The 72,089-nt window shown below is 28.8% G+C and overlaps 1 protein-coding gene, 1 long non-coding RNA gene and 1 pseudogene across 3 annotated transcripts; 2 read left to right on the top strand and 1 right to left on the bottom strand.

Annotated features, from left to right (window-relative positions):
- Positions 1–17,599: 17,599 nt before the first annotated feature.
- On the top strand, positions 17,600–30,564 carry LOC147801918 (uncharacterized). Its single transcript, XM_087155086.1, has 6 exons — positions 17,600–17,907; positions 19,155–19,281; positions 20,830–20,957; positions 25,357–25,458; positions 27,166–27,229; positions 29,692–30,564. The coding sequence occupies exons 2-6, from the start codon at positions 19,273–19,275 to the stop codon at positions 29,938–29,940; spliced, it is 552 nt and encodes a 183-aa protein (XP_087011212.1). The 5' UTR covers positions 17,600–17,907; positions 19,155–19,272; the 3' UTR covers positions 29,941–30,564.
- Positions 27,927–39,663, bottom strand: LOC147801917 (uncharacterized). Its single transcript, XR_015430463.1, has 2 exons — positions 39,561–39,663; positions 27,927–28,424 (listed from the first exon to the last, which is right to left on the bottom strand). It is a non-coding gene; the product is annotated as an uncharacterized LOC147801917 (long non-coding RNA).
- LOC147801916 (cullin-5-like) lies at positions 33,134–63,069 on the top strand (annotated as a pseudogene). Its single transcript, XR_015430462.1, has 9 exons — positions 33,134–33,328; positions 36,206–36,299; positions 38,843–38,974; positions 41,135–41,247; positions 42,578–42,735; positions 45,024–45,186; positions 47,158–47,283; positions 52,194–52,317; positions 57,180–63,069. The product of XR_015430462.1 is annotated as a cullin-5-like (transcript).
- The last annotated feature ends 9,020 nt before the right edge of the window (positions 63,070–72,089 follow it).

Here is a 72,089-nt window from a genome sequence, read left to right as displayed (position 1 = left end):
TAGGAATTTAGAAAAATCAGAATGATAAAAATAGTTTTAAACATTGTGATTTTAAATGATGAACTTTGAACACAATTGTTCGAATAGTTTCTAAGTGATGAAATATGAAACATAATGTTTTTAAATGTTCATTTCTCAAAACTATTCGCTTTAAATTTACATCACACAGTTTGAGACGGTTTCTATGCCTCTAAGTTCAAAAAAATTTTAACCATTACAAAAAAATTAAATAAAAAATTTAATGAGTAATTTTTTACATGGAGTATACTTGAAAAAATGAATTTTATTACTGTGTGCACAACTGATTTGATTTACTTCAAAAAGTTTGGAAATATGGTGAAATACTTCGAAGTTAATTCAACATTAAAAAGTCCAAACTTTCGAATTATTCTAACGGGCGAAAGCCCAAATATATCCAAAGCAGCAAGAAGAAATAAATACTATTTAAACTATGATATTAGTACACGAAAAAAAATTACAAATATAATATTTGACTATAAAGTTTATATGCAGCATTTCACCTAAAAAGAAAAATTTTTCATATGAAATTGCGGAACAATAATCTTTGTACATGTAATGAGAGACTGAGTGTCGAGACAGTGAATTAAGTCGAGAAAAAGTTTACTTACTTGGAACCGCCTCTCCCTCCAGAACTTTCCTCCCCTTCGTCATCCTGTTAGTAGAAAAAAAAATAAACATAAGCATGAAAAATAAATACATTTTTAGAATAATTTAGAAAAAAAACATTTTATAGTCAGAGATTTTCTATAAAACTTAGGACCTCATATATTTGGGTAGCTGCACTCCTGGGATGTCAACTGGTTTTAGGAGTGGTTAAAATTTGAAGATTTTTTGCATAAAAGAAACAAAAAAATCATGGAAATGGACAGTTCTTTCAGGGATGCAAGGATTCTCTAATTACTAAATTCTTTCATTAAAATAAATGTTTCATGCAAAGAAAAAATCTGAAAGAAATATTTAATTATGACCAAATTGATAGAATTTTGAAAAGCAAACGTTTTAAAGAGTTGACCTCAAATGATTTTGCGTTAACTATTAAGTTAAGGGATCATCAAAATATGGGAGGGGAGTTCTGGAAAAAAGGTCCCTTTCATGCTAGTTTTAAGCTGTTTCTCAAGCGATATTTTGCACACGGATTCAATTTCTTCCATAAAGCTCATTATGTCTTTTTAAATCTCATAATTTATATTAAAAAAAGACTATTTTTATTCTAACAGAGACACATTTGTTGTATCAATCTTTCTGCAGTATTTCAAAAATCACTAAAAGCAACTAAAATCTAAAGATAAACGATTTGAATATTTGATAAAATTCAGTTTTTAGAAAGAAGGAAAAAAAACGTAGAATTTACTATTATAGCAAAGATAAAATTGTTCCAAAACTTACTCTTTCTCTTTTTTCACCAATGCTGGCCATTTCTTTAAATTCTGGAAAAGGAAAAGAAAAGCATTCAATTTAAATTTTATTCCCATTGCACCTTTTTAAAATAGTCATACAATTTTTGAACTCATAAATGGATACAGTTTTTACGGATACTTCTAAAGTTCCCAATATTATTTTAAATGCTGCAATAAATGGGCAACTTATAAAGAGCGTTTGCTTCATAATTTGATTTTTTAACGCGTTTTTATTAAATTGCTTTCTTGCTTTTTGAGGATGGAATAATGTAATCGGAATCTTAACTGTTTTCTGACTAGCAAGAGTATTAAAATCTCAACAGAGGATCGATTTTCAATCGTTTCTGGATCACTAAAAGCCTATCTGTAACATCCATAGGAGTAACATATGTAGTTTTTATACAAGTGAGCCATTACAGTTATCTACATTTTCACATTAAATGCGATTTCAGTTTTATTAGACTTTTCCAAGATTCAATTTCATTTCACTTAAAATACTTCATTTTGGCTTACAATGTCAGTATTTTTAGTCAATTTATAGTTTCTCATTTAGAGGGCCTCAACTTTATACCAATAATAGAATAGTTAAAAAACAAGGAAATTGCAATTTGGTTCCAAAGGCTTTTAAAAGAATGTTAGCAAAATTCATTAAATTTGATTCTGAAGAATATCTTTAAAGTAGAAAACTTAACCACTAATTTTTCGCTATCGAGAAATACTACGGATTTAAGCATAATAAGAATTTATTTTATTAATAGAAAATTGACAAAAAAGAACTTTAATATTACAATTGCGAAGATCTTTCTTAAATTTTATCTTTCAAATTTAGGCTTCTTCTGAATTATCATTTATAATTGTTTTAATCTGAAATATTTTTAATTCCACGATTTTAATTAATTAGAAATTATTTTTAGTTAAATTATATTTAATTTTACCTTTTAGAATTATTCCTGGGGTGGAAAAATAGTGAGAAATCTTATTCAATTATAATGGTCACAAAAAAATGCATTAACAATGTAAAATTAATAGAATAAATTAGTCTAGGCTTGTAATTCGAGATATAATCTATTTGCTCAGTGTACCGAATTCACAAAAACGGTTTTTATAAATTTCGTTTTAACATTTATCCAAAAAGAAATCAGATCCATCATAACATTATTATATAACCTAATACATAGCATAATTAAAGCGTCAAATCTCAAACGTTGAGATGCTCTTAAAATCTTAAAGAATCCAATTTGTAAAGATCTGTCCCTCTTAATATTTTTATGCGTTTATTGCGATCTTCCAAGTCCGGATCTTAATTTTGAAATTTTTTTTAAAAACTTAAAAGAAACAGTTTAGAATACTGCAACAGGTTAAAAAAAATCTTACGCTGCATTTAATAATAATTATTAATGTAAAAAAGGACATTTTGCATAAAATGGAATATATTGGTTAAAAAATATGATATTCAGCATAACAGGTTTCCATCAAATTTTACCGTAAAATTTATACTTTTAACAAATCAGAATGTAGATCGCGATTTCAAAAATTGCTGTTTTGCTATAAAACAAAGAAGAAGAAAAGAATACTTAAAAAGCGTCAGATCGAAAGATTTTCTTTAAAAAGTATTAAACATATCGCTGGTTCAAAGTTAAAACGACGCTTCTGCTCTCACTTCTCATTCAAATAACATGAGAAGTGAGTGCAGAAGTGTCGTTTTAACTTTGAACCAGCGATATCTTCACTAAAATTTGTTTCAATTTCAACAATCTTAACAATTTTTTTAAATAAAATTTATTAAATAGTTTTTAAGATACCACTCACATAAAAGTGACAATCATAGAATTACTTAGGCAAATTATATATGAGCTGTCGAAAAGTATTAATTTGGCATTATACTAAAATATGTTCGTTGAGGTTGTACCCAATCCAGAAGACAAAGGAACTACTAGATCAAGTATGCCTTCGTGGTGGACGTTTTGATGGAACTTACGAGCATTTGTGTTACAAGGAGTGAAAAACCATGAAAACCTCCCACGCTCAGCCTGACTGCAAGAGGATTCTAAAAGACCCCTCTCCCACTGAGGATCTTTTACGTCAGCACTGTGGTCAATGCAAGCCGGACGCGGTTGACCAGACATTGCTGTGATTTAAACCCGGTCCCCTCTGTTTGGAAGGAGAATGCTCTGTCCCCTGAGCCATCACGGCGGTCTAGCATATTATACAATCAACTAAAGAGAACGATTTTGTTTTCTAATAAGACTTAGCTTCATTTAATACATCGAAATTAGCTAACAACTGGCAATGCCAAATTAAAGGCCAACTCATCAGATCTTAAAATTTATGGGGACCTTCTACAAACAAGTTGAAAGCATTATTTTGCAGCTGATGGAATCACAGGGAAGACAGTTCAATTTCGATGTTATTATGAATGCTAAATAAAATTTTGAGTCAATCTTCTTTTCTCTTATTTTTATTAGTCAAATTGTCTCACTCAGTATTATTTTTTCACGCGATGCAATTTTTCAGAAATGATAACACAAAAAATAAAATCTAACAATTAAAATTTCAGCATTGAAAAAAAATTTTTTTTTCTTCAATGCCGAAAATTCGAAAGAATTTTTGCATGATATTGACACTGAACATTAATAATCATTATGAACATTTCATAGTCAGAAAAACTGTGTAAATATTACTTATATTAAATCTAAGTAGAACCACCAAATATAATAATTTCGATATTTTAAAAAGATCAAAAGTTTTATTTATTGAATAGATTTCTCTTTGAAGAGTATAACTAACAATTCTGCAGTTATTTTTGAAGAAATTTATTTGAAAAATATTTCTTCTATTATTTTGTGTGCAAAACTTGAATTGAAAGAATTATGAAAAACATAGAACCGAAACATTGCAATAAAAACAGTAACACAAACTCATTTCTCTTTAGCCTTTCATAAAAAGATATTCGTCGTCCAAATGTTAAAGACGATGAATAAATTGAGGGCGCCTTTTAACCAAAATTTACATTATTCATAGGTTTAAATTTGTCAAAATTACACATTGTATTGAATAAGCTTACTCTAATTTGAAAGTAACAAATTTTGCATGGATAAGAGAGTTAAAAAAAGTATGCTCTAAACATTTTTTTTGCTTTTAAAAATTTATGTCATTTAAATACAAATTATATAATAAGGAAATAGTTTTTAAAAATGATATAAATAACTAATGAATCCACACTATCTGTAACCATATAATAATGAAAAGCATTTCTTATAACTAATTAAAAGCATTTTTTAGAACTTTAATATTATTTGTTTATAGAAAATACTAATTAGAATGTTCTAAAAGTGAATAAACAGTTTAGAAATTTTTCTCCGGAACAACTCTTAAATAATTTTATATTATTTATTTACTTAAAATGTATGTTAAGTAAAATTACGTATAGAAATTATGTAAAATTAATTTTTTTATAGAAAAATCTTACTGGAATATTTTAAATATTTTGTAAGGGGCCCAGAAAATTTGGTGGGCCTTGGGCCTGAATTTGTCTTGATCGGTCCCTGTTCAGATTGCAACCGCGGGCCGCACATCGAGGGTTGGCGGGCCTCAGGTTGTGCACCCCTAACCTAAAGAAATTTTCGGTGGTGATATAAATTCCTTATGAAGCTACGCTGACTAATTTGTAAGTGTTTTCTCCCTCATAGCCAACTTCTAAAGGATAATCTTATAACCTTTTATTTTATTATTTTCTGCTCTTAAATTTTGCGTATAACTTTTAATAATTAATAACTTTTAATAATAAACTTTTGATAATAACTTTTTTATGTCACGAAATGATAGTAATCTCGATAGGCAATAAACTTTGCCTAAAGGATATTGGAAACAAATATAATTTGTGAAGTCATCAGGCCAGTTTAAATGTATGAATTCTGGCTACCTTGTAAGTGTTCAAAATATCGATTGACGATTATTTGAAAGAAGAAAAAAAGAATTTTATTTGAAGAACTCGGGAAAGATTGAAAGTTGATTCGTCAACAAGAGCACTACTCCAGTTAATTGGAGAAAATAAAATCATGTTTCCGATTGCCCATAAATTCTATTTTATATGAATGATGCATTTTATCATCATAAAACGAATGTTATAATCAAACACAGATCAAATCCATTTAAAACTTGAAAACTCTAATCATAAAGCTTTTGGTGAGATTTGAGCACGCTAGTTAGTTTGGAACTGGTCAAAATTTTGGTTAATGATTAAACCGTATTTAGAGATAACATCACTCTCAAAATGACTCAGAAATAATTAAAATTTAAAATGTCATTAGACACGGAAGCACCAAGTATGAAAGATCCAGCTGATCGAAGTTCCGATTGCAAGAATCCACCCTCCGAAATACAAAACCTCAAGATGTTTCAATTAATATGCCTTACAAATGCAAAACTTTTTGACCGTAACTGATAAAATGCAGAATAATAACCAATTATTTAAAAAAAAATTAACAATGAATTTTTTTCGGATACATGATTTTGCAAAAAACGCAAAAAAAGTGAATTCATTAGTGAAACCTTATTTTCCAAAATGTGTCTACCTTCCATATACTAAGGATCAAAAGTCCAAATACGTCGATAAAAAGTACGTTTATTAAAAGGAAATAATGCATTTTAGTGTCTTTCCTCGTAACGTAAAATAAAGTTTGCCTTAATTGTATATTTAAGATTAGGATCTCAAATCTTTAAGATTGACTTCTAGTAAATTCGATCATTTTATCAAAAGTTATTCAGGTTGTTCTCCTTTTTTTAAGACACTAATTGTGTTAGAAAATAATTAACGTTTTCTCCTGATTAAAAAAAATTTCAATAAATTTCATCATAAAATTTCACAGTCATTTGAATGATGAATAACTCTTTCTCTTAGATCTAAAAAAGTGCCAATTAGAAAAATATATTGCTTGGAAACAAGCCTTGTTTGAAAGATTTTACTTCTAACTAAGAAAAAAAAGTTTCATGATAAATATATTTTTCACTTGTTCTAACCTACATTAACACAAAATAATGAAAAATATGTTTAATAAAATAGACAATTTCTGATCTTGCTAAACCACTTCATGTGGGTGAAATATTTCGTAGGTCAGCAATATCTAAAAGATGTTCGTCAAAAATACATGCAAGTCAAAATAAAATAAGGAAGTTAAATTAGAAAAATAACTTAATTTATTGTTAAATATGGATATTTTTCTGAATATATATCATGATATTAAAATTCCGATATCAACCTGCACCAACTTCTGCAGGCGAACTACACTTTAAATCATTGTGTTACTTTTGTCAAGTATAATATTTGGAATATGAATATTATTATTCCTGTTTATTCAATGTGAAGCTTTGAACTTTGTCATTTTTACTTACAAAGTGTAAAAAGCCTTAAATATTAATATGCATTACAGTTTAAAAACGTTTTGACCATAATTGCATAAACTATATAATAGCAACCTGCTATTAAAAAGTTTTTTAACAAAGAATTTTCTTCGAATACAAAAACGTCAAAAAGTAAATTTAACATAAAAAATTAGCTTCCTGCCAAAAATAGTAGAATCTTATTTTCCAGATTGTGTCTACTTCCCATATATTGAGGGCAAAAAGTTCGTTTATTGAAAGAAAGTAATGCATTTTTGTGTATTCCTTCGTAACGTAAAATATAGTCTGCCCTTATTGTATATTTAAGATTAGGGTCTCAAATCTTCCCGACGGTGATTATCTCTAACGTCGGCTAATGGCAGCACAATAATAGTCATTTATAACTTCTTCTGAATTATGGGAATGTGTTGATTTAAGCTTATCTGAGCTGAGAAGTTTATTTTATACAATTTCATCTAAAGTTTTTTAAAAAAAACAATTATTCTCAATGGTTTAAATCAGAGATGGGCAAAACTACGGCCCGCGGGACAACTGTGAGAAAGATTTTATCCGGCCTGCGAATACACGACGTTTGTAAAATAACGACTGTTGTAAAATAAAATACGTTTAAGTTTTATGCTTATTTTTATACCGAATTGAAAAACTTAACTGATTTAATACAGTTTAAAATTAAACGTGTTTCTAAAAAGGAATACCTAGCTGGTTCATTCCAACGTTTTTAAATAATTGTTCTTCTTTTAAAATGTTTTTTTATTTTATAACTTTCGTTGAACAGCCGACCCGATTCCGGACCTATGAAAATTTACACCGACCTGCCCTAGTTTAGGGCATACGGGTTTATTAAAATCTGAAAATCATTACAATACATAAAATACTTAACATGCATAAAAATCATAAAATACATGGCAACAGCCCATGAATATGGCAGTATAAGAAAACAATTAAAACAGTTTGACATATTCACTAATTGCCAGCTAAAAAGTTACTCAACAGGTCCAAAGGATCTCTATATAAAAATGTATTACTAACGCAATCCATGAAAAAATTGAACGGATTTAAAACTATAGGTCAAAGGACCTTTATAGAGTTAAGAGATATCAAAATGTATAATAGTTAAAACAATTAAGCACGGTAAAATTGACAAGAGCGTCACAATGGCTAGAAAGCAAATTTAAAAAAGATCGGCTGAAACTGTAGTATGTAAAATTGACAGTTGGAATTATGCATAGAACAATTACAATTTAAGTTATAAAAAAAAACAAAGGAAAAACATAGATAAAAGTTATTAAACAGTACAATCCTAAAAATTTAAGATTGAAAACTCAGAATTTAAAAATTCAAATACGAGATTTACGAATTCTGTGGCAGAAAAGCTACTCCCGAAAGAGATATCTAAAATAATGCCAATTTAAATACGGCGGTTGATGTTGCGGAATGAGGAGAAGATTTAGTTGTGCAAGTTGTCCAATGTGTCTTCCAGGGTCACTTTAACAAATATGTCTATAACTACCCATGTTCAACTGCGTAGCCTTTCAATTTTGAACCCAATCCAGAAAACAAGGGAGCTCCTGGATCAAAGATTGGGAGAAATTTTCCTTCGTATAGGACTTTTTGATGCAGCTAACACGCATTTGTGTTACATGGAGAAGAAAACCACGAAAACCTCCCGCGATCTGTCTGACGGCAAAGGGACTCTAACCGGTGACCCGTCTATCACTGAGGATATTTTTCGTCAGCACTGTGGCCGGTGCAAGCCGGAATTCGTGTCACAAGCCATCCCTGGGATTCGAACCCGGTTCACTTCATTAAAACGCTCAATCCCTTGAGCCATCATGGCTTGGCCAGTTTCTTTTGATTATGTTTTGATTATGCTGAGATCCAGCATTGTGTTTCATTTAATCAAAATGAATGAAATATTGGGAAAAATTTGCTTTCCTTAAGGCTCAATACAGTACTTGGGCAATGGCATAAAAAAACTGCGGTAGTAATCTTTTTTTCTGCATAAAAGTTGAAATTTTTAATTTCAGCTTTGACTAAGGCCGGTGGGTTAAATAGATAAAAAAGAAGAAAGAAAGAATGAAAAAAAGCGTCAAATTTTAATCAATGTGTACTGCTAAGAACCCAACAATTCTTCACTCTTCACAACAATTCTTTACAAATTCTTCACAATAGTTTGTTTTTGATTCAATATTTTTCAGTTCATATTAAATGTATTTATAACTTTACTCTTAGTTCATAAAAAAATATAGCAGGCAGATACAATTGTAATATGTTGTAGAGCTGTTGATAGTTTTTAGAGAAACATCAATCATTTCATCTTTTATTCTGAAAATTTTGTTTTTAAAATTTTTAATTATGATTTCCTTTGTTTGGCATAAGTCTGTCAATGAATCATTTTTTCTAGTTTCTGATAATACTTTTCTTAAACAATATCTGTTATCTGCTTTTTATTAAATGTAATTGTTTTACTTTTGTTTTTGAATAATTTAGCTTTCAACACACAAAAAGAGAAAAAGAAAGAAGAAAAAAAAAACAAAATTGTTCTTTCGAGATGCACACTTTGAATAACTTTTAAATCGATAATCCGAGTTTCATCTACTCGAGCACAAGCTTAATGATTCCAAAGCATGTACTTAAAGGAAAGATTGATTTTCGCTGTTTATATTTTTAGTTGCAAAATTAGAAAACCTGCATAATCAAACCCAGACACAAAATGCAAAATTTGAACGAAATCGATCGAAAAATTTCAAATATATATATATATATATATATATATATATATATATATATATATATATATATATATATATATATATATATATATATATATATATATATATATATATATATATATAGTAATTATAAATTTTTCCATGCGGCGACTCATTATGCTCAAATTTGGAACTTTGTCATTTTTACTTGCAAAGTATAGAAAGGTGTAAAATTTAATATGCATTACAATTGAAAAACTTTTTGACCATAATTTAATAAAATGCAAAATAACAACAAATTATTAAAAAAATTAACAAATAATTTTTTTCGGTTACATGATCTCGTAAAAAAACGCAAAAAGTGAATTTAACATTAAGAATTAACACTCTATTGCCTAAATTAGTGGAATTTTATCTTCCAGATCCTTCCATATATTGAGGGCCAAAAGTCTATACAAAATGCGTTCATTGAAATGAATTCTTGTGTCTTCCTTCGTAACGTAAAATAAAGTCTGCCCTAATTAATATATTTAAGGTAAGACTCTCAAATTGACTTCCAGTAAAGCGAAAACCCAATCATTCTATCAAAAGCAATTAAGGTTGTTTCCTTTTTTAAACAGTATTAGAAAATAATTAACATTTATTCTTGATTAGAAAAGAACGTCGATAAATTTTATAGTCATGGGGGGTGTAACCTTTTGAAGTAGATGGGATACCCCTTCTATAGATATGTTATATTATTTTAAAAAAAATAATATAAAATTATATTTGTATTAAAGTATAAAATCCAAAATAAGCAGTTTAAAGTTTTTTCATTCATATTTAAATTTTGATCAGTAACTGAATTTGTAAATTAACGAAATTTCAATGATGAAGAACTGTTTCTCTTAGATCTCTAAATAAATGCATATATCATGATATTAAAATTCCCATATCAACTTCCACTAACTTCAGCAGGCCAACTGCACTTTAAATCATAGTGTCAGTTTAGTTAATTTAATTAATATGTAATATTTAGTAATTGAATATTTTAGATGACTATTATCATTTTTGTTGATATGTGAAAAATTGTTAAATCAAGGAAGAAATTTAAATATGTAAGGTATAATATTAAATACTATTATATATATATATAGGATTATAAATATATATTAAAAACCATTAAATATATTGGATAAAATATTAGATACAATTATTTTGAGTATTAAGGACACTTATTCAATCGCATTCAAATTTGAATTAGTTTGTTTTGAACGGGATTCAACGTCATCTTAAAGGGTTACCAAAAACTAAATAAATTGCGCCAATTCCAGAAAAATTAGCGCCTGAACAAATTTTACTCTTAATATTAAAACAAAAATAAATAATGCATAGAGTTTAGTGCAAATTTACACGTAACTATGGTAACAGAATTTCTGTGTATTTCCCCACTTTTTCAATTAAACTTACACTTTTAATGAAAAAGAAAGGAAAGTTTTTTAATTTTCTTTATATACATTATATAAATATAGAACATTGCAATGCATATTATGTATTAGAATTTAACTGAAACTGTGTGTAAAAATGCTATGTCTAATTTATTTTATCATCGGCGTAGATAACAGACCATAAATTCACGGCAAACAATGCTTAACACTTTCTAATTTTGATCACAAAGAAGAAGAAAAAAAATTACAGTCACAATCTGCTTTTATGGAAGAAATGCAATGGCAGTAATCAGCATAACAATGAAGAAAATCCAAGAAACCCTTTATGGTTCGCCCGATGGCATGATCCATGCAGAAGATTTGCAATGATAAAAAATTTTGTTGTCGAACATTAGATATAATTCTACTCCTGGTTTTGGGGGGAACTATAAATTTAGATCAATTTATGGCTCAAAATAAATATTAAACACTCTAAAGTTTAAAATGTGTAAAATGAAATTCATTCATCTAAAAAAAATATTCTGGTAGCAAAAAGTAATAAAAAATATATATTTTTGAGTTTCATCAATTTTATCTTCTTTTTTTTTATTTAAAAATCGAACATTTAAAATAAATTTTTTTAAAACTATCACCAGATAAATTAAAAAGATCTGGAGTTTAAGTCTTCATAAATTTTACAAGATAGAAAATGAATTGTCACTTAAAGCGATGTTCTAAAAATTAAAAAGCAGTGTTGAATTTTTTTTCTTCTTATACCACCATTGAATAGGAAACTAAAAGGAAGATAGCGGATTTTCGATTTTAATGAAAATTCTGTATCCTTTTAAATTTAAACCCAATACAGAAAATTAGGACCCTTTCGGAGGTGCAATTTCTCATCAATGAGAAGCTATTTCAGTGAAACCTTGTACCTTATTACAAGGAGAAGAAAACCACGAAAACTCTCTCAGTTAGACCAAAGATTTAGAAAATATATAACCTGACTGGTTCAAAATTGAAATTATGAAACTAAAGAGTAAAAAAAAACAACACTTAGTGAAGAAAATTCAATTTATACTTACCGCTTACTTATTACATTCATACGTGCTTCAGTTTAATTATAAGCGTGAATGAACTCAATATATATTCCTTGGAGCTTCTTTTCAAGTTATGAAACCTATACACGGGTTTTAATAGCTTTATAGGAGTGTATTTTCTCCTAAAACTTGAAAGATTTTACGAACTTGATGAGAGTGTGTTAATTGTTTATGAAATTCAACGAATTATTTAATGCATTTAGTAAATGTTTCAAAAGGTTTTTTGTCTTTGCAATTAGCACATTGTAAAAAATTGCTATAATTTTTACAGAAACTTTTCATGCATTTTTTTTTTTACATTACCGGCAATGATAAGTGAGCCTGGTTGGCAGGGCGCTGGACCCACGTTCGTGAGGACGGGAGCTCGAATCCAGCCAGCCGAGGTGTATTAACAACAAAGTCCATTATTCATGATCTTTTCAGATTAATTTTGTTTAAAATACTTCTATGGAAAGAGAAAGGTGTGCGATCTGGGCGAGATCAATGCAACTATTATAAAATATTTATCTATTAGCATTAATAGATAAATATTTTATACAATATATATTGTTGTTGTAGTCAGATATTAAGGCAGAGAGGGTGCGATTTTTCAGTGGTGCCATCTATGACCAAGAATTTGACATCTGCCATACTCGTTAATAAGGCAGACTCATTCATACATTCATCCACAGATCGTAATTTTGATCTGAACTGGAGAACGATAAATCTCCAATTCAGCACCACCAGAGGTACTGATTTTTATGGGAACATCGAGGACTTTGTGGCCCGACAGATTTAGCGTGCATCAGTCACCATTTATTACACGGAAGTCTACGGCCTACTGAATTCGAACTCCCCTTTTCATAAAGGTAAGTCCAGCACCCTATATACCAAACTATCCCGGCCTTATTTTATATGTATTTACTATTACTATGGAAAGCTCCCCGATCGGAGCTTGGAGGTAATTTTAAAGTTGACAGTTAGGTCTGGCAGGAATGTCTTCTGATTTTTTGATTTTTAAATTTAAAGAGGGCTGACTTAGAACGGCTAAAACCGGTGAAAATTATCGAAATTCTCCTAACACTGTTTTGAGTCGTGATGGCTCAGTGGTTAACGAAATAAGCTGTCATTGAGAAGAGCTGGAGTTCGATTTCCAGAGGCAGTAAGAAACCTACTCAGCCTCAGATCGATGGGTATTAGTTGATGTGTAAAGTAAAGGTGGCCTGTGCATAGTGCTAACCACAATCGTGCCATATTGGTCACGAAATGGTGCAGTCTTATCTCCCATAACCCACTACGGTGTTGCGGGAACTCTCTACTTTACCACTGTTTTATTTTTTATACAACGCTGCCACCAGCGATCTTAGGAATTTCAATGAATGATGTATTTAAAAGATAATAAAAAACAATGCTTTAAATTAAAAAAATAAACACTGAAAAACTATTAATATTTGAACTATCGGTAGTTTAAAGCAATGCAAATGAGGAAATAATTACATTTTCCTCACAAGGGTATGAAAAAAAATCCAATTCGGATGTGGTTAAAATTTCAAAAGTAATTAAGAGTAAATAAGTAATTTCAAAAGTAAATAAGAAAAATATTTTTCTGAAATTATTTAAAAAGACTTTAAACGAAGAAAGAATCATCTTGCTATGTAAAACGCTAGGTGAAAATTTCAATATAAAAAATTTTTTATGTTACAAGACAAAAACGTTTAAATTAATGTTAAATTTACTGAATAACTAAAACTACTTTTTAATTCTTTGAAAATATATTCTGCAAAAAATAAAATTCTCAGTATGTGGCTCAAATTAACAAAATTGTTGGACCGCATTTTCACATTGTGGTTATTCCTTATAATTTGATTCAAAAATCCGCCTTAAAAAAGACGTGTTTCTCTAGAACATCGGTTCCCAAAACTTGTTCCGTGGATGGCCAAGAGTTGAAACAATTCAATTAAATTGTGCCGTGATGGGTCAGGGGATAAAGCCTTCCAATGAGGTGAACCGGGTTCGAATCCCATCAATGTCTGGTCGATACGAATTCCGGATGCGGCTTCGTGGCGTAAATTATCCTCAGTGGTAAACGTTAGAAGGAGAATAAAAGCTATTGTTCGGTTCATACTTGTCTGCTATAGCCTCCACTTCCTGACGTGCCAACCGAGAGGGGGGGGGGTCAGTGGGAACCGTCGCACTCTCTGAAATTAAAGCGAGGGGGCGACGAACATGTTTTGCCCCTCCTGAAATGTGAACATTCGCCGCTAAAATAAAATCACTTGAAATTGGTAATTTTAGAAAATAAAAACTGTTTTTTTTTTCTTCAATTTTGAAGTTATTTAAAGAAGAAAAAAGCTTAATTTTCTTTTGAAACTTGGTTAAAGGGCCAATAATTAGTTTTGCCCCTTCTAAAATTAGAAATAGAGTAAAAAAACTTTTTTTTTAAACTTCGAAGCAATTTTCTAAGTAGAAAACTATATTTTACCCTGAAATTAAAGTAAAAAAGATAATAACGTGATTCGCCTCTCCAAAAATTTTGACATTCATGAAAATAATGTAAAGTTAAACTGATAATTTAAAAAAAAAATTCAACTTTGAAGTTATTTTCGAAATTGAAAACTTTATTTTACTCTTAATTTTAATTAAGAGGACGAACAATTTGCTTCGCTTCTTCTGAACTTTCGACATTTGTGAAAATAAAGTAAAATAAATTGGCTACTTTTTTTTTAAAAAATAAAAGGACTTTTTATTTTAATTTAGAAGTTACTTTTCGAAAATAAAACTTTCTTTTGAAATTTAGTTTAAGGGCGAAGGATGTGTTTCGCTCTTTCTGAAATTTAGACATACATTATTGTCAAGTTTAATTGACAAACTTAATGGAGAAAAAAAAATTCCACTTAGAAGTGATAAAACTTTAATATCCTCTGAAATTAAAGTAAGCTGGTGACTAATATGTTTCGTCTTTTCTGAAATTTAGACATTCGTAAAAATAAAGTTAAATTGGCAATTTTAGAAGGTAAAAAATCTTTTTTCAACTTTATTTTCGTAAGACAAATACTGACAGATCATGGGTTGGAGTTCCCTTGCCGTCAGGCTAACCGTGGGAGGTTCTCGTGGTCTTCCCCTCCATGTAACGCAAATGCGGATTAGTTCCATCAAAAAGTCCTCCACGAAGGTAAATTTTTTCCCAATACTTGATCCAGCAGTTCCGTTGTCTTCCAGATTGGTTCAAAATTACAAGGCTATGGAGTTGAGAATTAGTAGTCGTAAAACCAAAAAATTGGGTCGACTGTTCAATGACGGTTATTAAATTAAATTAAATAGATTTTACAAATAGAATAGGCCGGAATAGCCTGGTTGGTAGAGCACTGGGCCCATGTCCAAGAGTTCGTGGGTTCGACCCCCGCCGATCGAAGACTAGTAAATGGTGACTGATGCACGTTAAGTCTGTCGGGTCACAGAGTCTTCTGTGTTCCTTTAACAAATCATACCTCCGGGGGTACTGAGCCAGGAGTTTCCTTGTCTTCTGGATTGGTTCAAAATTACAAGGGTACGGAGTTGAAAATTAGTAGTCGTAAACCCAAAAAAATTGGGTCGGATGTTCAACGACGGTTATGAAATATAAAATAGATATTAAAACTATGTTCCTTAGGAAAATAACGTATTCACTAAAAATTAGTGGTAGCTCTAAACTTATAAAATTAAAAATTAATTTTCCCCTTCCATCGCTGTAATAAAAATAAACTTTTCTTGTGTTCTAAATCAATATCACAATACTATGTAGCATAATTGTTTTGTCAAGTAAAAGTATTTTCATCAATGCTATAAAAATGCTTTATCATGTAATTAAAACATTTAAATTTTAATGAAATAAAATAATTATTCAAAATATAATGTATAAATAATTAAAAACAGTTCTGAATTAAAATATATATTATTAACCATGAAAGTATCTATCAGAATTAAAAATCTAAACTGAAAATTACTAATTAACTACATAAATGCGATATTAAATTTATTTAGCTGTAAATTGAAATAAATTTGGCTCAGAACTAGGCCTATTTTTTGATCAGTTATAAATATTATTTTTGAAATGCTCAACAGATTATTTTTTTATAATAATTTTCTTAATAAAAGGGTGAAAAATATGTCCGATTGAAAAAGAACTATCAAATTAAAACTATGTAGATATAGTCGTAGATGTTGTTGTATTCATTTACGTCGCCCTAGAACTGCACAATGGGCTATTGGCGACGGTCTGGGAAATATCCCTGAGGATGATCCGAAGACATGCCATCACAATTTTGATTCTCTAAAGAGGGGATGGCACCCCCGCTTCGGTAGCCCGACGATCTGTCGCGAAGTCGAGCGCTTTACGGTAGAGTAGTTTAACGAGGACCAATACCGCACATCCTCGGTCTCTACGCAGACTGATCCAAGTGGTCCCCCACCAGCACACTGACAGCAGCCAGTGATGCTTGACTTCGGTGATCTGCTGGGAACCGTGTCTTAATGATCAGTCCACTGCGGGACATAGTCGTAGATATAGTATCATTTTCGATAAGTTCCTCCTCTGATGTTATGCTTACGAGGTGATGTGTGAACAAACTTAATATTCTAAGAAGTTTTATTGTTGTGATTTGTGTTTAAATGTACTCTTAATAATTTTACCATTCAAAAGAGTTTTCTACAATTTATAAATTCTAACAGGTCGTGAGCTTTAAACAAATTTAAGAACAATAATATCACAACATAAATAAAGGGTAGGGTTTGCCATTTTTGAATGTTATCCCTTATTTTACTATATTAGTGCACAATATCCTCAACGAAATCGAAAATGACCTGAAAGCCCTAGAGATTAAAATCTGGAAGGGAGGTTGTCAGGGATATGAGTCGCTGGCTTTTGTGAGCTATTGCGGCAGACAAGGCCTGCAAGGGGCTGTCACGCAAACAAAGAAAAAGAAGTGTACAATGACCCTGTAATGTTATTTTCAATTTCGTAATTGTATCATAGTTTGCTAGTAGAGTTTTCCAAATTCATTTGTTGTTTGTTTCGTTGAAATTTAAATTGAAAGAACGCTTTATAATGCAATATTGGATGGCGCGACTCTCCACACACTATTAGCGAAAGCATGCGTTGCCATAGGTTCTGCTCTACGCCACCTGTGTCCCGCAGTGAACTGATAGTAAAGACACGGTTCCCAGTAGAACACCAAAGTCAAGCAAAACAGTCTGCGGTCTGTAAGCGTGTAGATCACCATTTTGATTAGTCTGAGTAGGGACTGAGGGTGAGCGGTATTGGTCCTCGTGAAACTGTTCTGCAGTAAAGTATTCGACTTCGCGCGCAGGTCGTCTATCTACCAAAGCAGGTTAGCCATCCCCTCAGCAGAGAATTAGAATTGAGATGGCATGTCTTCGTATCATCTTCCGGGATGTCTCCTAGACCGTGCAGCTTGTGGGAGCGGAGTTATAGTCCATGCCAACCGTCATCTATCAAAAGGTACTTCGTGATTGAATCAAGTTAGCATGTCTTATATACCTGAATTGATATACTGAATTGACTTTTAACTGTTAACATTTACTGTATTGATGTTTAAATTCGTAGTGGTAGTTACGCCACAAGCTCTAGTGCTATGTAAATAAAGTACCTACATACCTACGCCACCTATAGCTACTACGTCTCCACAAAGCTTTGAAAGTTAAAAGCTTGTTTTAAATCGCACAGACATATGCAGCAATCAACTTAGCAAAACAAAAAATTTGATCTCTTTCTGATTCAAGATTCTAGTTATTATTTAGTCTTTCTAAAATAAATATAGGACAATAACTTTTCTAATGAATATAATTCCGAATTAGGATGAGTGTTCCTACTTTTAATGATGCAACTGATGAAAAGCAGGTTGAGTTAAATTTTTTATGTATTCTGTAATCAGCATTTGGGTATGGGACTGTTTTTCTCATATTTCTTTTAATTAGTAATAATCCGAGTGATTTTTATTAATTCATTCGACTTTAATATGAAATCAAATTATATTATTAATTTGAATTCATATTAAAGTTGAAGAAGTTGTGAGTCGTTTGTAACAATTGTAACGAACCTAACTATTATTTTTTTTTTTATATAGTAAATGATTTAGTTACAAGTCAAATGACTCTCATATCTTTTGAGAAGTCTGTCAAAAAATTTTATAAAGCTATCGATTTTTACTAAACTTTGCGTTAATTCATTAAAATTAAGTGCATAATTAAAATCAAATTAAAAAAAAAAACTGGGTTTTAAAACAAAATATATTGTGATGGACCTATTTTCAAGACCAAATATCGGTGTAGAATTACTTAGGGATATTTTTATATTGGTGCCTGTTTGGTACTAGTAAGTTTTTGTCAGCTGTGAATTGTCCGCTTTTTCTTTTGTAAGCAATTAGTTTTATAATCATAAACTAATGATTAGTTGCTTTTATATAGTACATAGGCTATTCCCTACAAATTTTCAGGTAGGAGCAGCAACAACAAAAAAATTTTCAGAAATTTATAATTTTCTGTAGTAAGCTATAGGATAAGGTACTAATCAAGAAAAATAGCAGTCTTGGTTATTAAAATAAAATGCTTTTCTTATTTTAAGTATTTATTAAAGTGAGTTTATGATAGCATAGTAAGAGAATAATAATTCGAGTCACAAACATGTTTAAAATAATATTTTTAATGAATGTTTAAGTACATCCTTATCATGTTTAAGTACATCCTTAGTCCTTAATTGCTTTTTTAATCATATATTATCCATTACTGCCAAGTATCAACTTATACAATATCTATATTATTTAATTGTATCAGCTATAAGTAGTAAACATGCAAATAAATTATGGGCTGCTAATTTTTTACAGGTTTTCATTATTTTCCTCTTTTTTTGTTACCACTAAAAACCTACTTTTTATCATGTTATAGTAAAACTGGTAATTAAAATCTAACCTTAACCATATAATTCCAAATGTTATTTGAGTATTCCATCTATTGAAAAAGCGCTTGATTCCAAAAAGATCAGTTTTAGAAAACAACTCTAAGAGTAGAAACTGAATTTAAAAATTATTACTGAATTTAAAAATTCTCTTTTTTCTGCCCATTATTGAGATTTATAATTTTATTCTTTAGTATCAAGATCTTCGTAGCTATTTGAATAGTCTTGGAGGCCATATTTGATAGGAGAATTCAGATGAAGGATTTCTGACTGATTTAGAAGATGTGATTGGCTGTTGTGAATTATGACTTCATGAAGCTGGTAAAGTTGCTGTTTTATTTTTCTGGAAAGAACAAATGATTGTATGATTGGGAGTTTTCTTTAAAGAATAATTGCTGCATGTGGCTAGCTCCAAATATATCTTAATGAGTAAATATCTGCCTGATTTTTTCATTGCAGGTCCACATATAAGAAAAACAAGTACCAGACGTTCACAAACACATTTAATAAGGAAAACATAGATACATAGACAATCAAAATAATAGACAAAATTCCAAGAGCTCTACACCCTTTAAAATCATAAAGCCACCTACCGGTTCACGGTTAATGCCTAAACATATACACATAACTCAGAGTAGAAAATGAAACCATGGTCCGCACATGGTTTTATTTTTCTGAAATAACAAATGATTATATGATAGTGTTTTCTTTAAGGAATTATTAAAATAAACTCAAATTAAATTCTAATTTAAAATGTATTCTTAAAAGTATTTTTTCCTATTGAAGGGAAAAGATTCCGTTTATAATTATCATTACAATTGCATCTCATTATTTTTACTTTCTATAAATTATTATTTTTCTCTTTTTATAATGTTTTATGGTACGTTAACATTAATTTTGGTCCCATCTGTTGTAAAATATAATTTTTTATGGATAATATAATTGTTTTTAAAGCAATACGAAGCTTTAAAAAAAAAAATCATGAATGTGGTATAAGTATTAAAAAATACTGTAGTGTAAAAACAAACGATTGGTATTAATTTTTTTTGAACTCACTAATTCTATTAAACTGTTCCAACAATTAACCGCTGCATGTTATGAGAAATAATGTAAAATTGAAGTAAGTAAAAAGTTTTTAAAAACTGAAATTGGAATTATTACATTAATGAATAATAATTTACACATACCTTATTTGAAAAAAATATGAATTTTAATTCAAAAATTAATTTAGTTTGCATGGAATGCCAGATTTTCTCTTTTCACTAACATTATACTTATTGTTTTGGGTTTATACATTTTTCCTGCATTTATATTTTGTTTTGAAAAATGACTTAAGAGAATTCTATTCCCTTTCATTGAAAGTTCTCTTTCATCTCCATAACTAATTTAAACTGCAGAAAAAGTGAGTTCAGACAAACCTAGAGTAAGTTATCAAGTTTAAATCGCTGATTCTAAATTTAAAAATGCAAACAAATTACTGGAAGTAACCATTGTGTAATCTGAAGTTATCTTCTGATAATTTATTTTCATTTTGATACTTTTAATACTTTTACGTTTAATCATGAAGTATACACACGTAACATTTAAATAGTTTTTACATGCGCAATTACTAGTAAGAAGATATTTAAGCTAAAAATTTCTTTATAATGACAATTTAATGAACATAATATAGCTTTAATTATTATAAATTAAGAAAATATTTTTGAAGAAATTATCCAGATAAAAAACAATGGATCCAATCCAATTATTTTCTGTTAACCTTGTATTTCTACTTATCAAATTATTTCCTGATAGCCTTTAAAGTTTGAGCCTATGTCAGTGATCAATTTGATTGTCTTTCATTTTATTGATGCTGAGTCTTTTTTTCAGATGCAGAATGTACTTTATACCCTCCTTATCCTGGTTCTACAAAGTGAGACTGAACCACTTATTCACACATTTTGCCAAAAGCTTACAAAAGCACCTGCCTCCAAAATGGCTGCAGTTTGCCTGAAAGTGTAAGTTTTATTTTAATGCTCTGAATATGTATACCCTCCTATGTGAGCATGTCTTGTTGCATGAACCAATTTTCTGATTCATAGTCTATTTTTCATGATGAGTAGGTTTTTATGCTGTCATTTTCCTGGCTTCTTGAAGTCATTAATAACATAAACTACATAGATTTATCTGAGTAATTTTGAGAAATCCTGTTGTTTTCTGCAGAATATAAACGTCTTAGGCCAAAATATTAAATTAAAGTAATGTTATATGCTATAAAATGGCAAATTTGTCATTATCCTGGCTGTCATTTTCTTGTCTTATGAATGCCAGAACATTGAAGTGTTACCAGAAATTTTTTTAAACTGCTAATACTGTAAGGAGAGAAAACAAATATTAACCTAATACAAAGTTTACGTACGATTGTAATATGCTTGCGTGTAATCAAAGTTATTTATTTATCTCATGATTGATTATTGTGCACAATTTTTTTCTGTACATATCAGCAACAAAAACATTTTTGATTCTTCCTACAGTGGATAAAAAGAATTAATTTAAACAATTTATGGTCCATCTAACATAAAGGCCTAAGTTGAGTTGCTTACTATTAACTTAAAATGAATGTTTTTTAAACTTCTAAGCTAATATGTCATTTTCCTGGCTTTCAAGATTTGGTGAATTTCTATTTTATTTTTTATTTTTTTCTTGAGAAAATGTCAATAAACTACACTGCTGCCTATTAATAAGTGTAACTAAAGAAGTATAAAAAAAAATTTTAGATTATTTTGAACACTTTAAATTTGAAGAAATTTTTTGTCCGAATTGTCATATTTAGAAAGAATCACCCATATGTATATTTGATGATAAACAATCATACTATTTTTAAAGTCCTTAATTTTTTCAAAAAAAGGTTCTTCAAATTGCTTAATTTTTGCTTTGTTAAAAGAGTGGGAGCCCTGGAAATGTATGGCTTTAAAAAATTTTCATTCTTTTATTCTGGGTTTTGAACACTAAAATTATTAAATTTATTTTCGTAAAAATTTCAGTGATTTTAAATATTTATGTTGTGTGTTTAAACATAATTTTTAAACAGTCTCATTTTATGTGTCATCTGATTTTGATTTTAACTTCTAAAAATCATTTTTTGTTTTAATTTAATTTCCTGTACGCAGTTTCTTTTATATTCTTTGTTCAAATACTTTTAAATGACAATCGTGGTAAAAAATGAAAGCTGTTTGGAAATCAGCTTCTGATTTTTTGTTGTATAAATAATCTTTCAGTAACTATATATACAGTCTCTTGCCATATTATTAGACGCATTATAAGATTCTATGCAAAATCTTAATTATCAGGTGATATTATACAGCTGTATTGTTTTTATGTGACTGAAACCGGTTTGCACTTGTTTACGTTAGTGTATCAATTGGTTATATTAGACGATATATAATATAAATTTCATGATAGGATAAATGAGATGATATATTATATTAATATAGAATATTTATTATATCAAGCATTATATTAGTATGTTATAATAATTGGATCAAATTATTAGAAATTATGTAGGTTTTTAATTTTTACGTGATTTGCTCGAGTTTATAGGCAATACTTTTATATTTAAACGTGCATGTAATGGGTTTTTAAAAGGGAGATTTTTTATATATTTCCTATTTGTATTTATTTTTAACGTATTGCATTACGATGTAAACCAATTAATACAGGACCGTAAACAAATGCAAACCGGTTTCATCTGAGTGAAAACAATACAGCTGCATAGTATCACCTAATTATTATAATTTTACAAGGAATCTTATAGTGCATCTAATAATATAGCCAGAGACTATATGTATTCTATTATTAAACTAGTTTATTTGCCATGAAGTATAGTGGATAAACCTTTTTATTTTTTTACATGTGAAACATATGATTTATTTTTATTACTAGACAAAATTTGCTATTGTTCCTCTTGGATTTATTTAGCACATGAAAATTTTTTTTATCTTTAAAAAGTTACCGACAGTAAAATTTTCAGTTTCAAAATGTAGATTTTGTTATTAAATGCTATGAAAATACATATCCTTCCGTGTGATCTATTAAAATAAATTAAGTTATTCTTTACATGTTTCTAGAATAGATTAAAAGAAGACTAGAGAAAAAAACAAAAACATTTTTCTCTCTATTCTTAATTTTTCTTTTTTCTTTCCACATGTTCGCAATGTAAGTCTAAATTGCCAAGCACTGAAACATAACTACATAACTGGAAAGAATGGTAAAGACATCAACCTAAAATTGTTTTGTTTTTTCCAATTATTTTTTTTTAAAGAAATTTTAAATTAATACTTTTACAGTTCATATTATAACCTAATAAGTGTTATAAGATTAATATCATGTATTTAAATGACAAAAGACTTTGATAAAAAGACACCCATCTCTCTTCAAATTTATTCCTTAAAACTTTAAGAGAAATGAAATTACTCTGTAGAATCTATTGGATTATAAGAAAAAAACTTTTTATTTTTAACTCTATTTATATCTTTTGAATAATAGATATTATTCAAAATTTTCCTTTAAGGTTTCTTTCATATTATTGTTATGTATGACTTAGAACTATTGTTTTGTGATTAATGTTATTGTTGTAATAATATATTTATCAGTAGCTAATACCTGATAGGGTGCACTGTTGTATCACTGTTGATCATTTATTGTTAATCTCAATTATGCATAATTTAAATTTCTTAGAGTATTAATGTTAAAAGTTGCAGCTGGACAAAGTTTTCTTGTATAGTTAATGCTTACATTTATTAGAAATGATTATTTATTTTCTTAATATTGTGATAATTTTTACATAATAAAATTAACTTAAATAATATTATATTTGTTTGATATTAAAGCATGGATCTGTTTAGAGTATTTAAAAAATGTAGACATTATATTGCTTTATTAAAATTGTAGCATATAATAAGTTGTTGAATATACTGCTATGTTATTTTTTTTAAACCACTTTTTGTAATAACTTTTTTTTAATAATAAAATTGAATAATAATTTAATCTGATGTCATTTTTTTTTCCTCAAATACAAAACAGGGTTGCCACTCCTCAGGGAGAACAGGGAAAACCTGGAAAATACAGGGAATTTAAAAATCACCTAAAATAACAGGGAAAATGCAGGGAATTTTGATTTTTTCTTTACAAACTGGGAAAATACAGGGAATTTTGTTTTTACTTTTGTCTTTTAAAAAATGGTGACCACTCAAAGCCTAATCTATGGGATATTTAACCATGATATTTCAGCTATAATAAACTATTTCATTTACTATAGCATTATTTAAGTATGTTCAGCTGTTTTTCCAGCAATTAAAACTAATAAATATAGTTAGCCCAATATAGCTCACACAAGAGTGCAGTAATTGTTGTTTCTTCTTAACATATTGTGTATAATATGTACAGGGAAAACACAGGGAACTTTTTCTCCAGATTTGAGTGGCAACCCTGCAAAATTATCCTAAAGCTAATTAAAGTTATTTCATGGATTATATTTAGCTAAAAACAAATTATGAACTGAAATATCCACAACTTTCATATTTTTTTTCCAGAAATTATGGCTTTTAAAGTTACTGAGATTTTTGTAAAATAAAATGTTTTAGTTGTATAAATTAGTAGTAGAAAACAATTGCGGTGTAACTTACAGTTAGGCAAATTTTTTACAAAAAGTTTAACTTAGTTTCTTTGAAAAGTGGGTCAACTAATTAAACTTTTTTTTGCAACTAAGTTTTATCGTCCTTATTTATTAAATATTGAGAACAGATTTAGAAATAGGTGGTAAAAATAGAAAATCATCTCAAGAAAGATAAATAATTTACATTCATACTAGTATAATTTTCAATTTAATTTAAAATTTGCTTATTCATACAATATTTAATATAAAAATAAAGAACATTCTTTATTATAAAAGTTAATTTTTCTACTTATGCATTACATTTGAATGGTCTGTTCAGTGTCTAATGTCAAAACATGCCTAAATTATTTTAAAAAGCTTAAATTGTATGAAGCAGTGTGACATAAATGCATAAATTACATATTAAAAAAGATATAAATCTTTTTTTTTTATTCAAACTGTGTTCTTGTTTTAATTATTAATAATAATCTGATTTTTTTATATATCATTTACTTTATATGAATGATGCTTGATAAAAATTTATAAGAAACAATATTTTTTTAAATTTATTTTTAATTGAAATGTAAGAAGCAAGTTAAAACCATTTTTTAAATAAACTTCATAGCTTATTATAAAGATTGTATCAATGCTAAGAACAAGTATATGTATATTATAAATGATTTAGCATACTAATTTTATTATAATATTACATATGCTTTACAAAAATAATATTCTTAAAAAGTAAAAGTTATTTTCTATCTAAGGCCAGATGGCATTGGAGCTGTGACTGCTAAAGAGAAAGATATTTTTGTCGATATTAAGGAACAATTAAGAATACTTCTCGAAAACCAAATTACTCGTTTTGGGTAATTATACTATTCTTTTCTTTATAATTTAGACTAAATTAGCTTATTATTTAAAATCCACATGCTAATTTGTTTTCTTAAGGTTTGGTTAGCCTCTTAGAGGTTGTTTCTAATGTATCCCAGTTCATTTTTTTTCGCTCTAGACTTAGTTAATAGCAAACTTTTATCAGTTTACCTGAAGCAGATAATATTGTTTATATTTGGTGCAGTATGGCCAATTTTTGAAGCTCTACTCTTAACTCAATTTTTTTTTTTTTTAAATTTAGAATATTGTTTAAATCTTTTTATTTCGTAATTTAGTGTGTATAAAAGGGGTGATTGTATTCCGGGGGTATCCCGGAATTCCAGCTTTTTGGTATTATTTTTAAGGGTCTTAAAATTAGGAGCAGGGCATGTAATTTTTCCGGGAATATCGCAGAATTCCTCCTTTCTCAGTACGATTGGCTCTCCGACTTTCACTGATCAAAAACTTAAAATTCGACGAAAGTTTCACAGAATTCCTCAGTCTTTTGGTTTAGAGGATTTTTGCCATTTTGAAGTCACCTGATAAATAACTTTTCTGTTATGAAAATGGTTTCCTTTACTGCTTTTCGAGCACATTTTTTTTAAATAATCTTATGCCTGCCTTACTCTTACTTTTAATGATTTTAAATTATAAGTTGGCAATTTAGTTACATTGAGCTTGGTATATATATATATATATATATTTTTGAATAATTATATCAACTACATAATTCTTCAAAAATTAAGCTAAATCTCTAAATGTAAGCGTTTGGTCATGTTGCATTATGCATTAAATTTAGGACTGCTTAAATTTTTTTTGTCCTTCTTAATCCTATCAGTCTTAGTTGCATTTAAAATCATTATAAATAAACCTCTCCTTGGAAGATATTTCCATAATTGCTAAAAATAATTGTTTAAAATATGTATTTGAGATCACACTTTAAATTTGTTGGAAAAATATTTCCTGTTGCGAGGAAGAAAAAGTACTTACTTTCATTCAATTTGTTTTATCACTAAAGTATTATGCAGCATTAAAAAAGCTTAATTTCTGACTTTGTTTCCAGGGCAAAAAAAAACAAAAAAGAAACTAGTGTTCTACAAGGTCCTTAAACATGCTTTTAAACTGCTTACCTTTATTTTGAAAAATAAAGACCCTTAAAAATACTTCATTTTGGTGCAAGGTTTTAAAAAGTCCTTAATTTTTCAGCATCACTATACTTGATAGGAACAATTTTTCAGTTAAATTTTTTAAAACAAAAAATTGTTCTTTATCACCTAGAATTACACCATGCACCGAGGGTAGAGCATTTTAGAAAGACAAGAATGGATGTGTATAAGGGGGCAGCAAGCAAGGAGAACATGTCCCTTCATTTATATATTGGTTCATTGGTTATATACATTAATATATGTAGGTAGATAGATGGTTCTTTTTAATTCAGATCTTACTATTCACGAATATAAAAAAAGGAGGAAAAAACTTGTCCTCTTTTTTTCCCTCATTAGATTGAATTTCAGCACCTTATTTGCAATTTTAATGTTGTATGATTCTAATTTCAACTTTCCTCCTTAATGTGTGACAGACTCAGAAAATGAGAGATAGATGAATGATATTTCACTGGACAATGGACTATATTAATAATTTTTTTAGTCCTAACATATTTAAAACTTTAATTGTGTTTAATTTTTCTTCTCTTTATTTTTTAGTGCTGCAATTCTCTTAAGTTATCCTGGAAAACCCAAGATTCCTCTTGAATATGTCATTGTTGAGGTAAAGTTATTTCATACAATAGCTTTAATTGATACAGAATGGAAGCAGAATGAAGAAGTTGGAAGAAATGGTTGCAGAAATATTTATTTGATAATGTAAAAATTTCTGTTTTTTTCATTCATGCCTTGTGAGTCTTGAGAATTTGTGCCTATATTTGAGTGCTTGATGCATGATGACTTTTTCCTTCTTTGTAATTTGGAAAGTAAGATAAAGTTTTAACATTTTTAAGTAATATTGCTGTGCTTAAAGATTTTTTTAAATATTTTTTATGAAAAATTTGCTTTGGTTTATAAATTTTAAATATCTGTTGGATGAAAAAATAACTTTTTACTTCAGATTTTTTTCCCCTTTAAAATAATTTTATTTATTCTTTTATTTTTTTTCTACTAGAGTAGAAATACTCCTAAAAGGTTTATAATAAAATTTAAATAAAATATTTTTTCATGTCGAGATGCTAACTGGGCATATTTTAGAGAAAATTCTCAGAGCTATCTTCCACCCTTGGTGGGAAGGAGAACTTTGGAGAACAATATTCAACTTTATAGGCAACAAGTAACATAAGTTATGACATTACAGTCTGATATCTGGCTTCCATACTATCTGACCTAGGAATAAAAAAAGTGGAATATAGGAACTAGCTGTTTGTGAAACTCATTGTGGTTGGTAAAGAAGAAAAAAATTTAAGATTGCTAAAGCAGTTGTCCATACACTTTTACTCTTCCTAATTATAAGTTTTCACATTTGTGATATTTTTCCATAAACATTGAATATTCTTCTTCTCATTGGCACGGCAGCCCAGGATTGGCCTTGGCCTTCTCAACAAGCCTATGCCAAGACATTCTTCCCTTAGCCAAGGTTCTCCAGTTTATTACCTTTAAAACTTGCAGGTTCTTTTCAAGTCGGTCTAAAAATCTTAGGTTTGGCCGCCCTCTTTTTCTTGTACCTGTTGGCCTGGCACTGAAAACTCTTTTGGTTGTCCTGCCATCCTCCATTCTTATAATGTGGCCTGCTGGAAAGTAATGTTAACTTGGTATTGTGGTTTGTGTGTGTTGACGATCCCGTGAGCTGTGCCGGCCGGAGCTTCGGCTCCTGGTAGGGTCACCCAAGCCGGACAGGCCGGAGGAGAGACACCAGACGAAGAGGAACACCTTGGTCCTCCAGGTTGGGGGTTAGGCGTGGGGCTAACAACCTCACCCTGTAAAAAAAAAAAGAAGCAATTGTTACGAAAAACATTGAATATTATTACACTAATAATTTAACTTAAAATGTTTGATGGGTATTATTAAACCACCAACCGTTCTGCATGTAAAAAATAGTATTTCAACCTGCAATTTTCTCCGCAAATCAAAAACAGTTTTTCCGTGTTAAGGGAATTGGGGAGAAACATTCTCTCAAATTTTCCCATTTACTGAACCGCCAGTGGGTTAATTAAATAGGAAATTTTGTTTTATCCAGCTGACATTTCCCTCTTAATAGACTGGATAGTTGGGAGCTTACTGTAATTGCTATGATTACTGGACTTTGTTTTAAAAAGCTTGGAAGTTAACCTCTCTGAGATCTTGGATTTAGAAATCCTTAGATTTTTTTATCTGAGGGATCTTGAGCGAAAGGAAGACCACTGGCCATGAGGTTGGGTGACAAGGACTTAAAAACTTAACTAAAAAAAATTAACTTTCAAAAGTTAAAATTGGAGTTGTTACTGCTGAGGAAAGATGTTAAAAGAAGTGTGATTTTAAGCAAATGTGCTAGATTTTCTGTGTTTTTAGAAATAAATAATTAAATTTTACTTTTTTTCGAAATAAATGATTGAATTTTACTTTAATTAGAAATAAATCGTCAGATTTTACTTCAACATTATTAAAATGTGTCATATTTTTTTTCTTCGCTTAAATATCCATCAAAGGAGAGCAAAATTTCTCTCTGTTGTTATTTTAAAGAAAAAATACATTTAGTCTCCCTATGTTAATTTAAATCTTAATTGATAGTTCTTAAACGCTATGAAAATAATAACTTCTGATGTTTTAGTATTAAATTAATAAAATATGCTTTTTAATAAAGAGTTTTCTTTTCATAATGTTAAAATTTTACACCATTTCTATGCTTTGAGTTTTTATAATGAGTTTATTGAGCTTTGAGTTTTTCTATGCAATGAGTTTTTCTAATTGTTGAACATATGATTTAACCAAAGAATTTTGATAGAATTATGGTATATATTTATTTAATAAGTGTCGATTTGTTATTAGAAATATCCCCAAAATTATGATTTTAGAAATGAACTCAAGAAAACTATTTTTAGATATTAGACTCATGCTTTCAATTGCCATTTTAATAGTTTAGGCAACCATTTAATATCTATTTATAATTATTAAGTTTGTAATATAACTTCCTAAAATATTTTAAAGTGAGAGAATAATAAATCAATTTATTATTTCTTTCTTTTTTAATCTTTGTTTTAATTTCAGGTTCTGTTAGGGGAAATTTTCAAATTACCTGAGGTCTGCTTATGTTCACTTTTTCTTGAACTATGTAAACTGAAACCTAGTACAATGCCTCAAGTTGTATCCTTTCCAGTTGCTTTCTTTCAATTTTTAGTGTTTTATTTTAATTGGCAAACATGCAATTATGTAGTGTTATTAGCTAAAATAATTAAAACACTGCATCTTCCCTCTCTGTTATTCAGTTTATTATGTTTTACATTAACCAAAATTTAAATACTGATTGATAAGAATATACAAAGCAACCAAAAGTATTATCAACAATTAAATACATATTTGATTTACTTTCTGATGACGTTTGATTTACTTTCTAATGCAATATCAGGTTTGTGATTCATAAATGAACTACAGGAATTATCTGTCACTTTTTTGTGTTTAAGATTGACACATGAATTATTAACTTTCCAAATGAATTAAAATTAATTTCTGAATTTATTAAAATTGTTTGTGAAAGAACATGTCTGACTCCAAATTGTATAAATTCAAAATAAATTTTTGTAATAATTAGTAGCTATACCATTAAATTACAAATTGAATTTTGGCTATTTCATAATAATAAATTACTTTTATCAGAAGTATTTATTTATTCAGTTTAATATTTATATTTTTTTATGAAACTGATTACTGTTTTTTCCCCTTTTCTTTTTTTAAGCAAAACTGTTCCTGGCTTTGTAATAGATTAAACTATTACTAATCAGTATTTAATAATGTAGATAATAAAAAGGAAGCAATATTTAATGTTAGTTTGTAACTAAAAAAATTACAGAAGTTTTTTTTTCAATATGTCTGTGTACCTTAATATTATTTTGATTTTGTACTATAGGTCTATTATTTTAAACCCTTGTTTGAATCATGAATTTTCTTAACTTATACAAAGCTAGCTCAAGCAGTGGAATTAATTTATGAAAGATTAGATACAATGAACATTGATTGTATAAATAGGTCAGTTTATTATTTTTTAAGAATATTCAGAATTTTTTAAATAATTTTTAGCCAACATTTTTTGATTCAAGTGTATTTTAATTAATTAAAACTAAAATTTTAGCTACGATAGTTTATCAATTTTTTGGCTAGATAAATGTAAGCACCTGGTCTACAACATTAACAGTTCTTGGGGCTTTATCTTTTAACAGCTATTATAAGAATGCCCACATAATTTAGTAACCAATTGGATAATGGGAAAATTTAGATTTTGTTTTGCTAAATAATATAATAAGTTTTGTTTGGTTATAATAAATTAATGAATAAATAATATTTATTGCAATTAAATGTCTCTACTATTTCAGATTTTCTAGTTGGTTTGCTTATCATTTAAGCAATTTTCAGTTTTGTTGGAATTGGGATGACTGTATTAGTATAGACCCTTTACATCCAGAACCTGTGTTTATTAGAGAAACCCTGCATTAAGCTTTAAGGTAAATGAATCAACTATTCAATTTAAATACATATTCAAGATAATGTTAACTGATTCTATTTGCGTCAAAATCATTCCTTGCGAAATTTTTTAAAATTAATTGCTTAGTTATCTGTATGGAAATAAGAAGAAATCTTTTAAATTATCTGAAAAATGCAAAATTCAGAACAAAATGATTCAAAATGCAAAAAATATTTAAAAGTAATTTTTTTGTATTTTTTTTTTTAAATTCAATAAACTATTTCCTATTCTATAGAATAAATGTTTGTAACATTCAGTATAATTTTATGTACTAAAATCCTTTACAATTAGTGGATTAGTTATCAAATCATTAGTAAATTATGGACCAAATTATAACAAATTATACAGACTTTGAAATGATTTAAAATGCAAAAATTATTTAAGAGTAATTTTTTTTAAAATTTAATAAACTATTTCCTATTCTAAAACTAAATTCAATAAACTATATCCTACTCTATTTCCTATACTATTTCCTATCCTATTCTATATATTTCATTGCCTTGTCAAACTATTGTTTATGTGTTTAAATTGTTAATTTTATTTATGGTAAGCTGCAAGATATTAACATAAGTCTGTTCAACCAGTGAACATTTTTTGCTTTGGAAGGGCATTTTGTTCCAGTGTACTTCATTGTGTCCACCCACCATTTTTAAGCTCAATATACTTGTATTTGATCAACCAATAAAACATTTTGGCATTTATTATACTGTGAATTGTAATATTTAATTACATCAGACAGAAGATATCAAATTTCTGAATTTTATAGGCTGACTGTAAGTCATATTTGACAACGTTTCCAGATTTTGTGTATAATTTTATTTTTACAAAGTGGTTACTTTATTTATGCATTTTTTTTATTTAATTTATAGATTTATTAATTTGTTTATGCTAAATATTGTTATACATTAAAAATATAAACAATTAATATAAATAAATTCCACATACATGTAAGTGTGTAATAGTTATTGAATTGTTAAACATCCGGTAAAAAAATATTTCTATCTCACATTGTAATTCAAATGTCATTTCTTTACCATTTTGAAAAAATCAGAAAAAGTAAAAGTTGCCAGGTGTGCCATAAGTTGGACAAGCTTGTATTAAAAACGAATTAATCTTCGATGGCTCATAATGTTTGTTTCTTTATAATTTTTAATAATATTTTAACATGTATAAATATGGAATAACTGAAACACTATTTTTGATTTCAGATTAATTTTATTAGGGAAAAAAAGTAGGAAATAATATTGAAGGAAAAAACATTTGTCAAGTTTTACCAATTTTAATATATATAGTATATCTATATATATATCAATCAGCGACCCCCTCCCAGCCGGCCACGGTAAAATTATTAAATGTGACAGGTCCGCGGTAATAGAAAGGTTGGGGAACACTGGCCTAGATAACCTAACTAAGTTATGGCAAATCTCAAATTTCTGAGTGCAGGATCATTTTTCTGTTCGAACACTTATGATTATATTGTGAGGGAGGGGGGAAATGTCATTCTCTCACACAATATCTTTTATTATACATGTCATTAAGTTTATATTAATATGGTTCATCTATATGAAGCTATCTTCAAATTCTTTTATGTGAAAAATTTTATAATATGTGTATAACTTTTTATGTCATCATTCTTAGTTAAATCTCCATAAAGTATAACAGGGCTGGTACGAGACCATTAAAAGCTGGATCAGACTACCGTAACATAATCACGAGTGGTCCCCTAGACCAGTGTTTCCCAAAGTGTGGTACGCGTTCTTCTGCGAAATATCTTGCATCAAACAAAAATTTCGAAACATTTTATTTAAAAATAAAGCAAGAGAAGTGGTTAAGTTATATAGTCAGGGTTTTATTGTACTTAAAATCAATAAATAAAAGCAGATTTTTCAAAACAATTGTTGATAAGTCACTCATGGCCAATTAAGAATAGTGTACTTTGAAGTAAATGTTTTAATTGTTTATATTTGCAGTCAATTTGTGTTCAAATCCTGAGGATAAACTGCAGATTTATCGAGAGAACTTTGAACAAGCATACATTGATGTAACTGAGGCATTTTATCGTGAAAAAACGGTGTACAGAATTACATGAGGTATGCAGACCAAAAGCTGAATGAAGAAGAACATTGTGCTGCTAAGTATCTGGAATCCTACTCTGGATCTATATAAGCTGTATGTGTTAAACCTCTTTTTGTTAATTTCTAGTAATTAATGAAGATATAAAGTAAAAACATTGTTCATATCTGACTGGGTGAAACTGAAATGTTTTTGTATTGTTCAAAAAGTTCAAAAATGGAAGATCAATTTTAAGTCACTTAATTTGAACCATTGTTGGCAAAGTTTTGGACACAACTATGTTTTTGCTGCCCTACCCATACCTGCCAGGTCTCTTGTTTTTTAACGAAGACTCCTGTATTTTACCATTATCTCCTGTTTACCCCTATATTCTCAAATTTCTCCGTATTTGTTGAAGAAATTTAAAAAAAAAAAAATTGGCAATAAAATATCCGCTGATGGCAAAAATACTTCTCTTATTCCTTAACAGATAGTACTATTGCCGGTACTACAGTATGTTAAGTGTTAATAATTTAAGTACCCCCTGCAGTCAGGCTAATCTTGTTCAGGATTGTTCACATCCTTCTCCCAAAAATAGCGAAATAGTATCGTCGGATATCACGTGATGAGGGCGGAGCCAAGTGCCAACTCCTGGTGAACGAACTATGACTGTAAACCCTAAATTGGGCCGTCTGTTTAACGGCGGTTATAAAATAATTTAAGTAATTATAAAGAATGGTTTGAAAAATCTTCTTTAGATGAAGATTTATATATACATATTTTTTGCTAAATGTAAGGGCTTATACCATACCATTTCCAATTTTGAATTTTTCTTTTTGACTTTCTCTTTCTTTTATGCATAATATGTTAAAACACTTTACTCATAGCCTAAAAAATGTCGTTAGTAAAATCTCCGTTATTTTATTTATATAATGTTTGTAGGTATGGCCTTCCACCCAGAAACTGCTTTACATGTTCCGTTACTCTTCTGTTCTATAAAGCTAGATTTTGTGAGATATCTAAAAATTATAAACGAACATGAATAGGCTTTAAATTTTTTTTTGCCTTAATTGTTAAACGATCATCACATTAAAATACTCCATGTCTTTTTTTTCTTATCAGGTTGTTTTTACCTATTTTATTTATCTAATTCAGTATTAAAGTTATCCAATTAAACTCAGAACTAATGAGGTTTAGTTTGTTTAAATTTTAAGTGAAAACATACTATATTAATTACACCTGCACTTGAATGTGTTAGGATCTCGGTCTCGTGTGTTCTGAAAGGGCTTCCTGTGTTTAGGAGGTGAGATTTTCCGTCTGAACCTTCTGAATGATACTCATGGTGAGAGGAACGAGATCCCTGTGGCAGATTTTTTTTTCTGACTTTCTGCGACATACCTCTCTAACACTAACATCTTTCTGTTGGATACTTAAAAATAACAAATGTACATGTTGCTAATTTAAAGTAACAGAAGTGTTAACTTCTAAAAAAATAAATTAATAAAATAATTTTTTAATTGAATGTTTTTTTTATTTTTGATTCTAATATTATGAGTGATATTCTTGCATTTTGTAGGAAGATTACACACTAATTATTTCCTTTTTTTGCATTTTGTAATTCATCATCACATTAAAAAAGATCTTGAAATTTGTAGCAGTAACTACCGAAAACACGATCAACGAAGAAATAACGCGAGTCAGACTCTTCAAAAAGGGGTTACTAAATGCATGTTTTCATTTCAAGATGCAATTTTTGTAATAAATAATATTGTATTAAAAATATTGGATTTTAAAAGCTATCAGTAGTATCAGTATCAATTTTTTTATTTCATTATTCTCAAATTAAAACAGAAAAACCACAAACCTTTTTTTTCCCCACTCTAATGTGCGAGAAATGCATCTTTTTAATATAATTCTGAACAAAATATATAATCTTTCGAAAAATTTCTGCAGAAAAGAAATGTAAAATTTTTTATTTTACAAAGGAAAAATCTTTCTGCAAGACCTCAGTAACGTTCTGTGACAATGTCACCGTGATTCTCCCTCGGTGGGAGGAATAAAGATTTAAAAGAATAGAAGATAGATAAAAAAAAAAAGTGGAATTCGGACATTTTTTCAAAATTATGGGATGTTTGCTTATTTTAAAGTTGGTTTAGAAGTTGCTCAAATTTGTCACAGTAGCAATTTTATAATGTTTATCGCTCCTTAAACACACTAAACTATTGTTAAATGTGGATCCTTAAAATATAGTTTGAGAAAAACCCCACTTATATTAAGAATTGTTATATCCATTCTGTCTTGTCTTGATTGCCGTTAGTTGTAATTAAAGTAACTTGTGTATATTTTATCTGATGGAGTCTAGTAGAGTCTAATTCTTTGTACTATAATATAATTAAATACAATTCAATTAACAAATCACATATATTAAGTAATTTAATGTAAGTGATTTGTTAATTGTAAGAAATTTCAGTCCATGTCCTAAACTTGGTGTTGTCATCCAGTTTAATGTGTACTATGAGAAACACTTTAAAAAGTGAATGAATAATGAAAAAAATATACTGAGTAAATTGATTTTTAATTATATATTATGTTTTTAAAACATATAGTTTAAAAAATAAACAGAAATATTGCTTTTGATTTAATTACTCGGAAGCTGTTATTTGCTTTAAATAAAAAATGAACTTCTTTTTTCCCTATTCTGAAAATTTTACGGCTACTGAATCCTTTCCTCCTGATTATAAATGAGAATTTTCCTACAACTTAATTTGTATTTACCAATGCAGAAAAAAAAAAAACTGAAATTCGATTGCACAGAACCTATTGCAAAATTAAATTTTGTCTTTTACATGAAATATTTGATGAATACCACCCCTTTAATTATTGTTGTTTAAAGAAGATATTAAATTCTTTCACTATTATTTTTTGTAGTTGTTGGTACAGAATATTGAATGCCCTTTTTAGGAAGTGTGTTTGATTAGTTTATTTTCATTGCAGTTAAATGAATGCTGCGTCCAGTTTCTTGTTACCTGTTTTAAGGAGGTGATTCTAGCTGAATGTCCAACCATGATTAAAAATAATGAGACAGAAAGTAAGATATTGTTTAAAATTTATCCTATGTTATTTGTTGTTTTTAGAAGTTACATTATTGTGAATATTGTTGTTTGCACTTCTCATAAGTTGAGAACAATAGTATTTACTACTCTCATTTTTAAATTCTAATACTTGTCTTATATTCTGTACTACGGATTTAAATTTCTTTTCATTCAAAAATCAATTGTATAACAACTTTTTTATTATTGAATTTTCGGAAATCAAATTATCCTGAACAATAAATTTGCGGGAAAGACTAACAGTGTTGTGAGGCTTTAAGGTATTTCATATGAGGGTAAATAACATTTTGTTGCAAAAATATATCATAATAAAAATACTTAGAGACCCTTCAAAGGATTCTGCGATCTCTCCCCATTTGGATGCTGCAATACAACTTATACTTAATACAGCATATAGAAGATATATGTATACCACATATAGAAGATATATGTGTTCAACAAATGGAAACAAAATAATCTCTAAATTAGATAAAAACTCAATCATCACTGAGAAATGATCCATCAGGCAGATTTTCGATTGGCACGAAAAAACACAAAACTTCCCTAGCAGCAAATTAACTTGGAAATTCATTGGCCAATATAATTTTAAAGGGCCAATATTGGACCCATATAGAAATGTTCAATTCACCCAATATTTTATTTGCCTTATTTACCCAATATCAGCTCCATGCTGATTTGTTAAATTCACCTGATATTTTATAGCCCCTATTCAGCCAAAGTTTGCTCTATATAAAATTGTCCAATTGATCCGATATTTTATTGACTTTATTTCGCCAATATCTGCCCTATAAGGATTTGTTAAGTTCACCCTATATTTTATAGCTGTTATTCAGCCTATGTTGGTTCGTTATAGAAGCGCTCAACTCAACCAATGTTTTATAGCTGTTATTTATCTAATATAAACCCTATTTAAGATTGTCCAAATTACCCGATGTTTTATAGCCATTACTCAACCAATATGGGCTATAAATTTTTTTATATTTCCAATGCAGCTGGCGATACAGACATTATCCTAATGCCGTACAGAGATCAAAAGAAAAGAAAAATACAAATACAGAAAGAGATGAAATATACGAAAAACAAAACATCAAACGCAAAAATTTAATCAAGAATTTAAATTGAACAAAAAGTCTCTGGCCTCCCAGTATCGGGAGTAGATGCAGTTCTTATATGAGCCATATATAGAATTGTACAATTCACCTGTTATTTTAAAGACGTTATTCATCCAATGTACACCCTATTTAAAATTGTCCGATTAACACAATATTTTATAGCTGTTGAATAAAACCTAAAATGTAACTAATAAACGCTTTTCACAATCTATTCTTTATCATCCTGCAATATCAAGAATAAGAATAAATTTTTAAGGCGTCTTACATTGCTTGATTTTCTACACCAAATCAAACCGTATTACCCCCAAAAGCCATATAATGAGTAAAAGCAATTTTTCCTTTTTAAAATATGTGTGTTTAATTGTTCTATTAATTAATTAATTTTCGAGACATTTGGATCAGCTGAGAGTTTTAAGACGCAGTGGATTTCTTATTTCATAATAAATAATCCTAAACAAAAAATTTCTTTCAATCCTGTGCACTTTTACCAAAATTTTATATGAGCTATCAGAAATTTAATAGACAAACAAAGAGAAAATATTTCTTTTCAAAAGGTTAATCTTTATGTTGTACTTGGACTATTGTGAAATAAACAAAAATGTCTTATGAGCAAAAAAAAAAATCTATTATAGGTAGATTTGTTAAATCATTCCAATTAAATCTTTCCAATTTCAATAGATGTAAGTACAAATTGCAAGTCTATAATGGTCTTACATATTTCTAGAAAATGGTCTTAGAATTGCTTACGATATCGAACCGAGATTGGTGTGTTTTATTGGTCCTTGAATGGTTTTGAACATAGGACCAATATTAATTTCTATAAAAGACCCCTGTAAGCTTACAAGCCTGTACCGTAACTACCTACTTACAAGCCTGTAATGTAACATACTAATATAAGCAAGGTTCCCACGGGTCAGGGAGAACAGGGAAAACCTGTCAGGGAATTTTATTTTAACCCCAAAAATCAGGTGGAAATGCAATTTTTTTATAAAAACCTGGAATATTCCTATATTATACCTGGAAAATAACTAGTCTTAAAATTGTCATTAACAGTAATCAGTTATTGTGATTCGAGTTAAATAATTCTAATATCTCTGACAATTATTTGTTCTTAGAGGTTCTCATTTTAGTCAATCAGAAAATAAAATAGTGAGCAATTCTTTTATATTTCTTTTCATTAATTTTTCTCTATAAAACGTTTTTTTTCTCACCTTCAACTGGGTACAGATACCCACATATTGTCAAAACACAGAATAAAACATTCTGTGTTTTTAGACACTGAAGAATGTGTTTCACTATAGTATAAAAATATCTGTTTATATCATATTCATACACCACACAAAGTAATGATCATCACAATCTGTTCGGATTATTGTATACTTAGTTTATTTTACTTATGTTTGTTGCAGCTATTAGTATTAAAGTATCTACAGAATAAAAATGTCTTCATGAGGTACCACAAAGCTCACTTGACGAGGAGGCTTATTCTCGAGTCTTCTGCCGACAGTGAAAAGGAAGAAAATATGGTAGAATGGTTACGGGTATGTTTATTGTTCTTTCTACTTTAGTGCTTTTATGTAGTACTCTCAAATGGTATTGACTATTAACTTAAAGTACCTTCAATCTGATTCCTAAAAATATTTTTTCCTGATTTTTCCACATACCTAAAAATTCTTAAGAAAAAAGTTTCACTTTAAAATTCTTCCAGTGAAAAAGCTTAACCTTAAACTTGTTAAAATTAGAATACTTTCGTAAAATTATCCTATTTTTATTTAGCATTTTTTGTTTTTGCGGAAAATAAATATTTACTGCGAAAAGGAACAAAAATTATTTAGTTAAAAAAATAACTTTCATGCAAAGATTAGCTAAATGTTTGCAGCATTCATTATCAGACATAATTTTCCAATCGGTTGTGCCGATCGTGCTGGGCAGTATGTTTACAGACTCAAAAGTTATTGGTGAAAAAGAACAAAAACATCAGCAATAGACAATTACAGACAAATACAATTTTTTAAAAATCATAATACATTCAGAATCCCTGAAAAATTCCAGAAAACATATTACTTTCTTAAAAGTGCTATTTATGAAGTTATTTTTAAGCAAAATAACACTTAATTTCGTTTTAACCTGAAATGGGCATGACTATCCACGAACTGATGTCCTCTGCGATCCATTTACAATCCCTGTGCTGTGAACGCCAGTATGTTCTTCACTAGTCAGGGAGAACCTGAAGGGAATTCCAAAAATTTGAGAAAAGTTGAAATTTTTTTTACACAAGCCTGGAATATTCCTATATCATACCTGGAAAATAAATCAATTGCTGGGAGAAGGGCAGAATAGGAAAAGCTTCTAATGAAGGCTCACAAAGGGCTGTCGTGCTGATGATGATGCCTACAAAATAACCAGTCTTAAAATTGTCAGTAACAGTAATCAATTATTGAGATTCGAGTTAAATAATTCGAACATCTATTACAATTATTTGTTGTAAAAATTTCACATTTTAATCAAATTAAAATGTTCCCTTCCTTATTTAATAAAATTTTTTTACACAGAAAATCTAATATTTCTCATTAAAAATAAGAGAATCAAAGTTATCTGATGAAAGTACAGTCTTAATTTTCATTGAAATTTACCTGGTATGCCTGGAAAAGTCGGGGAATTTTTTTTTCTGTAATTGAGAGGGAACCCTGGTTCTTTCTTTCATTTGAATTTTCTTAATCCAACTATTTTAGTTGGTTAATAACTCTGTACAATAAATTGTGGCTTAATGAAATTTTGGGTTTATTATATAACATTTTTGTAATGTTAAATTTCAATGGTACCCACTGTAGCACTATTAATAGTAGACGAAATTTTCTAATTCTGAATGTTTAAGATTTTTTAATTCAGTAAAAAAGGTGTTAGAATGAGTTGTGTATGTCTGGTATTACTTATTAAAATTTTGCATTATAATTACAAAAAAAAATTGGTTCTTTAAATTTTTTAACCGCCGACCGGCCTGTGTCGGGAGCAGGAAACTGCCCTTGCATCAGAAAGGTTCTGGGTTCGAATCCGGGCAAGGCATGAATGTTTTTTTCCTTCTCTGTACTATCTGTCTTCACTGTGGCAGTGACGTTGGCTCACCTAATAGGGTGCCCCTGAAAGAGAGGCCAACAAAACCGCCCTGTATATGCCTGAATTGACGGATGTGAACACAGGTGGACATTGGAAATTTTTTATATATATTTTTTTTAACCATATTAGTGTATTTCAAATTTATTTCGAGGATTTATTTTCATGTTAAGTGAAATAAATGTTAAATCAATTTTTTTATGTAGAATAGTTATAGATTTTAAAATGTAGGAAAGTTTAAGCTATTGATGTTTTTGTTTTGTTTATTCTAGCATGAATTCAAAGCATGTGCCTTCAGCATAGGAGTAGCCTTTTGAAAAACTTTTGATCCCAGCAAAACTTTAAATTCATTCTTTCAAATTAACTTTATTTTAATTGCGTTAATTGATGTTATAAAAGTATTTGTAATCAAGCGTATGCATTTATTTAGTTTTACATTACGGAAACAGGAATTTATATAATTCTGGGTTATAGTACAAAATGTTTAATTGTAACATATTGCGTATGATTAATTTTGTTACATTGATAATAATCAACTTTAGAAATTTATTTGTTTCCTTCTTCATGATCTTTAATTATTTTTTGTGTAGGATGTAGGAATGCCTGCTGATTATGCAAACAAATTAGCCAGAATGTTTCAAGACATTAAAGTAAACGACAATCTAAATCAAAGTAACTCACATGCATAAAGGAAGTTTAGCAGGTTAGTAAATATACATTTGTAATTAATATTTTCTTTAAAATAATTTAAAAAATCTCCCTTTAAAGTTTGTGCAGATTTTTGTTATTGTCATTACCCTGGCTTTTAGTCTAGTAAAATTTTCCAATTAGATTTAATGTGTAATATGTAAATTTTTTTTTTGTCATTTATTATAATAATAGGGGTGAAAAAATTTCAGTTATATGGTGTACAATTGTTTAAATAATTTTTAAGTGTGTAATTTAAATAAAGAAATCATACCTGCCAAGTCTCCTGTTTTCCTGTATATTCACAAATTTCTCTGTACTCGTGGAAGACATTTTAAAAAAAGAAGAATTTGGTGGTAAAATATTCACTAATGGCAAAAAAACTTCTCTTATTTCTCAACGAATGGTGCTATTACCAGTACTGCAATATGTTGAGTTTTAATAGTTTAAGTTGAGCCGTGATGGCTCAGGGGATAGAGTGTTCCAAATGAGTCCCTTCCAATGAGTTGAGCCGGGGAATCCCAGCGATGACTGGTCGATACGAATTCTGCATCCAGCTTGAACCGACCACAGTAGTTAATGGATTGTGAGTTAATTTCCTGGCGGTCAGGCTAACAGTGGGAGGTTTCTATTTTTTTCCTCTCCACGTAACTCAAATGCGGGTGAATTCCATCAAAAAGTCTTCCACAAAAGCAAATTTCTCCCAATACTCGTTCCTGGAGTTCCCTTGTCTTCTGGATTGGGTTCAAAATTACATGGCTACAGAATTGAACATTAGCAGTCGTAAACTCAAAATTGGGTCGGCTGTTCAATGGTTATAAGATAAAATAGTTTTATAAATAATGGTTTAAAAAATCATTCTTTAGATTAAGATTTATCTGCATATTTTTTGCTAAATGTAAGTGCTTATATTATTTCCAATTTTAAAATTCTCTTTTTGACTTACATGATTATACATGATGTTTCAAAACTTTACTCGTAGTCTAAAAAATGTCACTAGTAAAATCTCTGGGGGGGGAGGGAGGTATGGGGGAAAAAGCAAAATTAACATTAGGGGACTATAACTTATATTAATTGTCTAAAATATTAGCTTCTTATTTACAAGATTTCGCTCCTGCCCTTTGAATCCAAATCTGAGTCAATAAGAAAGAAAGAGAAAAGAAATATTTATTTAGCAAAAGAAAATTGTGTCCATTTTTGTAATTTAAAATATTATCTATTTAAACTTGGCATTAAAACTGATACCTTGAATCAGTTAATCAAAAGTTATTGAAAAGTTTTTCTCTCCCACTACACCATAATTTATTTAAAGTATTGAACAATTTAAATTTTTTTTGTCCATTTAGATTCCATAAATATAAAGATTCTAAATGCTGGTGCCTGGGCAAGGGGCAGTGAGAGGGTTCAAGTATCATTGCCTCTTGAGTTAGAAGATTTTATTTCTGAAGTAGAAGATTTCTATCATCGAAAACTACAATGGTACCACCACATGTCTAATGGAGTGGTAATGTTTTTAATTCTCTTCTATTGTGACACATATTTTGTTCTTCTCATCTACTAGATTTTTCCAGTTTTTCCTGGTCTACTGGTTTAATTAAAATTCTCCTGATTTTTGTACATTTTATAAAATTCCCTAAAATTAAATAAGTTTCCTAAAAAAAAATCTATTGAAATAAAAATTTTGTTGCTTGCTTAAATATTTAAATAAATATTAATAGTACATAATGAAGCGACCTTCATTTATAGAAATCAATTCGAAACTTTTTTGTTATAAAATGTTCACTAAATTTTTATTCAAAACTCTCTCTTTAAATTTATTAATATTTTATTTGAAGAATTAAATATATATATTTGAAGAATTAAATGTCTTTTAATATTCAAAATTATGAGTATACATGATACATAACATTTCAGGTATGTTTAATGTCAATCGTAACTGGAAAATATTGCAATTTTTCTATTTTGATGACTTAAAATTCCCTATGTGCAAAATATTTAGTACACTATGCACCAATTTTTATGAAACTTTTATTTCATAAAATCTTCTGGATTTTTTTCTGTCCTTGTTGGGAGATATGCATATATCTTCTTAAATCTTAATATCTTCTGTAATTTGGTTCTGAATAATCTGTATCACAAGACTGAATTAACTATCTGTCATTGTGAGATTAACTATCATTGTGAGATTTTAAATTTAAGTTCTTGTGTACTTATTTCATCTGTTATAGTTTATATACTTGTGTATCATGAAATCTACTTGTTTAGTCTTCATCCTTGGTAAATTTGATTTGTACCTTTCAAAATGACATATTTTTTCATTAAAAAGTAAATTTCAATTCCAACTGAATTTATATATATATATATATATATATATATATATATATATATATATATATATATATATATATATATATATATATATATATATATATATATTTATATATAAATAAATAAATAAATACGAAAAAGACAGAAAAGACTAAGAAAATTAAGAAAAACAATAAGTTTTATTTACTGTGCATAAGCTGCAAGTAAATAGAACTCATAAAATAAATTCAAAATGTAGAGAAAACATGGAAAAAATTACAGAACAATAAAAAAAGGGAGAAAAAAACTAATAATAATAAAAATCCGGAAAATAAACGCAATAAAAATTAAAATAATATTTAGTAATGTTTATTTATCCAAAAACAAATAGACAAACTCTTTCAAAATTTGATAAAAAATTAAAGTTTTCTTGGTTATTGTAAATACATTTACTAAAAAAACTTCTTTGTTAATTTATATAATTTTTACCATATGCAAATCTGTGGCTAAAATTATGTGTAAAGCAGGCAATTCATGTTTCTTTCTCTTTTCTATATTTTTTTTAACCTTAAATGAAGGTTAATTTTTTAAAAATTATTAATGGTCATCTTCTTTAAATTGTCCAGTATAATATTACCTTGCGGACATTCATTATCAGGCCCATCCGTGGTAACTAACAAATCAAGCGCACTTAGTACTGCAGTAAGAACGCACTATGAAACAAAACCCCTCAATTTAAGCTTTTACCTCAATTTGCGCTTCAGTTTTCATATTTTGTAATCTGGCAATCTTGTTACAAAAATATTTTAAATCATTCTTGAAAAAATTTCCGTTCATGTAAGTTCATTTGAATTCACCTCTCGCTTTGTAGATTTCATTTTATGTTTTATTCTGTTTTTTTCTTTAGATTTAATTTTCTGTTTTTACATGATATTTTTACTTAATGTGATCCATTTTATTTTATGTGAAGAAAAAAATTTTGAGTGCTCCTTACACTATTGCATTGATATATTTTGCTTTATCTATATTGATACAATATTAGAAAGCACTCCTTTTTGCAGATATAATCATGTGACTTGATGAAAAGATTATATATTTTATTTTCGAGTTCTTTATTAATTTTTTTTCCTTAATTTTTTCCTATTTTTTGGAATTTTTTCTGGATTTTTATTTTTCTTTTTCCCTTTTTTGATTGTTCTGTTATTTTTTCCATGTTTTCTCTACATTTTGAACATTTTTCAAAACTCTTCAAGTTTTTTTGAGTCAGCTGAATAGGCAGACAAACTTTGTATTTGTCTACATATTATAGTTTTCTAAGAAAATATACTAGTTATTCTTAATGAAGATTGTATTAATAATTAATATGTAGTATTGTGTCTCTTGGAATACCTGGGTCTGCTATTTCTTGTGTCTCTAGCAACAATTTTATCTGTTTCTACATTTCATTATCTATGTATTAGAATATCTTTTTTTTTTCTCTCCTAGATAACGTTTAGTAATATGTCTGGAAAGTTTGATCTGGATGTGACAACTTTTCAAATGGCAATTCTCTTTGCATGGAATCAAAGGCCTTTGGGACAAAATTTCATTTGAAAATCTAAGACTTGCAACAGAATTACCAGATGCAGAATTGAGAAGAACACTATGGGTACACTTTCACTACTCTCTTCAAAAATGAAACAATATTTCTATAATTTTTGTTTAACAAGACTTTTTTTATTCTACTGCGAATTAAAAAGATTTTGACTGTTAGTAAATTATTTCCAGCGCATTAGAATAACGTAATTATAATTTCCAATTACAACTTCATGTTTCAGGGTTACCCTGAAACAGGAAATGTGACTCAAAAAGTCGAGGAAAATAAATTAATTTGAGGTAACTAAAATATAGCTGCCAACTCTACTGGATTTTGCTATTTTCTCCTGGTCTACTGGTTTAATAAAAATTCTCCTGGTTTTTGTACATTTTATGAAATTCTCTAAAATTTAGTAAGTTTCCTTTAAAGATCCCTATTGAAATAGAATTTTGGTGCATATTGTTGCTTGCTTGAATATTTAAATAAGTGTCACTAATACATAGTGAAGCAAGCCTCATTTATAAAATTCAGTTAACTATCTTTGAGGAATTAAATGCCTATTACTATTCAAAATTATGAATAAACATAATATAACATTTCAAGTTTATTTAATGTGAAATCATAACTGGAAAATATTTTAGTTTTTCTGTTTCGACGACTATAAAAATCCCTAAAATTCCCTATGTGTAATATATTTTGCAACAATTATCATGAAATTTATATTTCGTAAAATCTACTGGATTTTTTCCTATCCGTGTTGGCAGCTATGCTAAAAGTTCTAATTGTTAATTTTCTACTGGATAAGCACTATGTAATATATTTTATGTATAAGATATAACTGCTAATTTAACATGCAACTGACTACAGAGGGTCGGGGAATTATTAAGAGTTGTTTATTGCTCCAAACTGCTTTAATTACTACTTCAAATCTCCGAAACATCTATTTGCAATTACAACTAATGTTTACCTTTGTGTGTATGAATGAATCTCAATAAACAACAACAGATACATTCAACTACAGCCAAAGTGAATGTGCTTTAAGAGGATGCAGTATCGAGAAAAGAAATCCGATTAGTTAACTCTAGCACTTGAGGCGTTGCTTTTAGGGAGGGATGATTGGTAGATTAATCTCTAGAACTTCAGATTCTCAATCACTCTGCCATGGCACTTTTTTGTGCCTCCAAATCTTAGAAATGATATAGTAAACATTATAATCTTTTTTTTTATGAGTGAAATTGAAATGAAAGAAAAGTATTTATATATTTTTTCCACGCTTTAACAGCATGAACATCTTTGACAGTGACAGTCCTTTCTTTTTGTTCACTTTTGTTTCAAGTATAAAATTATATTAAACAGAGTTACAAAATTAGACAAAAATTATAGTCTTCTGTGTTAGCTAGGTGAGGCAATTTGTTATCATTTTTAAAATGATAACAAATTTATTAAAATGATTTACTTGATATATATCATTACTCTTTTATGTGATATGTTTCTTTTGTCTTAACTTAATTTTTTTTCTGTATATTATATTTTTTAATTGAAATAAAATGTACAATATAATATATAAATTATAAGTATTAATTTTTTGTGGTTCACTGTCTATTTTGACCATGGTACTGTTAGCAACTGCGATATTAGACTATAATTTTTTTTTAATATATCTGAAAAATCTGGAAAAGTCAAAGAACTTTGTTCTTCTATTTGAATGGCAAACCTGTTTGAAATTCTCTGTTTCATCTATCGATAGATAGTATTATTATAAATATATGTATTAATAGATGGGTAAAAGGGTAAAAGAATTCATGTTTTTAATCGAGACCCTGCTTTTAGTAAGAAGATATCCAGAATTCTAAGGACCTGTTGTTTCCAAAATCTAGCAGAATCACGATTATTGTTTTTTTTTTTTTTTAATGATTTTTTTTTATTTCAAAAAAATTCCCTTTTATTATTCTATTTTTACTGTTGAAGTCTATTGTATTAAATTTATTTTCAATCTAAGTTCGGTGGCATTCTATTTTATGCTTTTTTTCTTTCTTAAAACAGTCATTAGTTGCCTTTCCAAAAACTACAAGTCTTACTGAATGTGACCAGCACAGGATCTGAAGCCAGGTCACCCAAAGATTTTGACGACAGCACTTTATTTTGGGTTAATCAAGAATTTTCACTCATGTAAGCACATTTACTTTTTTCACTTTTATTTAAATGTGATATTTGATTTAATAGTGCACCCCGTGGCAGAATCGCGGTAACATTGTCACAGAATATTGCAGAGTTCTTGCTGAAAGAATTTTCTTTTAGGAAGTAGAGAATTTTGCTTTTTCAGAAGTAGTAAAGAATTATGGTTTTCTACAGAAATTTTTTATCTCTAAAATTATAATTAAAATATGCCTTGCCTTTTTCGCACATCAGAGGGGAAAGAAATTATTGTAATTTTTCTATTCTTATTTGAGAAGAATGAAAAATATAGAATGATGAAGTAAAAAATTTCTTTCCTTCAGAAATGTTGAAAGATTTAATTTTATTTCCTCTAGAAATCATTCTTTGACGCGCTGCTATGAATTTTTGCTTTGTTTTTTTTTCCTTAAAAATCCCAATGTCTTTCATTTCTCAGTTATTATTTATATTCTCATGAATTTTTGAAATATACTGATATTATTACAGCACGCGTAATTCGAATCGCGGATTCAAGAAATCATTCTTTGACATGCTTGTTTTGCGCCGATGTTCTCGTTAATCCATGCGGTATATTTAATTCGCGTAGTTTCGCTTTATTTCTTTTTTTTGTTGTTGATATGATGATTTACAAAATGCGAAAAAGGAAATAATGTGTTTTCTTGTTTAGTAAAATGTTAGAATCTCATCCATGATATTAGAATAAAAATTTTTTTACATATTCATTTAAAAATTAACTACAATTTTATTTTATTCAAATAAGTTGTTTTTGTAAACAATGTTTTTGTTACTGTAAATGTAGTTAGTAACATGTATATTTGTTATTATTAAAAGCATCTTGCAGAAATATATCAGTGCTAGAGCAGGGTGGCCACCCACCTGGAAAACCTGGAATTATCAGGGAATTTTTTTTTATACTGGAAAAGTCAGGGAAATTTGAATAAAAAACCTGGAAAAATCAGAGAATTTTAAAGAAAAGATGGAAATTTTTTCTTAGATATTTTTTTAATTTCACTAATTCAAATTATTTGCTAATTTTCTTAATTTAAATTATTTCACCCATTATACCCACATTTTTTAGATGGAAATATATCTCTAAACAGTTAAAATGTCATCAACTTAGCTATACTTTGCTTGCATCAAGATTTGCTCCATTATAACCCTGCAATGTTTTCATTGCAGAAAAAAAATGGGTGAGTTTCTCACCTTTTCTCAAGAACAGGGTGAGATTTCTAAAAATTAAAAAAAAAAAAAAAAAAAAAACACAAAGAGACTTGAAAAAAAAATCATTTCTTTAATTATAATACATTTTTAATGTCTTCTAATTTTTAAAGCATTGGATATTTTGGCTGCATCATCATATGGAAAATGTTCTACATCTACTTTTTCATCAGCTATTCTCACTAGGTTGCTCAAATGCGTATTTGTTTCTTTTTGTTCGTTTCTACCCACATTTATTTCATTCTCATTTGCCCGTTTCAGAGTAGAAGATATTGCCTTTACAAGGTATTTGTTCATCTTACATTAATGCGCAAAGAATTTAAACGTCTTACATGAAACCTTACCTACAGTAAACACGTGGCTGCAGAGAAATGCGTTCTGAAAGAGGTTCCGTGGTTCGGAGGGATGGTGTTCTGTTGTTCTTAAAGGTTCTGAACAATACTGATAAATAAGGGAGCTAGATAGTGGGGCAGATACTGAAAATAATGAAAGATCCAGGAAGAAAAGTGAAACGGATTTTATTCTAACTGGCGCTATGAGAAATTTTTTTCATAATGCGAGAAATTCGCGAATTTTGAAATTGGTTTACAGAATGCGCGAATTTCTCGCGGTTATCATTTTTTAATATGAGAAAAGAAGAAAATATGCTAGATTCTCGCTCCGTAGTGAAAACACTGCCCTGTTAAACTAGAATCCCACGTAAAATTCTCTCATTGTTTCTAAACAAATGTAGAAACCTTTGATCTTTAAGGAGACTGTGGGACTGTAATTTAAGAAAGGCAAAGATTGTGCTAGACGTGGTTAGGATATTTGCTTCTGTTTTAAAATTCTGTCTGTGGGATGAATCCATTTAAGGCTCAAGTTTGTTCCGATGCTTTGGTGGTAGTTTTTTTTCTATTTTGACAGAATGAGTCAAAATGTTTTTGTATTTTTAACTTAATAAATTTCTCCAAAAATTAGTTAGTTATAATTTAATAATAATAGATTTTATAATGCACTCTTTTTCTGAAAGCTTTTGTGTTCCCATTCAAAGAAATCTGTAAATTATTTTTCCTCGACAAACCAACCAATCACACATTTCTTTACAATCTCTGAACAGCAATGTTTGTTGACAAATTGTTGCATTAATGCTAATTTTTTCTATTTCATTTTAACCTTTCATAACATATTTTAATTTTTAAAAAAAAAGTTTTTTTTAGTACTAACTATATATTAATATTTAATTTCACTGTTTTGTTGGTAAATATTTGACTTTTAATTCAAAATTCGAATTGTATAGTTATCACTATATTAAAAGTTCGTAAATGTTGCTTGCATTCCAGGGATGATATTTCCAAAACTATGCCTCCTTTTACCCTAAAAAGCTGACAAAGACTAGGGAATATATAGGAAACATATTAAATGATGTATAAACATAAAATATAAATTTCTTTAATTCATATGTGTTTAGTCGAAAGAAGGAAAATTTAACTTAGTGTTTTAGTTATGCGCTGTTCAAGATTCTAGTTGTTAAAACAAAAACAATTAACTATGCTAAACTAAAAAACTGTGCGTTTAGATTGGAATTCATTAAATGTTTTAATTTCAAATAAGAAAAAAAATAATCAGAAAAGTATAAAAGTTAAAGAATTTTATCTATATTTTTTCTATAGAGTATAGAACAAAAAATTGACAATTTTACATTTGTGACATTTAATTTTGTACACTGAATCTCTTAAAATAATAATACTAATTCAAGACAACATTATTTAAAAATTTGTCTTGAGATATTGGTTTAAAGAAAATATGATCAATGAATTTTATAAAAAGCACTGGTAAGAAAAAATACAGTATAATGTAGTATACAGTACAGCTTTATATTGAAATGTAATTACAGTGTCTCACAAATGTGTTAGTGCACTTATGACTTTTAATGAAATAAGCCTAACCATTAATTAAAATGAATATTTCAGAATGGATATTTAATTATAAAAAATGTATTCTAATCTTAACAAAACTGTATGAAATATTTTGAAAACAATGGAAAAGTTTGTTTTTAAGAAATCAAACATCATAAAGTGACAAAAACTATATTCCGCAAAAGTCATTGTATACTTTCAACAACAAAAAAGAACTCTTGTCTATTAGTAAATGATCTAATTTTTCATTAAATTAACATTTAGTAGAGTTTTCTTCTCATATACAATAGCTTTTGTAAGTTTTTAAATGCATGTAACTAGTTTTTTTTGTCATAGGAAATTTGTGCAGAATATTTTTTTAAACTTTTTACAGAAACTTTTACGACACTCAATTGCAAATTTATAAATTTTCCACAAATTTTATAATTTTAATCTCTGATATGATGTTCTTCTTTTAAGCATTTTATCACATATTGCACAGTGCAATTAAACACAATAAGCTAATTTAACATATTTATTACTGATTTACCTCTTATGATGAAAAATAATGAAACTTGGTCTATTGTTTTATTGCGACAACAAACCGTTTTAAATGATAAAATATTATGGAATTAGCAAGCAATAATTAAAATATAATTTTGCTATCATAAGTTTGATACTAAATTACAAATAAATAAATAAATAATTAAAATGAAAAATAATTAAGTAAAAAAATTAAATCAATTGACGATAATTTTTATTCTGAAATACCGAAAACCTTTAACTGTACAATGACTTTTGTTGTGTAAAATTTTTGTTACTGTTTGATTATTGATATCTTAAAAACTAACTTTTGTTTTGTTTTTAAAATATTCCATGCCGTTTTGCTAAGAATCGACTATACATCTCATTTTCAAATACCCATTGTGAAATATTCATTTTAATTAATGAATTTTTATTTCCTATTTCAATAAAAGTTAAAAGTGAACAAATACTTTTGGGAGCCACTGTAATAAAAGTTTATTGATATATAATTACCTGAAACGGTTTTCCTTTTCTGAATGAAAAGATATTGAACACTACTTATCCAAGATTTTATTGGTCACTCTGTTTTTGCCATTTTGTAGATACACTTTGAGCAAATACTACTTAAAGTAACACATTAAAAAAATTTTATTCCATAAAAACAATATGTTCGACAAGCTAAACATATTATTTTCTCCACATATTTTAATTTTTTAAAAACGTATGTTGTTACAAAACATGAAAAAATGAAATAATTTTTTTCTTCAAGATGATATGATATATTTAATGAAATATTTAATAATATAGACACTTTTCTTGTACACATCCTACACTTTATAAGAAAAAAAACAAAACACGAACCTGGAAATTTTAAGATCTTTAACTGGAAAACCTGGAAAAATCAGGGTAATTTTTAATCTGATTTGAGTGCCCACCCTGAGAGAGGTTTGTTGTAGAAAGCCCAAATAAATTCTGCCACAGGGGGAGTGCAGCTTTTTTCTTCTCAGTCTGTAAAATGTTAAAATAATTTTTTACCGTGTTTTATATTTTTAAGTCATGCATTTTTATGTATTTTAAAATTGCATGGCAGTGCACTCTGGAAAAAAATGACAAAAACATGGAGATGGATGCAGCGATATAACAATATTTTTAAGCATTTAAACTGTTGTAAATATATTTTAAAACATTGTGTTATATTTTGTTAGTTTTTAATCTTAAAACCCTACATAAAGTTTATTTGCTTTTGTTCGACTTTATTTATATTTATATTTATTTTTATTTTAGGAAAAATAACAAGCCTTAAAAAAGAGGTAAAGTAAACCTAATTGGTAGGCTTCAACTCTCTACAGAAAAAAGCAAAGAGGAAGATAATGAAAGCATTGTTCAGCTGCGAATGCTTAGAACTCAGGTTTGTAAAATTTCATCTTTTAATTTTAATTCATTTCTTCCTTTGCCTTTAAGAGGTCATATAGTCCAAAGAAAACAATAACTATAGCCCCCGTTGGAGAAACAGGGCGAAATTGACGCAGAACGTTACATAGTTATTGCAGAAAGATTTTTCTTTTCAAAATTTAAAGAGAAAAAGAAAATTCCTTTTCTCTTCTACAAAAATGTACACATAATATTTGAATCATGCATTTAGATAATCACTTTTTTATGTGCTCACTTTATACCGATAGTATTGTAAATCGATGTGATGTTTCTATTGTATTTTTGGCAGTTATTGATATTGATTTTTACGTGGATTTTAAATATCCCGATACATTTCAAACAATATGGAAAATTCGAATTGTGCATTTGAGTATTTAATTTTAAATCAATAATTCCATCGAATTTTTCGCATTTATTGCTATTGATTTCATCTTTGCTTTTAAATTCGATATTCTGTATACAATATTATTTATTGCAACAACCTAATCTCGAAACGAAACACCCATTTGGAATCTGATTCACATGAATTCGTCGCCAATCTTTACTTTGGCAATTTCATGATTTTTAATTATTTTTTATTGTGATGATTAGTTACAAAATGGGAAGAAGGAAATAATTTGTCCCCTGCCCTGCAAAAAAATGCGAGAATATCACTCATAATATTGGAAAAAAAAATTATTACATGTTCAATTTTAAAAAATTATACAGCTTTTTTGTAAACTTGTTATTTTAAATTGGTAGCATATGCAACGCTTTGGTTATTTTAAATTAGTAGCATATATTTTTGTTGTTATTAAAAAAGTATCTTGCAGAAAATTCTGCCAAAGGGACTATAGCATAAGTTTCAAAAAGTGATACTGCTTCGAGGTTCTTTATTTTTAAGCTCTTTTTTGTGGGCGTTACTTTGTAAAATCTAAATAATCAAAAAATAATAAAAGTAACTAAACTACAAAGCTGAGCAAGAATAAATAAAGTGAAGAGAAAATTTGAAATTGTCAGAGAATTTCATATTAACTCTAAAATGCAGTAAAAGTTTAAATTTTTTGCAAAAAAAAAAATTTAAAAATTCCTACATTCATACCTATAAAACAATCAGTCTTAATAGTCTCAATAACAGTAATAAATTATTGAGATTTGAGTTAAATAATTATAACATTTATTACAATTATTTTATAGAATTCCACTTTTTAGTGAAACTTTTCCATGTTTCCATTCTCATTCTATAATTTTTTTTTTTGTTTTCAAGAATGTTTTGTTCTCTGTTTGTTTTCTGGTGAAAAATTGTATGGTATATATAAAATATGGTATGGATTTCCACTTAAATTTACCTTCTAAATAATTTCATGACAGACAATACAAAAAACAATTCACAGCAAATGCAATAGATTTATGTCTGGTATGAAAAACGTGGTCTAAAAACAAGTGCAAAATTTTTATTTTACCATAAATTAAAAAAAAAAAATTTATATCAAAAGCTAAGTTAATGATTATATCATAAAAAATAAGACAAGGGTTATTATCTGCATCTTGTAGGGGTTAATATTTTTCTTTCATTTTTAACAGCCATCGAAATTTTATCCAAGATACAAAACAAAAATTTTCTCTCAGCATAAAGTAGTTTTAGAAAATAAATAATTTGGAAAATATATAATTGGAAAATAAATAATTTGGAAAATAACCTTTGGAAAATAAATAATTTGGAAAATATTATTATTATTATTTTTTGCTCCAATCTTTTCTACGTGCAACTTCATCTGCTCTGTTTTCGCTCTCCTTACCGCAGAACATAATCAACTGTACTCTCCTTAATCTTCAGCAGGGCTTTTTAACTGCTCATCATGCTCACCGTCTTTCAAAATCTCTTAAGAATTAATTTTGGTAAACTGAATAAATTGTGCTTTATTAAATTTATTATTTGTGTTATTTGGATTGAGTTGTACTTTAAATTTATTTAATATAATTTTAGTAAAGATTACCCTGTCTAATTTATATATCTAATCATTTTATCAGGATGATAATTCTGATTCATTAATTCAGATTTTGAAAACATAATAAAAGGAAAAAAATTTGTAATTATAAAAATAAAATATAAGTTCAGTTATCGACTGCACAGGAAGTACAATGACTGTGCTGACCCAGCAATAAAGGACAAACAGAAAGTTAATATTCTTTTTGAAAAAAAAGTGAAATTTTTGCCAGACAGAAGATATCCAATGTATTTAGTTAAAATTGAGAAAAAAAAATCTTCTAATTTAAGAAAAATCACTTGAAAATTTAGCATAAATTAAACTCAAACAGTTATAAAACTAAAAGTAAATAAAGGTATTAACGAAAAGATTTAAATAAAGGAGTCACTGTAACATTACACAAAGTGTAACTATAGCAGTGAGCCCAGGGGCAGAATTTTATGGGGCTATCTCTGACAAAACTCTAGCGCTAATATCTTTCTGCAAGGTACTTTCAGTAATAACAAAGATGTATGTTACTAATTTAAAGTAACAAAAACTCTGTGCTTACAAAAAAAAAAAATCATGGAAATTATTTTTATTGGTTATGCAATGTTTTTTTATTCTAATATTACGAGCGATGCTCTCACATTTTGTTGGGAAGAAAAATGCACTAATTTCCTATATTTCATTTTGTAAATCGTCATCTCATTTAAAAAAGACAATTAAAAATCCTGAAATTCGTTGCAGTAATTACCAAAAAACAGATCAACGACGAAATCCTGCCACTCTGCAAAAAGGGGTTACCTCAAATGCGTGTTTCATTTCAAGATTTGATTATTGTAGTAAATAATATCGAATTTTAAAAATTTTATGGAAATATAATTAAGCAATAAATAGAATTAAGCAAAAGCAATAATTGACGTAAAACACGATAGAATCATTGCCTTAAAAAGTATATATTCAAATGCACAATTCGAATTTCCCATATCATCTGAAATACATTAGGATATTTAAAAACCATGTGAAAATCAATAAATGGCATGGATTTACTATATTATCAGCATACATTGAACGCAACAAAAGTTATTATTTAAATGCTCAATTCATATTTTACGTGTAAATTTCTGCAGAAAAGATAAAGAAATATTTTTTTTCCCTTAAGAAAAATCTTTCTGCAAGAACTCTGTAACGTTCTACGACAAAGTCTGCCACAGGGATATCTTTGCTTAGGTTGCACATAAAAATTCAGTTTTTATACGAAAAATTATTTAGGAACTGAAGCCATTATATACGTCAGCCATTTTTAGTGAATATATCCAAGAAAAGGTTGATCTTTACCTGAATGCAACAAACTTATATGAAATCTTGTCGCTTTTAGGCACTCTGACCTTAAGTACATGATTTGAAAAATGAAAATCAGCTTTACAGCAAATAATATAAAATGATTGTATTCCCATATTTGATAATAATAGATAATTAGAATAATAGATTTTTTTTCAATAATTTATAGTTACTATATATTTTTAATGAGAAATATACTATTAAATTGCTGAAATATTTTTTCAGATTTTTGTAGTGAAATTTTTTTTCTTTTGCCCTCCATATTTTTGCTGTATTTGATATGTTTGATTAAAATCATTAAACCCTTTATATTTGGGTGAGAAATACAGGGTATCCCCACACCTGGAAAGTCATGAATTTCAGTATTGAACAAAATTTGTCATGAAAAGTCATGGATTTAGGTCGCTGAAAAATCTAATTTTTAAAATGGAATTTAAAAATACCCCCCCCCCTATTTCATGGTGTTTCGAATATCTGAATTTGCAATAAAATCCCCTCTCACAGTCATATTTTATTAAAATATAAAATGTTTTTATCATCTTTTTTCAAAAGTTATGGTGTTCTCTCAAAAAATGAAAGAAAATACATCATTTCTAGAGCAAATTATCTTTTAAACTTCTGTGATTTCAGAATTTTAGTTATTTTTTATTTATATTTTATCAATTTAAAATTCTAACTGAAGCAAGCCAGTCATTGGCGAATTTTTTTAAATTCCGAAATGAGAACAGACAAATCAGGACTATTTCTTTCCTTTCGGATGAACAAGAAAAGTATCTTTAGAATATAATTCTGCCGAAAAAAATTACTTGCTTTTGTATATTTTTCAGCTATTTTATTGCTTCAACTCTTTCTTTACTTTGTTTTTTTAAATTTAAAGTCTTTAAATATGACAATACAGAGTATAACAACTTGGGTTTTACCTATCATTTCAATTTTTGTTATTATAATGCTTTTTTTAATTTCTTGTGTTTTTGTCGGAGAGCATAGTAAATTCGTTAAGTCATGAAAAATTCTAGGAATTAGTCATGAAAAGTCATGAATTTGAAAATCTAAAATGCTGCAGATATCCTGGAAATATTTAAATTAAAAAAAAAAAAAAAAAAAAAAGATGTCTGTCTCAAAGTATTGTGGTTTTTGTCTTCAATATTTTTGTTCCTTTTTCCTATTTTTCAGTTTAGCTCTTAACCATGTCCCTTGTAATGCTATATTACATAAACATATACTTGCTGTTTAGAAATGAAGCACTTATTTGTAGTTTGCATTTTAAATATTTTTAAACTGCTGTGTGTTTTACTAGCACTTGTGAGCATAATAATAATTATATGTGTACTCATTTTATCTGAAATAAGATTAAGTTTTGCACTGAAAAACGTTTTTAATATAATATAGTATAAAAATATTAGGAAAAAAGAGCAATTAAAATCTATAAAATTATAGTATTGATTTCTTATGCTTTAAATCCTGAGATTTTGTTTAAAAATGTGCTTAAAATTTCTTTTTTTTTTCATAAATATGCTGTTAAATTAGTTTCCTTTCTTTGTGTTTGCAGGAAGCCATTGTGAAAATCATGAAGATGCATAAAAGGATTACTAATGCTCAATTGCAGACAGAACTTGTTGAAATTCTTAAGAATATGTTTCTACCTTCCAAAAAGATGATAAAAGAACAAATTGAGTGATTAATTGAGTGAGCACAAATTTATGAAAAGGGAAGAAGAAAATATTAATGTTTTCATTTATCAAGCATAATTCTGTTGTAGAAATATTTATATTTATAAACAATTTTTATTAGGATTTCATCTTTTGGCTGAAGCAAACTGATTAGTAAAAACATCCAACCACTCTACCTGCTTTGCATAGTTTAAAAAGTTGCCCTTTCAGATGTTTGTATTTCATTATTTGAAAGTTATGTTTAATGATGTGTTTTATAAACTTATCTAGTTATGTTTATGCTAACTTATACCTTAAGAAACAGTTGCCAACTATATTGGATTTTGCTAGTGTGCTCTTGGTTTGAAAATTCCCAATTATTAAGAAATTTTCTGAGAAAAGTATCAAAATAGATTTTATGCAGTTCAGTGCTTGCTTAAATAAGTATTAATGCTAAATGAAGTAAACCTTGTTTATCAGGGGTCTGTCTAGGTTTGTTTTTTTTTTAAGTGGTTCCTATTTTATGAAAATTAAAAATTATATTAAAAAAATCAAAACAAAAATATGGTGGAGTAAGAAAATACTTTCAAAAATTCTCACTATAAAATAAAAATCATTAGGGACTTGTAAATTTCTGTATATTTTTTCCCACATATTCTAAAACAGTTTTACTATTGTAAAATTCATAAAGCTCTACTAATATTAAACATTCTAAAAGTGTGAGTTTCTTTTTTTTATGTAGAACTTTTATACTAATTTAAGAATGTTACGAATATCTAAAATGAAGTTAATATCTATTACTAGATGATATAACATAATAACAATTTATTGCAACATGTTTTATTTGATTCATAAATGAAAAATATTGCAGTCACGAATGAGTATGATTTTTATATTTTATTGATTATGAACTCCTGAAATTTCCTGTAAAATTTATATCTAATGAAATCTACTGAATTTCTTATTCTTATGTTGGCAGCTTTTTAACTTGCAGAATTAAAGGTGATTTGTATATTTCTATATTGTGTACCCACTCTATGTACTTTGTCCGCCCCAGAATGCATACATATGTTCTGTGTTTGAAGAAATGTACAGCGTGCACAAAAATCACCACATGCTCTGAATCACTTTTGATTTAATTTTTGGATTCTTATATTTTAAGATACGATCCTCGTGGCAGAATTGAGGCGACATTGTTGCAAAACATTGCCAAGTTTTTGCAGAAAGATTTTTAATTTGTGAAGGCAAAAACTTTTCCTTTCTGCATAATTTTACGAAATTTTTTTTTTTTTTTTTTTTTTTTTTTTTTTTTTTTTTTTTTGCAGAATTTTTCTTAAATTTATTTTTTTGTGTATCAGAGAAAAGGAAAGAAATAATCATGGTTTTTCTATTCTCATTTTGGATTGGAAAAAGTCTGTAATCACTGGCTTCAGCTAGAATTTCATATTAATAATATAAAATTAAAAAAATTCAGAAATCGCTAAAGTTTAAAAGGTAGTTTGCTCTAGAATTTATTGTTTTTTCTTTAATTTTTTTTTCTTTAAAGAGTTCTCTCTCATTTATTTTTTCTTATTTGAGTAACTCTTTTGTAAAGAGTCTCATTCGCTTGATTTCGTCGTCGATCTTTATTTTGGAGTTACTGGACGGATTTTACGTTTTTTGAATTATGTACTAATTATAATTTATTTATGAATTTTAATTTTTGTAATGATTTACAAAATTTGAGAGAGGAAATGATTAGTTAATTTTTTTTCCAAATACAAAATGCAAGAAATTTTTATACGTTTTATTCTATACTTTATTCTGTAAACACAATGTTATTTTAAATTAGTAATTATTATAATTAAAAGTATCTTAAAAAAAATATTAATACTAGAGAAGGTTGTCGCAAAGAGCCCGAAAAAATTCTGCCACAGGAGATACAATGTACAGTATTTGGAAAGGTATGCTAGTACAAGCAATAAATTAAGTTACATCAAAACACAATTTTACAGGAATAAATATATATATTACCCTTTTTGAGTTTTAATCCTCAAAATATTGAGGGTCGTTTCATACAGTACCGAAAGTTAAGTCAGGATAGCAGTTAAAAGTTTAAGCTCTTTAATGTTAATTCAATTTATTTTCTTTTTGCCATATCTTAATGGTCTAATCAAAATACCTTTTCACCCATTTATAAAATTTTTTACGATAATTTAATTTGAAGATTACTAAGCTGTTTATAATTTAATTTAATTTGCAATCTAATCATCATTAGATTGTAAATTATAAATATTTTGTGAATTAATTAGGAATAAATATTATGCTATGTTTTAAAAATTCAAGTTAAATTGGGTGATTAATTTTTGAACTGTAAAAATTCAAAAATAAAGCTTTTTTCAATTTTTATTTCTCATTAACTATTTTTAACTCATCTCTTTTTTATAATTAAAATCTTTTCAAAAAAATATTAATTTCTAAAATTTTCTAAGTTGTGGGTTCAGGTAACTTGGAGTTAAATATCTTATGTTTAGGCCAAAGAAAAAAAATAATAATCCTGTTTTGTGTCTGATTTTGAATCTTTCTTTCATTTATTGTACATAAATATTCAAGCGCTTGGTTTAAAGCTATTCAGGATTTTTTTTTTTTTTACCTTGCAAGCTATTTATTAGCATTAATCAAAGCAGTCTGCATCAGTCATTCTTTTTAAATGTCACCTGGTACTGATGGGTACGATACCTGACTCCAAGTCAGTGAAAACGCTGATAATTAAAATTTAAACTGTACTTATTATTTTATATAAATTTTAATGTTGTACACTGATTATGTATTTTTAAAACTATTTGCCTTTGCTTTCAAGTTTTCTAATTATAGTAGATATTTTTTGATCATGAGAATTCTTAAGTTTGGTGTGAAGCAATTTATTTTGTTTGAAATCCTACTTCACTTTGTTCGTTTCTACTTAAAAGTGCATAATTTTCTCTTTTTCTTTTTATTCCTTATGAGTTAATGAATGATTCCATTGTCTATATCAATTTCTTTTTAATGTTTTCATATTGTATTAAATATAGGATCCTTTAAATTGAACTGTACCTATGTCCTTGTTGAATATTGTGTACCTTTATTTACAAAATTAAAATTATTTTCTTTTCATTTGTTTAAACTATTAATGACATTGAAGTTCTTGTGTTTAAAAAAAAACTGTCCCATTCTACCTTAAACATAATATTAGCTGTTTCTTTTCAAAGATTTTTATTCATGTAAATTTACTATATTTTCTATTTAAATTTTGCTACTGAATTTTGGAGCTGTAAAATCTTGTATCTCTAACATACCTGTTTCAACAAAATATTACAATTTTAGAATTAAATAAACTACAAAGAAATATTGCTGTACATTTCAAATTATAATTCATTAAAAAAATCCCTTTACTGCTCTTCCATTTTGGTATAACGCATTAAAAATGTTTATCTAAATTAAATGTGTGCATTGATCATGAAAAAAATTATTTCATTCATTTTTAGTTACAAATTTTTTTTTCATTATCACTCAAGATATAGATAATTTTTAAGCATAAATTTGCTGATTTACTTGCAAGTGTACATTACAGATTTTTTTTTATGTGAAAATACAGATTTCAGCTTCTGTATAGGTCTGTTATTTGCTTTTGATGTGAGAGTACAAATTATATTTTGTTGTTTTGTTACACAGTTTTATTTCAACTTTTAACAGTATTACATTTTGCATACATGATGTCAATACCTGAAATTGTATACTAAATCTTATTAAAAATTACTTCTTCTTTCTTGCAAATATAAATATTTTTAATTTAAATTGTCTACTGTATTTCAGCATTGTCCATTTTTCAGAATAGTATTGCTTCTTTAGGTGGTGTTTGTAATTACCTAAGTTAATGTTTTCTGTTATTATTGAAATATAATTTATTGTTTTTAAGAGCTAGCTCCACTGTTTTTTTATTTTTTTTTTCATTCAAATTATATTGCTAATTTTATAGTTGAGCTGTTCATTTTCAAAACCAGCTTGATCCTTTTAAAAAAAAGTGATGTTATACTTTGAAAGAAGCCTTTCATAGTTGCATTAGTAATTTAAGTATTGAATCAAATGAGTTGATATAAACCAAGAATTAACTATAAAGTCTCTAATACTGACTTTTTTTTTTAATTATGACAAGATTCTCTCTATAATAGCAGCTATACCTATTGTAATTTTTTTTACAATTTGAAATTTTTAAGGAAAAAAAAAATCAGCATTTCATAGTTGACTCTTAGTTTTTATAGACTAATTTGTTCTATGCTTAAATTACTTATGTTGTAGCCATGAATGGTTTCTACTGCACTAATCAATTTTTGTGATTGCTTTTTATTTCCATTGCCTTAACCCAAATTAAAAAATAATTACTTTATTGTCATTGGATCAATTTTAGATAATCTTATAATGGTTTAAAAGGAAAATTAATAAGTTATAATTTTTCTTATTACTTAATTGAATGTTCCCAAATATAGTTTTTACAATATAAAACAGGCATAACTTGTGTTGTCTTTATGGAATAAATACATAGCTGCCAATTCTATTGGATTTACCACTAGACTACTGGATTTTGCCAGTTTCTACTGGCTTAATAAAAATTCTCCTGGTTTTTCATATTTTAGAAAATTCCCTAAAACTGAGTAAATTTCTTAAAAAAAATCCTTATTGAAATAAAAAATTTTACACAATTTATTGCTTGCTTGATTATTTCAATAAATATTACAAATGAATAATGAAGCTAGCCTCATTTATCATCAGTTTAAAGCTTATTTAATTTTTTTGGTTCTAAAATTTTCTGTTTATTTTTATTCTGAATTCTCTTTTTAAACTAATTTTAAAAAAATCTTTCAACTATCAATAATAAATTACTTTTTATTAGTATTAGAAATTAACATAATTAAAAATAGTTAAAATTTAATGTTGATCATAAATGGAAAATATTGCACACCATGTATAGTGTTTATTGTAATAAAATTTTTGCATTTCGATTGCAATAAAAATTCCTAAACTTTTCAACATGTAAAATATTTAATATGTTATGCATCAGTACTAAGGAAATTTATATTTCTCAAAAATCTACTTGATTTTTTCCTGTTTATGTTGGCAACTATGGGGGTAGTATTTTATTTATTTATTTTTTTTTTTGTGCGTTGCAAATTAGCTGTAAAAATATCAAAAAAATTTTTTTAAAAAACTTGATACTGTTCTCCTTAACTGATACTGAAGCATCATTATTGCCAAGGTTGCAAACTTTCTATGTTTTCTGTCCCCATTGTCACAGAACGTTACGGAGTTCTTGCAGAAAGATTATTCTTTTGGGAAATAAAAAAATTTAAGTGTTTTTTTTTTCTGCTGAAATTTTCAAAATATTTATCTTTTTTTTTTAGAATTATATTTAAAAGATACCTTTTTCGTACATCGGAGGGGGAAAAAATGCTTGAAATTTTTCTATTTTCATTTGAGAATAATGAAGTAAAAAATATTCTTTTCTGTAGAAAGTTTCGTTCTAATTTTTTTAGGCAGTTATTACTATTAATTTCTACACATTATATAGTTTTTATATGATATGTGGTTTTATAGTTCATGTATAGTTTCTGTAGTGGTTGTAGAGGAATCAAAGTCGTGCTAGCGTTAAATTTTCATTAAGTTAATCTGTTTTGTAAGTTTTTATTTTATCATCTTACAGGGTGATATAGTAGAAATACAATAATGTATGTATTAGTTATTTCATCATATAATTGTTAATAAACTTATTCTTTCATATTCTATTTGTTTCTTTGGTAATTAACAATTGTTTGAGGCCAGGAATAACGCTTTGTTTAAAATGTCAGGTTGCTGCTTAAATCATGTATTAGGTATTGCAATCATACATCATACCTCTATTATTTAAGAGTAACCTATCTTTTTTAAATATTGAACACATCAAGTTTATAGATATTTTAGCTGTTTTTCACCGAAACTACCGAAAATTGAAGGAAAACTAATTTTGAACTGAATTTCACCCATTGCCGAAATTCTTATCTCCTAAAGTAAAGATTAAAAAAAGTGACTGTGACAATTAAGAACAATGCTGATGACTTTTAATTAAGCTGGCTTTTTGACTGTAAATACTTTAAAAGATACAGAACTAATTAGAAAGAAATTATTTTATTTCAGTTATTAAAATGAGATTTAATATTCTTATAAAGATTTATTTTCCCTTATTCAAGAATAATCCACAAGGATGTTTCCCAGACCGTCGCCAATTTCCCATTGCGCAGATGGTTTAAATGAAAGTACCACCACCCTTTTACAGGGAATATAAAACATATTTAAAAAAAACATCTAAGTGATGATCTTTTTGGTAAATAAAGTTGTGATCTTACAACAACTCGTAAGTTATGTGATTTCTCTTTAAATATATCATATCTTAATTTTACATGCTTAAAACATATTCAGCGAAAACCTAGTTAGCAAGATAACGCGGATAAATATATTCAACCACTTAAATTCTCATTCGCATCTTCTAGTTCAATCATACGAATTTCTCAAGAGTCACAATTGCCCGAGAAATACATGTAAATGTTAAGAAGCTACATGTAAAATGAACTTATGGGTGACCGCATTAGTAATCGCAAGCCCCGAGTGTCGCAAACAATTCAAGGAAGTGCAGATTGCAATAGCACAAGTGTGACACATGCAGTGAATATTTAAACTTAAATGTAGAGAGAGTGCTAATTCAAACAAACACTCATTGAATAGGTGTCAAAATTTCTAAAAATATATACATATGCCAAGAAATGTAGATTAAACATCCTTAAAAAAAATTTTAATTTGTCCGTGTCACCATAGATTCAATAGTGACGCAAATTTGACGTCAGAAGTGTAGGGAAAATATCGTTTTGATGAAAAAATAACAAATTTTTTATGTTTAATAAATACTTTTTAGAAACTTTGACACCCATAAAAGACTTGATATTAGTATCAAAGCTCTACAGTGAAAGGAAAATTATAAAAATCATATATAAATTATAAAAAATCATTAAAGTGTCCGCAAAATGACCCCCTCAAGTGCAGTACATAAAAATAATTAGACAGCAGAGAATCACAATGCCTATAACCGAAATAGACAATGGTTCACATTAAGGGCATGATAAAAGGAATGTTATCACGACTCCTGTCATGCCGGCATCATTATCGATTATAGCGACACTTGTGCTAACAATCGAGATGAGCAAAATAAAAAAAACTTTTAATGATGTTTAATAAATATTTCTTAGTATACGTATATGTTTTTAGAAACTTTGACACCCATCCAATAACTTGATAATAATATCAAAGCTCTCTACTGAACCGAAAAATTATAAAAAATCATTAAAGTGTCCGCAAAATAACCCCCTCAAGTGCAGTACATAATAATAATTAGACAGCAGAGAATCACAATGCCTATAACCGAAAGAGACAATGGTTCACTTTAAGTGCATGATAAAAAGAATTTCTTTAATCACGACTCATGTCATGCCTGCATCATTATCGATTATAGCGACACCTATGCTAACAATCGAGGGTGATATGGACAAAGTAAAAAAATTTTTTATGATGTTTAATAAATATTTCTTAGTATATGTATATGTTTTTAGAAACTTTGACACCCATCCAATAACTTGATAATAATATCAAAGCTCTCTACTGAACCGAAAATTTATTAAAAATCATTAAAGTGTCCGCAAAATAACCCCCTCAAGTGCAGTACATAATACATATGACATCTGCCATACTCGTTAATAAGGCGGACTCATTCATGCATTCATACACAGATCGTAATTCTGACCTGAACTGGAGAACGATAAATCTCCAATTCAGCACCACCAGAGGTACTGATTTTTATAGGAACATCGAGGACTTTGTGGCCCGACAGATTAGCGTGCATCAGTCACCATTACTATGCAAAGCTCCCCGATCGGAGCTTGGAGGTAATTTTAAAGTTGACAGTTAGGTCTGGCAGGAATGTCTTCTGATTTTTTGATTTTTAAATTTAAAGAGGGCTGACTTAGAACGGCTAAAACCGGTGAAAATTATCGGAATTCTCCTAACAATGTTTTGAGTCGTGATGGCTCAGTTGTTAACGAAATAAGCTGTCATTGAGAAGAGCTGGAGTTCGATTTCCAGAGGCAGTAAGAAGCCTACTCAGCCTCAGATCGATGGGTATTAGTTGATGTGTAAAGTAAAGGTGGCCTGTGCATAGTGCTAACCACAATCGTGCCATATTGGTCACGAAATGGTGCAGTCTTATCCCCCATAACCCACCACTGTTTTATTTTTTATACAACGCTGCCAAAAGCGATCTTAGGAATTTCAATGAATGATGTATTTAAAAGATAATAAAAAACAATGCGTTAAATTAAAAAAAATAAACACTGAAAAACTATTAATATTTGAACTATCGGTAGTTTAAAGCAATGCAAATGAGGAAATAATTACAGTCCGGTGTTTTGACCACCATACTACTCGGACACGAGAAGCCTGCCACAATTTCGCTTCAAAAGTCCTCTCACAGTCAGCTATGCAATAGAACTTTGAGGCACCCCCTGCACCCCCTAATTCACATATAAAAATTTCCTCCAGCAGAAATGTTTGGACCATAGACCCCTACTTAGGGACCGAGTTTGAAAAGTATAACTTAATATTGAAGGGAGTTAGACGCCTTCGAAATTCGAACCCCACTCCGCCATTTTTTCTATTTTTTTTATTATTATTATTTCATTATGCGTTCTTTAACAAAGAAAGATGCACGATTCTACTCATAGATCAACTTACGCATGATAAACTTTCGAATATATTGTAAAAATAATTTAAAACAATGGAAATTAAACAATTTTCCCGGATTTTTCGAGTTTTCTCCCGTTATTCGCCATTTTCCCTATTTAAAAAAATTATTTCCTATATGAAGGAACCTTTAAAATATAGAAAAACACATTGAAAAAATAATATAATGCATAATAAGCGGAAGCAAAAAAAAAAGAAATTTTTCTGAAAAGTTGCTGATCCTGGGATTCGAACCTGCGCCCCCTCGCCCCAGCCGTCGGTTAATAGTCCGGTGTTTTAATCACCATACTACTCGGACACGAGAAGCCTGCCACAATTTCGCTTCAAAAGTCCTCTCACAGTCAGCTAAGCAATAGAACTTTGAGGCACCCATGCACCCCCTAATTCACATATAAAAATTTCCTCCGTCAGAAATGTTTGGACCAAAGACCCCTACCTAGGGACCGAGTTTGAAAATTATAACTTAATATTGAAGGGAGTTAGACGGCTTCGAAATTCGAACCCCACCCCGCCATTTTTTCTATTTTTTTTATAATTATTATTTCATTATGCGTTCTTTAACAAAGAAAGATGCACGATTCTACTCATAGAACAACTTACGCATGATAAACTGTCGAATATATTGTAAAAATAATTTAAAACAATGGAAATTAAACAATTTTCCTGGATTTTTCCAGTTTTCACCCGTTATTCGCCATTTTCCCTATTTAAAAAAATTATTTCCTACATGTAGGAACCTTTAAAACATAGAAAAGCACATTGAAAAAATTATATAATGCATAATAAGCGGAAACAAAAAAAAAAAAAGAAATTTTTCTGAAAAGTTGCTGATTCTGGGATTCGAACCTGCACCCCCTCGCCCCAGCCGTCGGTTAACAGTCCGGTGTTTTGACCACCATACTACTCGGACACCAGAAGCCAGCCGCAATTTTGCTTCAAAAGTTCTCTCAGAGTCAACTATGCAATAGAACTTTGGGGCACCCCCTGCACCCCCTAATTCATATATAAAAATTTCCTCCATCAGAAATGTTTGGACCATAGACCCCTACTTAAGGACCGAGTTTGAAAATTATAACTTGATATTGAAGGGAGTTAGACGGCTTCGAAATTTGAACCCCACCCCGCCATTTTTTCTATTTTTTTTATTATTATTATTTCATTATGCGTTCTTTAACAAAGAAAGATGCAGGATTCTACTCATAGAACAACTTACGCATGATAAACTGTCGAATACATTGTAAAAATAATTTAAAATAATGGAAATTAAACAATTTTCCTGGATTTTTCCAGTTTTCACCCGTTATTCGCCATTTTCCCTATTTAAAAAAATTATTTCCTACATGTAGGAACCTTTCAAACATAGAAAAGCACATTGAAAAAATTATATAATGCATAATAAGCGGAAAAAAAAAAAAGAAATTTTTCAGAAAAGTTGCTGATTCTGGGATTCGAACCTGCGCCCCCTCGCCCCAGCCGTCGGTTAATAGTCCGGTGTTTTGACCACCAGACTACTCGGACACGAGAAGCCAGCCGCAATTTTGCTTCAAAAGTCCTCTCAGAGTCAGCTATGCAATAGAACTTTGGGGCACCCCCTGCACCCCCTAATTCATATATAAAAATTTCCTCCATCAGAAATGTTTGGACCATAGACCCCTACTTAGGGACCGAGTTTGAAAATTATAACTTAATATTGAAGGGAGTTAGACGGCTTCGAATATCGAACCCCACCCCGCCATTTTTTCTATTTTTTTTATTATTATTATTTCATTATGCGTTCTTTAACAAAGAAAGATGCACGATTCTACTCATAGAACAACTTACGCATGATAAACTGTCGAATATATTGTAAAAATAATTTAAAACAATGGAAATTAAACAATTTTCCTGGATTTTTCCAGTTTTCACCCGTTATTCGCCATTTTCCCTATTTAAAAAAATTATTTCCTATATGTAGGAACCTTTAAAATATAGAAAAACACATTGAAAAAATAATATAATGCATAATAAGCGGAAGCAAAAAAAAAAGAAATTTTTCTGAAAAGTTGCTGATCCTGGGATTCGAACCTGCGCCCCCTCGCCCCAGCCGTCGGTTAATAGTCCGGTGTTTTAATCACCATACTACTCGGACACGAGAAGCCTGCCACAATTTCGCTTCAAAAGTCCTCTCACAGTCAGCTAAGCAATAGAACTTTGAGGCACCCCCTGCACCCCCTAATTCACATATAAAAATTTCCTCCGTCAGAAATGTTTGGACCATAGACCCCTACTTAGGGACCGAGATTGAAAATTATAACTTAATATCGAAGGGAGTTAGACGGCTTCGAAATTCGAACCCCACCCCGCCATTTTTTCTATTTTTTTTATAATTATTATTTCATTATGCGTTCTTTAACAAAGAAAGATGCACGATTCTACTCATAGAACAACTTACGCATGATAAACTGTCGAATATATTGTAAAAATAATTTAAAACAATGGAAATTAAACAATTTTCCTGGATTTTTCCAGTTTTCTCCCGTTAATCGCCACTCTCCCTATTTAAAAAAATTATTTCCTATATGTGGGAACCTTTAAAATATAGAAAAACACATTGAAAAAATATTATAATGCATACTAAGCGGGAGCAAAAAAAAAAAAAAGAAATTTTTCTGAAAAGATACTGATTCTGGGATTCGAACCTGCGCCTCCTCGCCCCAGCCGTCGGTTAATCGTCCGGTGTTTTGACCACCATTCTACTCGGACACGAAAAGCCTGCCACAATTTCGCTTCAAAAGTCCTCTCACAGTAAGCTATGCAATGGAACTTTGAGGCACCCCCTGCATCCCCTAAATCACATATAAAACTTTCCTCCATCAGAAATGTTTGGACCATAGACCCCTACTTAGGGACCGACTTTGAAAATTATAACTTAATATTAAAGGGAGGTAGACGGCTTCGAAATTCGAACCCCACCCCGCCATTTTTTCTATTTTTTTTATTATTATTATTTCATTATGCGTTCTTTAACAAAGAAAGTTGCACGATTCTACTCATAGAACAACTTACGCATGATAAACTGTCAAATATATTGTAAAAATAATTTAAAACAATGGAAATTAAACAATTTTCCTGGATTTTTCCAGTTTTCACCCGTTGTTCGCCATTTTCCCTTTTTAAAAAAATTATTTCCTATATGTAGGAACCTTTAAAATATAGAAAAACACATTGAAAAAATAATATAATGCATAATAAGCGGAAGCAAAAAAAAAAGAAATTTTTCGGAAAAGTTGCTGATTCTGGGATTCGAACCTGCGCCCCCTCGCCCCAGCCGTCGGTTAATAGTCCGGTGTTTTGACCACCATACTACTCGGACACGAGAAGCCAGCCACAATTTTGCTTCAAAAGTCCTCTCACAGTCAGCTATGCAATAGAACTTTGAGGCACCCCCTGCATCGCCTAATTCACATATAAAACTTTCCTCCATCAGAAATGTTTGGACCATAGACCCCTACTTAGGGACCGAGTTTGAAAATTATAACTTAATATTGAAGGGAGTTAGACGGCTTCGAATATCGAACCCCACCCCGCCATTTTTTCTATTTTTTTTATTATTATTATTTCATTATGCGTTCTTTAACAAAGAAAGATGCACGATTCTACTCATAGAACAACTTACGCATGATAAACTGTCAAATATATTGTAAAAATAATTTAAAACAATGGAAATTAAACAATTTTCCTGGATTTTTCCAGTTTTCTCCCGTTAATCGCCACTTTCCCTGTTTAAAAAAATTATTTCCTATATGTGGGAACCTTTAAAATATAGAAAAACACATTGAAAAAATAATATAATGCATACTAAGCGGGAGCAAAAAAAAAAAAAGAAATTTTTCTGAAAAGATACTGATTCTGGGATTCGAACCTGCGCCTCCTCGCCCCAGCCGTCGGTTAATCGTCCGGTGTTTTGACCACCATACTACTCGGACACGAGAAGCCTGCCACAATTTCGCTTCAAAAGTCCTCTCACAGTCAGCTAAGCAATAGAACTTTGAGGCACCCATGCACCCCCTAATTCACATATAAAAATTTCCTCCGTCAGAAATGTTTGGACCAAAGACCCCTACCTAGGGACCGAGTTTGAAAATTATAACTTAATATTGAAGGGAGTTAGACGGCTTCGAAATTCGAACCCCACCCCGCCATTTTTTCTATTTTTTTTATAATTATTATTTCATTATGCGTTCTTTAACAAAGAAAGATGCACGATTCTACTCATAGAACAACTTACGCATGATAAACTGTCGAATATATTGTAAAAATAATTTAAAACAATGGAAATTAAACAATTTTCCTGGATTTTTCCAGTTTTCACCCGTTATTCGCCATTTTCCCTATTTAAAAAAATTATTTCCTACATGTAGGAACCTTTAAAACATAGAAAAGCACATTGAAAAAATTATATAATGCATAATAAGCGGAAACAAAAAAAAAAAAAAAGAAATTTTTCTGAAAAGTTGCTGATTCTGGGATTCGAACCTGCACCCCCTCGCCCCAGCCGTCGGTTAACAGTCCGGTGTTTTGACCACCATACTACTCGGACACCAGAAGCCAGCCGCAATTTTGCTTCAAAAGTTCTCTCAGAGTCAACTATGCAATAGAACTTTGGGGCACCCCCTGCACCCCCTAATTCATATATAAAAATTTCCTCCATCAGAAATGTTTGGACCATAGACCCCTACTTAAGGACCGAGTTTGAAAATTATAACTTAATATTGAAGGGAGTTAGACGGCTTCGAAATTTGAACCCCACCCCGCCATTTTTTCTATTTTTTTTATTATTATTATTTCATTATGCGTTCTTTAACAAAGAAAGATGCAGGATTCTACTCATAGAACAACTTACGCATGATAAACTGTCGAATACATTGTAAAAATAATTTAAAATAATGGAAATTAAACAATTTTCCTGGATTTTTCCAGTTTTCACCCGTTATTCGCCATTTTCCCTATTTAAAAAAATTATTTCCTACATGTAGGAACCTTTCAAACATAGAAAAGCACATTGAAAAAATTATATAATGCATAATAAGCGGAAAAAAAAAAAAGAAATTTTTCAGAAAAGTTGCTGATTCTGGGATTCGAACCTGCGCCCCCTCGCCCCAGCCGTCGGTTAATAGTCCGGTGTTTTGACCACCAGACTACTCGGACACGAGAAGCCAGCCGCAATTTTGCTTCAAAAGTCCTCTCAGAGTCAGCTATGCAATAGAACTTTGGGGCACCCCCTGCACCCCCTAATTCATATATAAAAATTTCCTCCATCAGAAATGTTTGGACCATAGACCCCTACTTAGGGACCGAGTTTGAAAATTATAACTTAATATTGAAGGGAGTTAGACGGCTTCGAATATCGAACCCCACCCCGCCATTTTTTCTATTTTTTTTATTATTATTATTTCATTATGCGTTCTTTAACAAAGAAAGATGCACGATTCTACTCATAGAACAACTTACGCATGATAAACTGTCGAATATATTGTAAAAATAATTTAAAACAATGGAAATTAAACAATTTTCCTGGATTTTTCCAGTTTTCACCCGTTATTCGCCATTTTCCCTATTTAAAAAAATTATTTCCTATATGTAGGAACCTTTAAAATATAGAAAAACACATTGAAAAAATAATATAATGCATAATAAGCGGAAGCAAAAAAAAAAGAAATTTTTCTGAAAAGTTGCTGATCCTGGGATTCGAACCTGCGCCCCCTCGCCCCAGCCGTCGGTTAATAGTCCGGTGTTTTAATCACCATACTACTCGGACACGAGAAGCCTGCCACAATTTCGCTTCAAAAGTCCTCTCACAGTCAGCTAAGCAATAGAACTTTGAGGCACCCCCTGCACCCCCTAATTCACATATAAAAATTTCCTCCGTCAGAAATGTTTGGACCATAGACCCCTACTTAGGGACCGAGATTGAAAATTATAACTTAATATCGAAGGGA

Source organism: Parasteatoda tepidariorum, chromosome 11 (genome assembly GCF_982258835.1).
Source record: "Parasteatoda tepidariorum strain Cologne lab strain chromosome 11, Ptep-v5.0, whole genome shotgun sequence".
Taxonomy (NCBI): domain Eukaryota; kingdom Metazoa; phylum Arthropoda; class Arachnida; order Araneae; family Theridiidae; genus Parasteatoda; species Parasteatoda tepidariorum.
The sequence above is the reverse complement of the archived record's forward strand: the minus strand, read 5'-3'. Positions and strand labels throughout refer to the sequence as shown.

What these genes read in the sequence shown, in the direction of transcription:
- LOC147801918 (XM_087155086.1), top strand. An exon ending in AACCAAATTACTCGTTTTGG is followed by an intron (nt 25,459 to 27,165) that starts GTAATTATACTA and finishes TTTATTTTTTAG; the next exon opens with TGCTGCAATTCTCTTAAGTT. An exon ending in TTGAATATGTCATTGTTGAG is followed by an intron (nt 27,230 to 29,691) that starts GTAAAGTTATTT and finishes TTTTAATTTCAG; the next exon opens with GTTCTGTTAGGGGAAATTTT.